This window comes from Gadus morhua, chromosome 4, assembly GCF_902167405.1.
Source record: "Gadus morhua chromosome 4, gadMor3.0, whole genome shotgun sequence".
In the NCBI taxonomy this organism is placed as follows: domain Eukaryota; kingdom Metazoa; phylum Chordata; class Actinopteri; order Gadiformes; family Gadidae; genus Gadus; species Gadus morhua.
In genome coordinates, this window is record NC_044051.1 from 22,981,748 (window position 1) to 23,053,836 (window position 72,089).

The following is a 72,089-nucleotide window of genomic DNA, read 5'->3' on the forward strand; positions in this document are numbered from 1 at the left end:
CCCGAACCACAGTGAACCCCTCCAAGTCAATGGCAGATTCAGGGTCTGTTTCGTTGAGCCAGGTTTCCGCCAGACAAATCAGACAAGACTGATAATTCAACAGATCTTGCACATCCGTATACTCTGCACGTTGCCAAGCATGATGGATGCTAGTGGCTGTCGAAAGGGCTTTCTCCTGAGACGCATCTGCACACCACCTCTCCTGCTGCATTTCCTTGTTTTAGTAGTGCCCTGTTCTCGGCAGACAGCGACTGATGATAAAAGTTCCTTTGGGATGCGTAGTGAAGTTAGCTTGAGATTGAGCAATGCCGCTTGCGTGTATATAATCTGGGGTTGTGGTAGCCAAGCTGAGATCCCATTTTCCGACTATATATCGACCAGACAGGCGATAAAAACCAAAAGTAAAGCAGCTAAGCCTGTCCTCATTGAATAGACATTGTTTCTAGCGCTGCTACTGGACTTTAAAACTTTAAACGGCAAACAAACAAGACAAGACAAACGCACTTGACCATGTCGCCGCAACGAGCATGCGCCACACAAATACACACTCTCCGTATGACCGACAGTATGACCGACAGTATGACCGACAGTATGACCGACAGTATAACCGTATGACCGACAGTATGACTGTATGACCAACAGTATGACCGACAGTATGACCATATGACTGACAGTATGACCGTAGCCTATGACCGACAGTATGACCGACAAGGTACAAGTACAAGGTACAAGGTATCTTTATTATCCCCGAGGGGCAATTTGATGCACAGCCAGCAGTGAAAAAGAAACGGCAAACAGATAACGGATAAGACAACAAATAACACAAAACAGATCACACTCGTTACATGTGCTCATTGACCAGACTGATGGTAGGAGGCATAGATATTTTTTTAACCGGATTGTACGGCAAAGTGGCAGCTTGTATCTGCGCCCTGATGGCAGCAAGAGAAATTCAAAGTACAGGGGTTGGGTTGCGTCAGCCATGATCGAGCGGGTCTTCCTCAATGACTGACCTTGTATAGGTCATTGGGGTTGCTCATTTAAGTGCACTTTGATGATCGCCTGCAGCCGATTATACTGTTTCACAGAAAGTCCCGTGACCGACAATATGACCGTATAACCGACAGTATGACCGTATGACCGACAGTAGGAGTATGTTTTGAGAAATGGAAGTCTTCCTTAGATGGAGGTATGGTGAGCTTGGTCAGTATGGTAGTATGGCATTGGTATGCCTTAAAAAATGGTTTACAGGAAGTAACCTATCAAAAGAATCACCAACCATGTTTCTAAATCATACTGTGACAAAATCCACTTTCAAACAGATGTTTGCGAAATTACGCTTGTACCCCTTTAAGGCCCGGCCTGCATAGGAGAGATGCCGCGGTTCTAACAAATGCATCCAATTTTTTTATTTATTTTTTTAAATTTGGCATGGGTATACTTACCCTTTGTAGACGTATTCGGCATGTTTTGACACATTGTTAGGTGTTTAAACATTGGAGATATGCATGTTTTTCAATTTAAAATGTATATCTCTGCCGTTTTAACCATATTGCTATGAATTTTACTTCATATAGTCCCACAGTCACCTAGCACATGTGTGCCGAGTTTGCAGCTTTTACCACTTTCGGCACCAACGTGGTTAGTGTGTGGGTGTTTCTTTAAGCTGTAGCCATTGCATTAAGCCTAATGATTTGACCATATGGGTGCATGTATAACAAGTGTCATATATATTGCACTTTCCTAGTGGAAATGGCAGCCTGTTGAGTATGTTGCACTTCAAAGGCTTGTTATAGTGCCCCCTACGGTTCATTCTGGCCCATCCTTGTTAAGGCTGATTCATACCTCTGGATCTGGACGAAACTCTTCCGTCCGTGCCAAATGTTGTCTCCAGGAATACCCTTCATACCTCCGTCCGGTTTCAGCGTTGTTATGGATGTTACGGTGGCGGCCTGTGACACCCCTCACCGACCCGCAGATTTTCTCTTCAAAATCTTGCGCCATTTTTAAATGACCAGTTACAACTCATTGCCAAAGCAGGTGAACAATAAAATAAAAAGGGCAGGTATATGGTATAATATAAGTATAAAACATTAAATACAATAATATATATACATATCAGATATTATACTGCTCTCTCTATTTCTGCGAATGGTTGGACTTCTGACTCTATACTGCCGCCTCGATTTCCGTTGGTATTACTCCGTTTCTCCCGGAGCACTCCGGATTCGTAAGCTTGTTTACAAAATGTTAATCCTTTACATCGGCTAGATTTATTTAAACTCTTTAATTACCAAGACAAGAGAGCAGCACTTCAATCCGCATATCGCCCGCTATAGGTCGATGCCAAGTACGCAGCCAAATTTTCAGATCATATGCGGTACACATTAGACAAAACTCAACAAGATCCACAAATGTGTACGGACAAGTTTGTGTGTAAAATGCTATACTGAAAGATAGTGTGGATAGAAATATACAAAACACAAGACAAAAAAAGTATTGTATTTATGCATTGTGACATATATGCTTGAAGGCAAATAAGCTTTGCCTTCAACACCTCCAACAACAACGTGCCACCGAAAGCAGCCATGAAACCCGGCTACAAAGCCCAAGTAAGTGTCTCACCAGCTCTGTGGAGAAGAGAACAGATGAACCAGACCGTGAGTGTCCAATACACAGGAAGCCTCACCCACTCAGAAAGTGTAAGGTCTTTAGATACAAGCCTATAGAAGAACGTAAAGCTTACCTGAAAGATAACCGCATCTGCTTTAAGTGCTGTGGGTCAACTCAACATATGGCAAAAGACTGCAAAGTATCAATCAAATGTGACGAATGCAATAGCGAGAGAAACATCATGGCTCTGCACCCAGGCCCTCCTACATCCAGCGAGAGAGCTCACACGGAGAAGGAGGAAAGCGGGGAGCCAGATGAAGACGCTCCCACAGTCACATCCAAGTGCACAGAGATTTGCGGTAATGCAGACAGCCCACGCTCATGTGCTAAAATCTGCCTGATCAAAGCTTATCCGGCAGGGAGAAGAGATCAAGCCGTTAAGATGTACGCAGTGCTGGATGAACGGAGTAACAAGTCGCTCGCAAAGACAGAGTTCTTCAACCTCTTTGGCATCAAAGCCAGTCCAGCCCCATACACACTGAGGACCTGCGCAGGGACAACAGAGACCTCCGGCAGACGAGTCGACAACTTTATGCTTGAATCTATGGACGGAAATCTACAACTCTCCCTCCCCACACTAATCGAGTGTGACATGGTGCCGGACGATAGATCTGAAATCCCGTCTCCTGACGTCGCAGAGCAACACTCCCACCTCCAGCCAGTGGCGAACAAGATTCCAGCTGTGGACCCTGACGCACCTATCCTCTTGCTCCTGGGAAGAGACATCCTCAGGGTGCATAAGGTGCGTGAACAAATCAACGGGCCACACAACGCTCCATACGCTCAAAGTCTGGACCTAGGCTGGGTCATCGTGGGTGCCGTCTGCCTGGGGGCAGCCCACAACCAAGTTAACGTGTACAAAGCCAACGTGCTGCAAAATGGACGAACATCCTTTCTCTCTCCCTGTCCAAACAACATCCACGTGAAGGAGTACCACAACAGCGCACCGCAGCGACACAACCGTCTCTCATCCCCCCGTGATGAAGACACAGGCTGGGCAACAAGCACAGACAGCCTCGGCCACGCAGTGTTTGAAAGCTCCAGAGACGACAACAAGACAGCGTTGTCAATGGACGACAAAGCATTCCTGACCATCATGGACAGAGAGGTCTTCCAGGACATCGACCACAGCTGGGTAACACCCTTGCCGTTCCGGTCATCACGACGACCTCTACCAAGCAACCGGGAACAGGCTGTCAAACGTCTCTGCTGTCTCAGAAAGACTCTGGAGAAAAAGCCAGAAACGAATAGTCACTGCATGGAGTTCATGCAGAAAATGCTGGTCAACGACCAAGCCACACCACGCCAAGCTGCAGCCTCGCCGAGCTACAGCCTCGCCGAGCTACAGCCTCGCCGAGCTACAGCCACGCCGAGCTACAGCCACGCCGAGCTACAGCCACGCCAAGCTACAGCCAGGACAGGCTACAGCCACGACAGGCTACAGCCACGCCACGCCAAGCTACAGTCAAGCCATGCCAAGCTACAGCCTCGCCAAGCTACAGTCACGCCACGCCAAGCTACAGCCTCGCCAAGCTACAGCCATGCCGAGCCATGCTGCTTCAGCCAGGACACATCCGCCTCACACACGAGATCCTGAGCACTCTCATGTCTGAGGTGAGGGCATTCATGAATACCAGGCCCCTGGTCCCAGTGTCCTCCGATCCCGATATGCCTGCAGTCCTCACCCCAGCGATGCTGCTTACCCAGATGAGTGCCGTCTCAGCCCCCTCTGGAAACTTCCAAATGGCTGATCTACACAGGAAGCAATGGAAACATATCCAGTGCCTTGCGAACACCTTTTGGAAAAGGTGGAGAAGGGACTACTTATCAACACTACAAGGCTGCAGAAAATGGACTGACGAAAGGCCAAATGTCAAAGTCGGCGACGTCGTCTTGCTCAAGGACAGCCAGAGCCGCAGAAACGAATGGCCTGTTTGAGTAATCGTTAACACTCTGTCGAGCGGTGACAAGAGAATCCGTAAGGTGGAAGTTAAAATAGTAAAAGGAACTTCTAAAGTGCTTTTGAGGCCTATTTCAGAAATTGTAGTGCTCCTTTCTGAGTAATTTTAGAGGACTTTAGTTGCTACAAACGTGTTTACTGTTGTTTAATGATTTATAGTGGCATAATATAATTATACCAAGCAGGGAGTGTTCTGCCTTCCGTAAGAAATGTATTCTTTCCTTAGTTTGTTAAATACTGCCACCCTGTGGTCAAATTGTGATATTGACGACGCTATAAACAACCTACTTCCGGTTCTCTTCCTGATTCACTCGACAAGGAAAGACCACGCCGTACTCAGGCCCCCAGGATAGGCATATACTTCCGCAATCCACCCGTGCTCAGAGGCCAAACCTGGTATTGCAGCTGTTTTAGCTGGGAGTGGACGGGGGTCCGTCATTTCATGTGGCCCAGAAGTAGATATCGCCGTCCACTCCAATACAAGTGGGGAACAGGATTGTGTCTCCGCAAAAAATGTCTGGATATCAATCAAAGGCTCATAATTATCTTTCTACCCTGTTCTAAAAAAATGTAAGTTTTTTCTTTTCAAAACGCCTCCTCAAGCGTTTTATTAGCAGTTGATGTTGGGTGGGCAGCTGAAAGGAGCCGTACTGAAACAAACGGCTCCTTTCTATGGACCTATTTTGAAGTGCACGGCTCCATTAACTTCCGAATTAAATTAAATTCCGAATTAACTTCCATTAACTCCATTAACTTCCAAAGTCTGAGATTTGTCCTTTTACTTAACATGAATGGCGTTGAACACGGATATATAACACACATCATTGAAATAGCTGTAACAGGCACGGACGTATTGATTACCTGAATGATTATGGGAGATGATTCATAATATTGTTAATTGTCTAATATTAACATTTCAGTTGCGTTGGTAGGTATTTCATTTTCATTTGCTTGTTTAGCTATGTATGACAGGGTTATGGTTAGCTATGTATGACAGTTGACAATGTTGGTGTATTACAATTCAATATTTGGGTAGGCTACTCCAACTTCGTTGCTGGTCGATATACATTTACTTTTATAGAAATTATTGATTGCATTCTTCGTAAAATAGTTAGTTGGAAGGAATCTGTTTCTTAAGCAATAACATTGAACTGAATTTTTTAGGCCTACATACGTTTACTATGTTACTATGGTATTATATGGAGCAATCTTACATATTTATGAAGTTTCCAGATCAATAAAGTTCTATCTCTTTTTATTTGAACTGCCTGTATGTCCTCTTGATTATAGTATTACAGTGTGTACCTTGGTTATCAGCTATCATAGAATGGTGTCCAAATGGCTGCATGTGTAAGAAATAGGATTTGAACCAAGTGTTACAATATAAAAAGCTTTTATTAAAAGACCCCCCACCCCAAATTTTAACCAAACACTTTTTTTGGCTGTTTGACTGGGGCAGAAGAGTGGAAGGGGAAACAAAGACAGGTAGCCTAAGAAGTAAGGAAAGGAATGAGAGGAAGAACAGTGAAATGAATGAACAGTGTGATAAACGCAAATGATTACCAAAAAGGTTATAATTACTGATTTATCAAATACGCAGAGAAGAGCATCATCGAATAAAGGAGAAGGCTGAAGGCATTGGCCCTAAAAGTGTCAGTTTCACCCACTCTGGATTATCGCTTCAAGAGACTGTGAAATGCTTTTTAAAAAAATGTCATTTCCCCTATTGGAGAAATGAACCTTGTCTTTTAGGTAAAAGACAAGGTCCTCATCAGATCCCAGTCCATCATGCTCCTCTACTTGTCTGCCGTGCCACCATCATGCCTCATGCATCACCTCTCAGCGCCTACCCAGCTGCATCTTATTCCATTTCGAAAAAGCGAGCATCTCACCAAGCAAAGTTTTGCTAATGCCTGCTCAAGTTATTTAAATACTTCATTCGATGGATATCTGAATATATTTACAGATGGTTCTAAAGATCCCAAAGGACAATGTGGTATTGGCATATATATTCCAGAATTTGAAAAAGGATATGGATATAGAGTGGGTGACTTTATCAGTATACTCAATCGAGATGGCCACAATAATCACCGCTCTTAGATGGGTTGTAGATACTAAGTTTTATAACAAATAATTCAATACGTGAAGATTTGGTGATTTGGTAAAGCATCTTCTTTTAAATATTATAAGCCTTGGTTTAGTTATTCAGTTCTGTTGGATTCCAGCCCACCATGGAATATATGGCAATGAAATTGCTGATAAATTAGCTAAAAGATACTAACCTAATTAGAAGAATTTAACCTTAAGTATATATATTTCTTATTTTTATTTATTCATTTCTTTTGTTAGTTTGTTTTATTTTGTTTATTTTGTTTCGTTAGTTTGTTTTTTTCTTTGAATTTATTTGTATGATTTAAAGTATGATTTGCCAACGTCCTTGTCCTTGTCAACGTCCTTGTCACAAACTCCTGTGTAGCAGTCCAGTAGGTCGCGGTATATGGGGAAAAACTATGATCCCCCACTAAACTAGAAGAAGAAGAAGAAGAAGATCTCTGCATCCGGTACGTCACGGAATAGGTCACGTGTCTTGGCCACATAACGCGGAAGCAAATCGCTCCTGTATGTTGCCATCAGGCCCCCAGGATAGGCATATACTTCCGCAATCCACCCATGCTCAGAGGCCAAACCTGGTATTGCAGCTGTTTTAGCTGGGAGTGGACGGGGGTCCGTCATTTCATGTGGCCCAGAAGTAGATATCGCCGTCCACTCCAATACAAGTGGGGAACAGGATTGTGTCTCCGCAAAAAATGTCTGGATATCAATCAAAGGCTCATAATTATCTTTCTACCCTGTTCTAAAAAAATGTAAGTTTTTTCTTTTCAAAACGCCTCCTCAAGCGTTTTATTAGCAGTTGATGTTGGGTGGGCAGCTGAAAGGAGCCGTACTGAAACAAACGGCTCCTTGCTATGGACCTATTTTGAAGTGCACGGCTCCATTAACTTCCGAATTAAATTAAATTCCGAATTAACTTCCATTAACTCCATTAACTTCCAAAGTCTGAGATTTGTCCTTTTACTTAAAGGCCCACTATGCAACTTCGGGCATTTCTTGGCTGTTTTCTTGGTTTTGGCACGCACATTTCTCTACACAGCGCCCCCTACAGCTTCGTAGTAGATATTTCACAACACTGTCGTAACAACTCGTTGACGACCCTTCCCCATGCACTTCTACGCGAGCCATGTGCATTTGTTTTCAAAGAAGCCGGCGAATGCGTGGAGCCATGTCCGAAGTAGATGTTCATAAAGTGTAGGCAAGGTTATACATTTTTAAAATGGTGTATTTGTATTGCAATAAACATAAATCCATCCTTTTTTTATAGTTGACGGGGAGAATTTATATCCTCGATTATAATTGTTATATCTTAGGTTGAACAGAACAATCAGTGTAAGAGGTTTGGCCAACATAATAATCTAAATAAACAAGAACCTGGATTCGGGGATTCAGTCTGTATCTGGGGGACGAGACGGACGAACAGCAAAACACCCATGGAAACAAAGGTGTTTATATGGTTGCAACCAAGCAAGCTAGAAACATACAGGGCTCACAACAAAACGGTCGAGAAAACAATTTTTACAGGGCTCACAACAAAATGGTTGAGCAAACACATTTGTACAGAGACTATCAACATCAAGAATACCACGAAGACAAAGTTCACCCAAGGGTACTTTCAATTTCAAAAGCAACACGGCCGAGTCGGCGTCTGATTTGCAGTCTTCTTTTTCTTTCAGTTCACGCTATTCCTGAAAAGCTTGCCCAAAGTTTACTCGTGTCTGGCCTCTCTGTCGGTCAGTCTCCCTTTTCTCTTCTTCTGTTCCTCCGACATTGGGTTTCTCTGTCTCTTTTTAGTCGGCTGATCTATGATGAATATAACAATCCCTTAGTGTTTGTGTTTATATCGAGCCGGTTCCGTGTTTGGGGGTCTGTGCCGTAAAGCACCAACGCCCGGAGTTCAGAACTTTCAACGCGTGACGCTTAGCGACGATAGCCAATCAGCGTGGAGCTTGACCCGACGTCACTGACAGAGAGTAGTGACCATTGCACAGAAGGATACGGCCGACATCTTTCTTTATTCAGGGTGGAAATAGTAACATAGTTACGCCATTAAATGCGTTTATGGAAACATTTTTAGCGAGAAATGTGCATTTTACTTTCATAATGTTCGCTCGGTGAATGTGAAGGATGTTTGGTTTGATAGTTATGACGAAGAGTGAATGCTCCGTTCACTTGCATGGACAGAGTCTCTGGTTGCTAAGCAACCTCAACGTCTTGGCGGACTATTTCTCTGCTGATCAACACTACGAATGCTGGAAACACACCAGACACACCATGTAAAGTTATTTAACCCGATTATCGTTATTTATGAGTCTTTAGCCCAAGTGAAGGAGTTCAAGTACCTCGGGGTCTTGTTCGCGAGTGAGGGTACTATGGAGCGTGAGATTGGCCGGAGAATCGGAGCAGCGGGGGCGGTATTACGTTCGCTTTACCGCACCGTTGTTACGAAAAGAGAGCTGAGCCGCAAGGCAAAGCTCTCGATCTACCGGTCGATCTTCGTTCCTATCCTCACCTATTGTAACTGCCTCTGTGTCAGTCAGCGCAGTATTTCTGAGTTATTTATTTTGGTAGGAACCAAAGTTCTCTAAGGCGGAACCTTTGTTTTTGTATCGCCCGTTTCCGTCAGGACATACTTTAGCGTAACACTCATCAAAAAAGTCCGCTGATTTAGTACATGTTTTTCAGTGCTGATGCATCTGCAAAATAGCTCTTAGCATCAAGATAAACAATCCTACAGAGTAATGCCAAGCTACACAACTTTCCTCATGCAATGCAGCTACTAAGGTATGTTTTGCTGACGTTTTTTGTGTGTGTTTTCTGTTCTTGTTTGTATTAAATTGTTTTTATACAGCTAAGGGCTAACACCGTTAAGGGCTAACGCATGTTGGGCTTAGTTAGATTGGTCTTTGTGTTTTGTTGTATTATATGTAACCAAAGTGTATTGTGTATACAGTAGCCTAATTGAAAGTGACGACATTACCAGGACAATGTTGGGATATTACTGTATGGCTTGTTATTATTTTGACTAGTGATTATTGTATTTGTGTATTATGTTTTTTGATTACAGTTTTCACGGTCTGGATGAACCAAATAAATCCTGCCAGTAAACAAAAAGGAAACTCGTTGCTGTCGTTTGTACTGAGGGAATTATAGTGAAAACTTAGCTGCTCACGAAGACAGCACCAAAGAGCAGTGAATGACAACAGTAAGGCAAGTAAGATGTCCCGAAATGGCGAAGAGCACACAATTGCAGATGTACATTTCCCAGACATGGAGTCACACGCACCTGACAAGACAGAGTGTGTGCACGAGCACAGCTCAACCGTGCAGCCACAAGCGACTGAAGGCATCATAGTGGACAACCCCGCTTCCTCAGAAGAGCCACCATTAGGCCAAAGAGTCCGCAGAATGACGGAAAAGGGTCAAGAACAGCATGATGAGCAAGTAATAAAGGTTGCACATCGGTTCAGTGTGTGCTATGAGAAGTGGAAGGATGCCACTAAAGAAGCCAACCAAGCGCTGAGTGGAAAGTGCTCAGACGACCTGCTAGATGGACAAATTACTAAAGTACGCAATACCTCTAGGAGTCTAAATGACGTTTATGACGATTGGAAACGCCTTGAGGTTCCTGACCTTAACACACGTCGCAAAATCGACACCTGTGAAACAGTAACAAAGAAGATGGTTAAGGATGCAATGGACCTTATAGATGCAAGGGAGGAAGCTACAGCCCATAGGCATACTACAAGTCAAAGACATGAAGAACATCGAGTCATTGAAGAGGTAATGTCTGTAGCCTCAGGAAGGACAGGCACTAGCTCTCGCCACACTAAGTGCTCCTCTGCAAGCAGGAAGACTGCAGCTGCTGAGGTTGCTGCCAACAAAGCCACCTTAGAAGTACAGCTGGAGCAAGAGCATTATATTAAAGAGCTTCAGAGACTGGAAGTTGAAGCCGCTCAGCTAAAAGCCAAACAAGAGGCTGAAAATGCAGAGAGACAAAGAGTGCTAGAAGCCAAGCGCAGAGAACTAGATCGATTGGAGACTATTAAGAAGCTAAAGGCTGCCGAGGCACGACAGCAAGTATATGACCAGAGTATACATTCATGTCCGGCAACTAAGGGCGACGGCTCAGATGAAGAAATAAATTATCTTCTCCATTGTGGCTCTGTGAAGAAAGAAGAGGAAGTCAAGCCTCAAACTATAAATGTTCTTCTCCATCGTGTCTCTGTGAAGAAAGAAGAAGTCAAGCCTCAAACTAGCCCACTGCGGCACCATTCTACACCACCAGCTGTAGCACAAGCAAGGCAAGAAAACAAATATGAAGATGGCACAACAGCTCTCGTCAAAGCGCTCGCAGAAGCCATCAGTGCGAGTCGCATTCCTCTACCTGAACCTACAGTGTTCAGTGGTGACCCACTCCGATTCAACGACTGGAAAGTGTCCTTTCAGACGCTCGTTGACAGGAAGAACATACCAGCTGAAGAGAAGATATATTATCTACGCAAGTATGTGGGTGGATCTGCTAAAAGGGCCATAGAGAGCTACTTTTTACTTGGCACAGAGCCAGCATATTATGCAGCATGGGACATCCTAGAAGAGCGATACGGCAATCCATTCCTCATCGCCAAGGCCTTCAGAGAGAAGCTCGACGCGTGGCCCAAGATAAGCTCCAAAGGCAGTATGGAACTTCAAGAACTCGCCGACTTCCTGCGCTGCTGTGAGGCAGCCATGTCTCAGATCAGAGGTCTTGAAATACTTAATGATTGCAACGAGAACCAGAAAATTCTCTCTAAACTCCCAGACTGGGTGACTTCAAGGTGGAATAGGAAAGTCATAGAAGCAGAAGAAGACACTCACATGTTCCCGAGCTTCAGCCAGTTTGTCAAGTTTCTCACACGTGAAGCTAAAATCGCTTGCAGCCCAATAACATCTCTTCATGCTCTTAAGCCAAGTGAAAGGATTCCAGACAAGTGTGTAAAGAGCGGAGGTCCTGGAGCAAAGGTGTTAGCAACCACCTCAGATGAGAAAGCCGTCGTCACAAGCTGTGTCTTCTGTGAGAAGGCAGGACACAGTCTACAAAGGTGTTACAAGTTTATGCAAGGGACAATCTTGGAGCGAATCAAGTTTGTTCAAGAAAATAAATTGTGTTTTGGCTGTCTCAAATTTGGCCACCGATCTAGAGATTGTAGAGAAAGAGACAGCTGCGACACCTGTGAGAGAAGACACCCAACTTGTCTTCATGACGATCGCACCAAGGAAGAAAGGATGTCTACAAGATCTGACAGAGCAAGGTACAGTGACAAAGACAAAGAAGAGTACAAAGAAAGGAAGAATGAACAGTCACAAGACCAGTCAGAGAGACCATCACGTGAGGCGACGGCACTTAGAGTCATCCAGAATGTTGGAGACACGCATACCTCCACAATAATTCCAGTGTGGGTGTCATCTACAAGTGCACCAAGTCGTGAAGTTCTGGTGTACGCACTCCTTGATACACAAAGTGACACAACCTTTATCCTCGACGAGACAGCGAAGGCTCTCAATGCTAGGAGTGAACCAGTTCAGCTAAACCTCTCCACGTTGGCTTCAAGAAACACAATCGTGTCCTGTCGGAAGCTAGCTGGTCTACAAGTTAGAGGTTTTTATTCAGACAAGATAATCACTCTTCCAGTGACTTACTCAAGAGAGTTTATCCCTGCAAACAGAGACCATATTCCCACACCAGATACGGCGAAAGCATGGCCTCATCTTGAACACATTGCAGATGAGATCGCTCCTCAGCAAAGCTGTGATGTCGGCCTGTTAATTGGCTACAACTGTGCCCAAGCCCTCGTTCCAAGACAAGTGGTGCCTGGTGAGGAACACCAGCCGTTTGCACAAAAGACAGACTTGGGCTGGAGTGTAGTGGGATATGGCAACCCGTGTCTCAACTATGGAGATGCAATTGGAATAAGTCACCAAGTCATGGTGAAGCAAGTGATGCCAGGTCTACCGTCCTCTTCAGACCTCACAAAGGAAGTGCACTATGTCTGTAGGACACAGATCAAAGAAGTTCTCTTACCTGCAGATGTCATCAAGATGCTGGAGTCTGACTTCGTTGAAAGAGAGTCGGAAACCAGCCCCATCTCTCAAGAAGATCTAAGGTTCCTGTCAAAAATGGAAAAGAGCATCAACTTAAAGAGCGACGGTCATTACGAAATGCCGCTGCCATTCAAGAAAGAAAGACCTAACTTACCTGATAATAAGATCTGTGCTATCCATCGTCTCAGGTGCCTAGAAAGAAGGCTGAGAAGAAACGACCAGTACTACAAAGACTACAAGACCTTCATGGATGAGACCATAAGACGCGGAGATGCAGAAAGGGTCCCGGAGGAAGACATCCACAAAGCTCCAGCTTGGTACATTCCGCATCATGGGGTGTATCATCCACAAAAGCCTGGGAAGATACGCGTTGTCTTCGATTGCTCCGCCAAGTACCAAGGAACGTCCTTGAACGACCACCTCCTGACGGGTCCTGAGTTGACAAACACCTTGGTGGGAGTTCTGTATCGCTTCCGAAGAGGTCCTGTGGCAATCATGTGTGACATCGAACGCATGTTTCACCAGTTCCATGTTAAGGCAGAAGACCAAGATTACCTGCGGTTCCTTTGGTGGGACAATGGAGATCTCGAAAGCCAACCTTCCATCTATCGGATGAAAGTCCACTTGTTTGGTGCAGCATCGTCACCTGGCTGTGCCAACTATGGGCTGAAGCATGTCGCTGCTGAAGGACAAGGAAACTTTAGTGACGACACCATAAAGTTCATTCAACGGAACTTCTACGTGGAAGATGGATTGTCAAGTGTAGCATCCGAAGACCAAGCGATCCAACTGGTGAAAGAAGCAAGAGAACTTTGCAGCACAGGCAAACTCCGGCTGCATAAGTTTATCTCTAACAGCAAGAAGGTCCTAGACACAATCCCAAAAGAAGAATGTGCTGCAGCTGCCAAAGACAAGGACATGGCACTGGGTGAACTGCACATGGAAAGAGCACTCGGTGTGCAGTGGTGCGTGGCTTCTGATGAGTTCCAGTTCAGAGTAATCGTCAAGGAGAATCCACTTACTCGAAGAGGAGTCCTGTCCACAGTCGCTTCAGTCTACGACCCTCTTGGATTTGTGGCACCGTTCATCTTGTTGGGAAAGCAGATCCTGCAGCAGATGTGTCGTGACAAGCTCAGTTGGGATGACACCTTACCTGATGACCTACGACCTCTGTGGGAAAGCTGGCTTCAAGACCTGCGAAATCTAGCCGAGGTGAAGATTCCAAGATGCTACGTTCCATCAAGCTTCAAGGTCCAACACTACGAACTCCACCATTTCGCCGATGCCAGTGAGTCAGGCTATGGAGAGTGCTCGTACCTCAGAGCAGTGAGTACGTCAAGTGAAGTCCACTGTTCCTTTGTAATGGGAAAGTCGAGAGTCGCTCCTACTAAGGTCACAACCATACCAAGACTCGAGCTGTCAGCAGCAGTGGTAGCTGTCCGCACCAGTGACATGCTCAAGAAAGAACTGGAAATAGAATGCCTACAAGAAGTCTTCTGGACTGATTCAAGAGTGGTCCTTGGTTACATCAATAATGAAGCCAGAAGATTTCACGTGTTTGTGGCAAATCGTGTGGAACGCATCAAGCAAAGCACAGAGTCTACACAATGGAAGTATGTGGCTTCAGAAGATAATCCAGCAGACTACGCCTCAAGAGGTCTCACAGCAGAGCAACTGGTATCCTCTAACTGGTTCACAGGCCCAGACTTTCTTTGGCAGAAGGAGTTACCAAGTGGAGATGTCAAGGTGGGAGAGATCACATATGACGATCCTGAGCTTAAAGGTCCCATGACATGAAAATCTCAATTTATGAGGTTTTCTAACATAAATATGAGTTCCCCTAGCCTGCCTATGGTCCCCCAGTGGCTAAAACTTGCGTTTGGAGTAAAACGAGCACTAGCTGTTCTGCTCGCCTTTGAAAAAACGGAGGCTCAAGCGCGCTGATTTGGAAATCTGTGCTCATGACGTCATGAGGAATCTCAGCTCCTCCCCTTACTCTGCCTGGCCCGCCCAGAGACGTTGGCCCGCCAATGAGACAATGAGCTAGAGACCATATCATCGCCATGCTGTCTTTGCCTGGAGTGTAGAGATATCATGGCTCCCAAACAATTGAATGGCAGGTGCTCAGTGTTCGGATGTCAAAGTGACAAACTAAGTAGGCCTACATTTGCAGCTCCTTCATCCGAGTCTCTGAGGAACCAGTGGGTTCATTTTGTTTTCGCTGGAAATGCGCCGATACGAATTCCGAAATGTGTGTTTGTGTGCGCCAAACATTTCACCGACGACTGCTTCATCAACTTGGGACAATACAAAGCTGGATTTGCTGAACTTCTGAAAATGAAGCCTGGATCAGTACCAACTCTCCTTGCCTCAGCTACAAACCGCGGACAAGTAAGTACACTAACGCTGTATCATGTTCTGGCTTTACTGTGTATGATTACCTTGCTTGTTCCCCTTAGAATGTGGCTTTAGCTAATGCTCACTTTACTACAAACTAATACAGCTGTCTTTTAACAGCTAAGTGACGCAGTAGTTCTAGCGTGAGACACAGGGCCTGATTCCCAAGTTAGCCTTGGTGTTCTATATCATTGGAGACAGTTTTCAACACATTTCATTCAGTCCTTCTAGTTCGCTCGTGCTAGGCTACCGCACGGCAACAGGCATAAATGAATAAAGTTAGAAATAAAAGTAACCTTCCATCGCATGAATCATCGCATTTTGAGGGACTATTTCCTCGGCAATGGAGCTGGTAACTTAGGTATCAGCAATGCAATGCAATGTTGGTATTTTCATAAATGCATAGGCCCACTCATGTTCTCCCCTTCACGCCAGTTTCAAATCAATGGGTTGTTAGCAGGTTAATAAATCGAGTACTAATTGGATCTTGTTTCCTCTACACAGGCCAGCACATCGACTGTTTACATTCAGCTGCCTCTCTCAAGGGATGTTGCATGCCAGACGGACCATTTGAAAACGCGTACTGAAGGCACACAGCTATCCTTTAGGACTTTGCAGACCCACATTAAAAGTGAAGGTATCTACTTTCCACCTTGAGTACATTTACTTTTGATGTAGTTACTAGTGTTCTTTATTCTGGCATTTCTCTTTGCTTGCATTATGTGTTTTTTCATTAGACTTGCCTTAGTAAAATTCATTGTTTGCACAGGTGTCCAGGCAACTGTGTTCTGCAAGGATTTCGGTGTTGGCACATCGAATGCAGACCCTTTGTGCCTGTCATCGACACCAATAAGAAGACCATCCAAAAGACCTCGGGTAGACCTTGAGGAAGAGCTGGAGGACAATCCATTGGAGGTCAGCTCTTTATTGGAAGCTTCTAATGGAACGGATTCCACTTATGATCCTTCTGACTCCATCACAGCATTGTTAGACTCTACACTAAAGTCGTAAGTTACTGAGGTGAAGATATATGTGTGGCTCTTGAGAACTTTCATAATTTCTATAAATTGTATGGCATTCTAAACATAAAGTATTAATCTCGGTGAGGCTGTTGTTGTTTATAGCATTACCTTCAGGATTATGTGCATGCAAATAATTAAACTAGCTGAAAACAGGGTGATGGTTTAAGGTACAGTCCAGGTGAAAGCTCAATCAGTTTAACACAAAGCGTTTCCCTTTGTTTGTGGTTTGATATAGAGAAGATTCATCCACTGCAACACCCAACGGCAAGAAATACATGGTGTACGAGAGCTGCATCATGGAATTGTTTAATGCATGTCCAGTCTGCACGAGGGCATGTGAAGTTACAACCCAAAGGCTGGGGACATTCCTGTCTGTGAAGCAGCAGTGCCCCCATTGCACATTCGGAAGACGCTGGAATAGCCAGCCTATCCTTGGGAGCACGCCAGCTGGAAATCTGCACCTTTCTGCCGCTGTGTACCTGAGTGGTGCATCTTTCCTAAAAATCGAAAAGGTAAATGATGTGGAACTGTAAATGTGTGACTGTGAATTGCTTCAATATAGATCTAATTTAATGTATTATTTATCCCCCCACACCAAAAGGTCTTCAAGGCAATGAAGCTACAGTTGTTTCGGTATGAAACATTTCGCCGCCATGCCAAAAGTTTCATTGAACCAGCAGTTATTCACCAGTGGAAAGTCCTAAATGATTTGAATCTGCAGCGGCTAAGTCAAGAGGAAATGGTGATACTTGGTGGTGACATGAGAGCTGACTCTCCAGGTATTGATACCTAACTGAAATAGTGCATTTTATACAAGTGTTCAATATGGTTTGAAGTTAAAAGAAGTGACCTAAATAAAGTCAGACATAATACCAAAGTATTGGAGGGTGATTACTACACTAATTTCCCTATTTGAACCAAAATAGGTCACTCTGCAAAGTATGGGAGTTACACAATGATGGATCTCCATACTAACACCATTGTGGACATTCAGTTGGTCCAGGTGAGTTGTCAAAATGGATATTGTAAAGGGGTTATTGGTTGTAATTTCAAAGTCTAACATGCATATTCTATTAATATATATTTTTTCTGTGTTAACAGAGCAACGAAGTTGGTGGTAGCACCCATATGGAGAAGGAGGGATGAAGAGGAGTCTAGCCTTACTGGAGTCGCGTGGCGTCCACCTTGACTGCATTGTCACTGATCGTCATCCTCAAGTACAGAAGTTCCTCAGGGAGAGAAACATAACCCATTACTATGATGTCTGGCACTTTGCAAAAGGTATGTTTCTCCAGCCTTTTCCTTTCTTTGATTTGTTAGTGATATCCTTTTGGTGAGAAGGACTTGATGTTTTGAAGCTTGCGCAAAGCTCCCATTTGGTGGTCCTTCATTTTAAAATTGTAACACTGAGTAAATGGTAAGAAATGCTTTGAAATTATCAAATGCTACAATCGAGTAATCACTCAGTTTATGAGTATCTCAACTAAGTGGAAAGTACTTTGCTCTCATTGTAGGTATTTCAAAGAAGCTGTTGGCAATCAGTAAGCAGAAAGACGGTGAGAAACTCAAGAAGTGGATGAAGAGCATCAACAACCACATATACTGGACTGCAGCAGGCTCAACCTCCGGGCCAGAGAGAATCGCAAAGTGGACCGCGATCCTGAACCATGTTCGAGATGTCCATGTACATGAAGATCCTCTTTACCCCAAGTGCGAGCATGCGATCCGCCAGACAAGTGACCGGAGTAAATGGCTTCAAGCAGGTATTTCACCAATATACAGGCTAAATGTCAAAACAGTGAACATACAACTACAGTTATTTAGTGGCTTTCAGAAATTTACCAGAGGACATGGTTGTAGTATTCTTTACTGTATGGGTAATGGTTTTCTAATATCATATTTTCTTATTGTCTGCAGCAACTCCAACTTTCTCCAAGTTGGAGAAGTTGCTGACCAATAAAAGGGCGCTGAAGGATGTTGCAAAACTGAGCCCCCACCACCAAACTTCATCTTTGGAGGCTTTCCATGCGGTTATTCTTCGTTTTGCCCCCAAAAATGTTGTCTTTCCCTTTATTGGAATGCTGTGCAGGTTAAAGAAAGTTTGTTTACTAAATACTTTTTGGAATTGCAGCCTAAAATATCTGTCAATATTAACATGTTTTGTCTTGTACTTCCAGACTCTACCTGGCTGCTATGCATTCAAATCACAATGTGGACCGACCACAGGCCGAAACAAAGGAAGGAGTACCGATTTATAAAATGTCCTTTGCAAAGGCTAGGAAGGGAGAGTGCAGAGCTAAACCACAAAAAACACAGCAGACCTTTGGTAAGGGTTCAAATAAATTCAAACGACACACATTTTGGATTTCTAAAATGTTTTTCTCTTGATGAAAAATCAAATAAATACAAAAACACAGTAACACAAGACCCAACCAATTTGTAAAGAAAACATGTTTTACGATACAGGTTACGTTCATGAAATCATGGATGTAATTTTTGAGGAAGTCTTTCCCAACCCTACGCCATACACCGAGGCCCTGTTGGAGATCCCTGTTCCAGAGCCCCTAACGGCACAGTATGAGAAGCCTGACAAGGAGGCGGTCATCAGCAGCCTTGTGTCAAGGTTCAAACGGGGGGATGTTTAAAACCAACATAGTGGCCTTCCTCAGCAGGAAACTCGGAGCGGATACGCAGGACCACACAAGCTGGAATGACAACCCGGATACGGCGTCCCTGGTGGCCCCAGCACCAGCTCACAAAGGAACGATAGGAGAGATACCTGTAGCGACTGAACAATTGATTCAGAGAATAAGTCTTGCAGATTTATCATTGCTTTGTTATGAAAATAAATATTACTATGCTCCTATGGCTGGTTTGTTCTGTAACTATTTAAGTAGTTTTTTTTAGCTCGGATATAAATACATCTTCACAAAATTAGGCACAAGATTGAGAACAACTTCATTTATTTTATTAAATTCTGTAACAATGCATAACTTACTTGTGTATTCTTCTCAAATTTAGAGGACCATAGTCGGCTCTATATATTTGGCTGGCATTCTGAATAGAGTAAACATTTAGGCAGACCGGCTCCAATCCAGGATGGTCAACCATACACGTTGGATGTAGTTCGACCTCCCGTAGTCTTCTAGTAACCTAATTAGAATTTGAAAGGGTAAGTTTTATTTTTATGCATTATGTATCAAATGAAGAGACAAAGTACTTTCCAATTTAGTGGAGAGTGCCACCTGCGGTATCTCCATGCAGCAAATATTCTCCTCTTCTGTGGGCATGGTCGCACATTTTCCACAACGGCACCTATCCATAAAATATAGGTAGATGTAATAATGGCAGAGGTCTGACTATAGTGGCTCTGGTTAGTGTCTATAGCTATACATATGACAGTGGACAAGCTGATGTGAGACGTAAATCTTCACGAGTAAATCATGGGTTATGTGTAACATGACTTCAATATAGGTTGAAATTAACCCATTAAATGAGCCAGTGACTTCTCTAAACTACAAAGATGACTGATATAGATACTAATATAACGTTGTAACGATAGCAAATCAGCAACTTTGAAAGCCAACAACGTAGGCTAGCGTTAGCACATGATAATAACTAACCGCATACATAAACAAACCAACTAAAGTACCGTATCCAGACAATATTTTCAATTACCATTCAGAGACGTCCTGCTGTAGCCGCTGAGAACCAACTTCTTCAGGTGATTCGTAATCCGGATCCGATTCTGGGTCAAACTGAAAGGCTTGAACGACTGGGTTTCTACGAGCCATTGCGATGTAAACAGAGCGCACGTGGCTGCAAGCTGCTCAGGGCCACACCCCCACCCTGCTCAGGGCCACACCCCCACCCTCCTCCTTGACACGCCCACCGAAACAGCGCATTTGGGGGAAGCTCAATGTGCGACTGGCTCGGAGTGGCTGTAACTCTGCACCACGGCTGAATTTCGGGAACGTCTTTGAATACTGTGTTAGTTGCCCACTAATACCTATATTGAAGAATACATAAAATAGCATGTCATGGGACCTTTAAGAAGGTCCAGGTTCTCGACACCCAGGCGAAAGAAGTCAAGTCGCTGCTAGATCGCCTACACAAGTTTTCAGACTGGTCCAAAATGGTGAAAGCTATCGCCAGACTCCAGCGCCATGTGAAAGAAATTAAAGGGCTTCAGCCAAAGTCCTGTGAAGCCTGCAGTTTGGAGGAAAGGAGAGAAGCGGAGTTGACAATAATCAAGATGGTTCAAGAAGCAACCTTCTCACAAGATATACAGTTACTCCAAAGTGACAAGGAGACGCCAGTCAAGGGCAAAGCCAATAAGTTGCACCGGTTAAGTCCATTCCTGGATGACCAAGGTGTCCTCAGAGTTGGAGGCCGCTTATCTCATGCTGCCCTACATCCACAGGTGAAGCATCCAGCGGTCCTTCCAAAGGACAGTCATGTGTCAAATTTACTTGTCAAGCACTATCATGAAAGAGTGTACCATCAAGGACGAGGAATGACCATGAATGCGCTCCGATCTAATGGCATATGGATACTGGGCTGCAGCAAGGCTGTATCATCCCATATCTACAAGTGCACTAAGTGCAGGAAGTTCAGAAGATGCACTGAACAGCAGAAAATGTCAGACCTTCCAGAGGACAGAATGGAAACAGCTCCTCCATTCACCTACTGCGGTATGGACTGTTTTGGACCATTCTACGTAAAGGAAGGAAGGAAAGAGCTAAAGCGTTATGGATTGTTACTTACCTGCATGTGTTCCAGAGCGGTTCACGTTGAGATGCTTGACGATATGACCACGGATGCCTTCATTAACGCATTGCGTTCATTCATCGCCATTCGTGGAAAGGTACGTCAGATAAGAAGTGATCAAGGAACAAACTTCGTCGGAGCAAGACGAGAGTTTGCTGAAGCATTGAAAGAAATGGATCAGGAAGAGCTCAAGCAGCTTGGATGTGAGTTCATCATGAACACCCCAGCTTCAAGTCATATGGGTGGCGTCTGGGAAAGACAAATTCGCACCATAAGAAGTGTCTTGACGTCCATTCTAGAACAGTCAGCTACGCAGCTTGACTGCTCCTCTCTAAGAACGTTCCTGTATGAAGTCATGGCAATAGTGAACAGTAGACCTCTGAGCACTGATTGTCTAAATGATTCATCCAGTCCAGAGCCCCTGACACCAAACCACATTTTGACCATGAAGTCCACGATACTCGCTCCACCTCCTGGGAAGTTCGTCAAGGAAGATCTATACCTACGCAAGAGATGGCGTCGAGTTCAATTCTTATCCAACCACTTTTGGACAAGATGGAAGAAGGAGTACCTCCTGAGCCTCCAACAGAGACAGAAGTGGACCAAAGATCGCAGGAATGCAAAGGTCGGCGATGTTGTACTCCTGCAAGATGATACTACACCACGTAACCAGTGGAGGATGGCAAAGGTTATCGAAGTGTACCCAGGAAAGGATGGGAAGGTGCGAAGACTCAAGTTGCTCATCAGCGACTCAACCCTTGATGAGAAAGGAAAGCGTATCTCCAAACCTGTCCACCTGGAAAGGCCCATCCATAAGACGGTGACGCTGATGGAAGCAGACTGAAGACTCCGACCTCTCTCTTTCTTTTCCTCCCCTCTCTCTCTCTATCTGTCTCACTACAGGTGCAGTCATGGTGATCGTTCTCTGGGGAAGCCAAGGACTGAAGTTTAGTTTTTTTGTTTATCCTTTCTACGCAGTATGTTGTCTCTCAATAGTTGAAGAAAATCATATACATGTGATATGTTTTGGTGGGAGTGTAACTGCCTCTGTGTCAGTCAGCGCAGTATTTCTGAGTTATTTATTTTGGTAGGAACCAAAGTTCTCTAAGGCGGAACCTTTGTTTTTGTATCGCCCGTTTCCGTCAGGACATACTTTAGCGTAACACTCATCAAAAAAGTCCGCTGATTTAGTACATGTTTTTCAGTGCTGATGCATCTGCAAAATAGCTCTTAGCATCAAGATAAACAATCCTACAGAGTAATGCCAAGCTACACAACTTTCCTCATGCAATGCAGCTACTAAGGTATGTTTTGCTGACGTTTTTTGTGTGTGTTTTCTGTTCTTGTTTGTATTAAATTGTTTTTATACAGCTAAGGGCTAACACCGTTAAGGGCTAACGCATGTTGGGCTTAGTTAGATTGGTCTTTGTGTTTTGTTGTATTATATGTAACCAAAGTGTATTGTGTATACAGTAGCCTAATTGAAAGTGACGACATTACCAGGACAATGTTGGGATATTACTGTATGGCTTGTTATTATTTTGACTAGTGATTATTGTATTTGTGTATTATGTTTTTTGATTACAGTTTTCACGGTCTGGATGAACCAAATAAATCCTGCCAGTAAACAAAAAGGAAACTCGTTGCTGTCGTTTGTACTGAGGGAATTATACCTATGGTCATGAGGGTTGGGTGATGGCCGAAAGGACGAGATCGCGGGTACAAGCGGCCGAGATGAGTTTTCTCAGAAGGGTGGCTGGCGTCTCGGGATAAGGTGAGAAGCTCAGTCATCTGTGAGGAACTCGGATTAGAGCCGCTGCTCCTTTACTTAGAAAGGAGTCAGCTGAGGTGGTTCGGGCATCTGGCAAGGATGCCCACTGGGCGCCTCCATTGGGAGGTGTTTCAGGCACGTCCAGTGGGGAGGAGACCTCGGGGAAGACCCTGGACTAGGTGGAGACCTCGGGGAAGACCCTGGACTAGGTGGATAGATTATATCTCAACACTGGCCTAGGAGTGCCTCGGGATCCCCCCGTCAGAGCTGGTCAATGTGGCCCGGGAAAGGGAAGTCTGGAGCCCCCTGCTTGAGCTGCTCCCCCCGCGACCCGACCCCGGATAAACAGATGACGATGAGATGAGATCGTTATTTATATCCGAGATTATTTAATCTAACCCGATCTAAACTCTATCATGCACCCAAACACGGCGGCGTTTGGGTTTCCTACCTCGGACTCTAGCGCAGCCACAGGCGCGTTGGGCGCGTTGAACCATTTTTGTGACACACAATGATCAAGCGTCAGGTTAGGCGCGTTAGCGTTATCCAACGCGAGTAACGCGGTTGGTGTGGCCGTACCATTAGTCGATTGATCCATGATGAATGCAACAATTGCCTCGCAACTGGCTGTTTATATCTAGCCGGTGCCATGTTTGGGTGTGTGTCTGTGCCGTAAAGCATTTTCGAAACTACAATCTGACTACATTTTCGAGGATACTTCCGTTGGGTCACATCCGGATTGTGTCGGTCCGAACAGAGCAAGTTGCATATGCGCTTTTTTACTGGAGAGGCGACATGGGTAAATGACACACCCACCAATCGACCCAGAAATGGATGCAGAACCATCAGCATAACTCTCAACCTGCATACTTAATGTAATTTTGGCTAAAAAAGTTGCATAGTGGGCCTTTAACATGAATGGCGTTGAACACGGATATATAACACACATCATTGAAATAGCTGTAACAGGCACGGACGTATTGATTACCTGAATGATTATGGGAGATGATTCATAATATTGTTAATTGTCTAATATTAACATTTCAGTTGCGTTGGTAGGTATTTCATTTTCATTTGCTTGTTTAGCTATGTATGACAGGGTTATGGTTAGCTATGTATGACAGTTGACAATGTTGGTGTATTACAATTCAATATTTGGGTAGGCTACTCCAACTTCGTTGCTGGTCGATATGTAAACATTTACTTTTATAGAAATTATTGATTGCATTCTTCGTAAAATAGTTAGTTGGAAGGAATCTGTTTCTTAAGCAATAACATTGAACTGAATTTTTTAGGCCTACATACGTTTACTATGTTACTATGGTATTATATGGAGCAATCTTACATATTTATGAAGTTTCCAGATCAATAAAGTTCTATCTCTTTTTATTTGAACTGCCTGTATGTCCTCTTGATTATAGTATTACAGTGTGTACCTTGGTTATCAGCTATCATAGAATGGTGTCCAAATGGCTGCATGTGTAAGAAATAGGATTTGAACCAAGTGTTACAATATAAAATAATTCAATACGTGAAGATTTGGTGATTTGGTAAAGCATCTTCTTTTAAATATTATAAGCCTTGGTTTAGTTATTCAGTTCTGTTGGATTCCAGCCCACCATGGAATATATGGCAATGAAATTGTCAATTATTATGTCCATGGTTGCCATGCGCCACTGAGCAGGTTTGCATAGGAATGAATGGGCGGCCATTTTCCAGTCCGTGGTCCATCCTTTATTATGTCCATGGCCGTACTATCACTCTCGCAAACTATCAAATACGTTTGAACTATAGAAATGATTTGTCTGTAAGTTAAAATCAGATCAATTCATTCGAGTTTGTGTTCAGATTTTATGTTATGATTCTGATCGAGTTAAAGTGTAAAATGTAATCTGTATCTGTTAGCAATACACGGAATAGCTCTCGGATTCCGTGTGTTAGTAATGATGCAAGACCTCTAAACGTATATATGTTTTTATTTCTGTATTTGTTACAGTTCTACAAAAACAAAGTTATGAAGAAACTAACATCTGATTAAGAAACAAGAAAAGCAAGCCTTGTGTACCGGATTCCACTTCTTTGTAAATACTGTTAACTAGCTGTCTAGTTTTAACTGGAACACATTACGAGGGCAGCATGCACGCCAAGAAAGGTTCAGAGGAGTGAGAAAATAGTTTATTTTTCTCCTTCAAATCTTTGCAATTTTTCGTTTTGTATTATTTTATTTATATATATATATATATATATATATATATATATATATATATATATATATATATATATATATATATATATACAGGTATATATATATATATATATATATTTTTTTTTTTTGTTTTTGTTTTTCATTTACGCCTACGAACATTTGGACAAGTCGAATAAAAAATGTCTCAAGGACATTCCGATGTTTTGGGCTCACTTTCTCTGAATCACAAGGTTATGAATGCATGGTAATAATTGTACAATGTAGCTAAACAATAGAGCGGAGAGGTCATTAGTTTGCGTACCTCACTATATACGATGCAGCTCCTCTGACAGATGAGCTCTCCTCTCCCGCGTGCTGCTGCTGGGACATTTGGACGTAATGGCATCGGCACATGCAGTTCAGCATCACGTCTCCTTAAGTCCTCTAATCTATCCTCATTAATGTCATTGACACATCCATGATTCATGGAAATGTTGTGTAAAACGTAACATGCCACAAAGAATGCTGCGACTTTTTGAGGACCATACTGTAAAGTACCACCTGACCTATCCAAACACCTGAAGCGCATTTTCAGTATTCCGAATGCCTACGTTCAATTACACTGCGTGTTTGTGTGTGTTTCCTGTTGAATACAATTTCGCGCACTGTTGCTGACATAAGAAATGGGGTCATGAGCCCCTGTCTTCAACGGATAGCCGTTGTCCCCTAACAGCCACCCATCCAAGGGAGGATTCCCCTCGAATATGGCAGGAATGGTCGAGTTTGCCAATATGAAAGAGTCATGGCTTGAGCCAGCGTAATTAGCAAAGACATGATTTATTGTACAATTAGCATCGGCAATGACTTGGATATTAATCAAATGAGTTTCCTACCGGTTTATGTATATGAGTGCGTTTACTGATGGGGCACGTAGCTGCACATGGGTGCAGTCTATAGCACCAATAAGGACGCCAGGGAACCCATACTTGGTCCAAAACTCCTGCTTTGTTCTTTCCTGGCTGTTGGGTGTAACAGGGAATTTTATGTATTCCCCAGCATGTCGGACAAGACCTGACGTAACTGCATGTATAGTTAGTTAGTCCTCTTCGTGCTTGGTAGCACATAAGGTCTTCACCAACGAACGCCAATGCTGCCTGTCTGTTGCCCAATGTTGCACTTGGCCCCAGGACCATCCCAGTTGTTTCATCTCCTTCTCCACAGATCTTCTCCATGTCTCTTTTGGTCGGCCTTGTTTTCTTGTCCCAGGTGGTGTCCATCTCATGGCCATCCTTGGGATAGCGCTTGGGTCCATTCTGCACACATGTCCGATCCACATCCACCTTCTGTTTTTGATAACATTTGACAGGGGTCTCATGTCTGTTCTACTGTAGAGGTCTTCATTTGAGATTGTCCTAGGCCAAAATATTCCCAGTATCCTCCTAAGGCTTCGAGTCTGGAATACGTCTAGCTTGTGGCAGATGGTCAGTGTCACTTTCCATGATTCTGCTCCATACAGGAGAACCCCAAGGACGTTGCTCTTGAATATCCTCAGCTTTGTCTTTATGCTGATCTTTGAAGTCTTCCATATTTTTCTTAGTGCTGCAAACGCTCCCCTAGCCTTATTGATCCTGCCCTGGACATCTGCCCCTGAATCTCCATCTGTTGTTATTTTACTGCCTAAATAGGTGAATTCCTGCACCTCTTCCACGTTCATGTTATTGATGGTGAGCGGCTGGTTGGATTTTGAGTTTATTTTCATGACTTTAGTCTTGTCACTGTTGATATTTAGCCCAATCTGTTTGCCATATATTGCTAAGTCTTCTGTTTTTCCTTGGATTTCCTTTTGGCGATGGGCATAATAAAGCAATATCATCTGCAAAATCAATGTCCTCCAGAGTTTCTGTGAATGTCCACGATATTCCTCTTTTGTTCTTTCCCTTTGTTTCTTTCATAAGCCAGTCTATGCAAAGTGAGAAAAGTAGTGGGGATAGCAAACAGCCTTGCTTGACTCCTGTTTTTATAATGAATTCTTCAGTGAGATTGGATCCACAGATAACTTTGGCACCAAAGTCTCTGTATAGCATCTTGATTATAGAGATGATTTTGTTGGGAATTCCATAATGACAGAATTTTCCACAGTGCTGTTCTGTTGATGCTGTCAAATGATTTAGCAAAGTCAATGAAGTTAATGTAGATGGTTGCCCTCCATTCATTGCTCTGTTCAATTATCTGTCGCAGTGTGAATATATGTTCTGCACAGGATCTTCCCTTTCTGAACCCTGCCTGTTCTTTTCGAAGGTAATGGTCAATTGTGTCACTTAGTCGATTTAGAATGATTCGACTTAGGACTTTACTGGTGACTGGTAGCAACATGATTCCTTTCCAATTGTTGCAATTTGACAGATCTCCCTTTTTCGGTAATTTGACGATGAGGCCCATTTTCCAGGATTGTGGTGTTTCTTCTGAAGTCCAGATGTCCCTGAGAATTTCCGTAAGGGCTAGTGCTGTTTGATGTTCCTCCGCTTTCAGCAATTCTGCCTGGACTCTAGGAATAGACTCTATGTCTATTCCTGGGGCCTTTCCATTCTTCAAACCCTTTATGGCAATCTTTACCTCCTCTACATTTGGTGGCTCCGTTTCTATGTCTAAAAGGTCTACTGCTGGTGTGATGTTTGCCTCAGTTGCTGGGTCATCTCTGTTAAGTACCCTCTGAAAGTGTTCTTTCCAGCCCCTTAATTGGTCTTCCTCTTTTGTCATGGTTTTTCCGTTTGAATCTTTAATTGGATTGTCCGTTGCCTGAAATCTATTTGTAAGTGATTTTAGCTTGTAGAGTGCCCATGTCCTGTTTTGAGGCAGCTGCTTCTGCTTCCTCTGCGATCTTCTCAATATATGCCTTCCTGTCTGCTCTAGCACTCTTTTTTACTTCTTTGTCTAGTGCACTGTATAATGTCTGTAGCTGTGCCTTCTGTCTGTGTGACTTAGTTGTTAGGATTTTCTTCTTCTTTTCTTTTCTCTCATCAATCTTCCTCCATGTTTCGTCTGATATCCAGACCTCCTTTCTTCTCCTTCTAGGTCCTAGCCATTTCTCTCCAGCTTCCAGCAGAGCTTTGTTGAAGTGGTACAGGTCTAGTTCTTGCTGGTTCTGTAAAACTGTAAACCTGTTCTTCACCTGGGTTTGGAAGGATTTCCTCACGTCTGGATCTTTTAGTTTTGCTACATTCATAGCTGGTTCCCGTTGGTCTATTTTCTTGGTCTTTCTGAGTTTTAATCTTATCTTTGCTACGAAGTGTGTGGTCACTGCCAACATCTGCTCCTCGTTTTGCCACTACATCCTGAAGGCTACTTCTCCATCTGTTGTTGATAATTATATGATCGATCTGGTTTCTGGTATTACCATTTGGGGATGTCCAAGTTAGTTTATGGATGTTTTCATGTTCAAAGATTGTTCCTCCTATCACTAGTCTGTTTTCCTGGCATAATGCTGTTAATCTCTCTCCATTGTCATTTATCTCTCCCATACCTTGCTTCCCCATGGTGCTCTCTTTACCCTCATTTTTGGATCCAACCTTTGCATTTAGGACACCCATGATGAGGAGTACATCGTGTGAAGGTGTTTCATCTACTAGTTCTTGCAGTTTATCGTAGAAGATGTCTTTTTCCACTTCCGGCGAGTCCTCTGTGGGTGCATAGCAGACTATGACTGTCAACTTTGCGAATGATGAGTTGTACCTGGCTTTAATTATCCGTTCATTAACGGGCTTCCACTCCAACAGGCATTTATGAACCTGTTTTGTTGTGATGATGGCTACTCCTCTACTATGATGGTCGTCTGTTCTTCCAGAATACATTATCTGGTGCCCTGTTGCTAACTGTCTATTTCCACTACCAGTCCATCTTGTTTCACTCACTCCTATTAATTCTAAATTATAGCTTTCCATCTCCTTTATGACTTGAGCTAGTTTCCCTGTCTGGTAGAGTGTTCGCACATTCCAGCAACCTACTCTAAGTGTTACTTTCGGTTTGAGGATATCCGCCCTCGAGATGCCAGCTTCCAGATGGGTTTGGCTGTCATCTGTCATCAAATCAGTTTCCTGAAGTGCATCTATCCTACTTGCCGCATTTGGTTCATTGGCTAAGATTTCTGTAGCAAGCGTTTTTTTTACATGGCAGGGTTGCTAGCCCTGTGCAAAACCCCCGCCAGGGGGAAGGTGGAGTTGGTTTGTGTCGTGGAAATATCAATCATAACTATAAATATACAATCACATACAAATTATATTAACCTTGTTTATATAATTATTATATTCGAAGGAACTGTATACATTCTCCCTGTAACTTAAGTTAATTCGTATTCAAGTTCCCACTGGAGCCAGTAAGTCTGGTTTTGTGACCAGGCCAATCGACATTTTCCATTTGGTAACTCTTCATTGGAGTAAGGGACCCCTTGGAGAAGGAAACTACGATCCAGGCAACGCTTCTTCAACTGTCTTCCAGCCCCACCGAAAATCCAAAATGCTCCGTGCAGGTAGGACAAAACCATTTTGAATTTCTTGTAGATTCTGGTGCTACAGTATCAGCTATTAACAAAACTGGTATTTTACAAGAAAGTAACCAAACATTGAAAACGGTTGGTATTGCTGGCATTGCGATGAGTGAAACAATATCAAAACCGGTTCCTACTATTGTATCACATGTCCCGTTGGAACAGAAGTTTTTAATCTCTCCCTCCTCTCCTGTTAATTTAATGGGACGAGATATGTTGTGTAAACTAAATGCAGTAATCTTTTGCACCCCGGATGGTTTGTTTATGCGAACACCCGATGATAAGTTGATTCAGGCTTCCCAATTGTTAACGCACACCGAAGTAACTACTGCTTACTTGTGGAGATTGTTAGGAAAACCTAGTGTTGAAATCTGCAGTATCGAAAACATTCAAAGTTTGTCTAAGACGTCCCCATATCTCGCCGTTGGTCTAACGCAGATGTTGCCTTTTGAAACCTTTCATTGTAATGCTACATTGTTTAACGACGTCGTACCAATAGAATATCAACAGAAGACGTGCTTGTTTCTAAATCACGCTGATGCATTTAATCCTATCAAACAACTATACATTGGTCCGGCCGGTTGTGCTGCAGTTGTGTCTCTCACAAAAAAACAATTTTCTCTCCTTCACGACGATACAGTACCACACATCATACTAGCTATTTCACCAACACATACACCCCAAGAATTAGAAAACATGATTAAAACCCTACACAACACAGAACCCATTAGTTCATCAACGACCTCTACAGGTATACTGCACACACTACAGTCTGACGGTTGGAGACTAGATTTGAAAACCCCGTTGTTTGCGAATTCGAGTTGTACATTCGAAAAACACTCTCCAGCACCGTCTCCTGATTACAGTCCACCCCAGAGTTTATCCCAGGTACCATCTAAACTATGGGCCATGCATAAAAATCATGCAGGATTTGTAACCTCTTCACCACCTCTTAAAGTTACATTAAAGTCAGATGCTACTTTGCCTTGTATTCGACAGTATCGTTTGTCCCCCGAAGCATTAGATGGGATTCAGCCAGTAATTACTTCTCTTTTATCTCAAGGTATTCTAAAGGAAACTACTAGTCCTTGTAACATAGATAGATAGATAGATAGATAGATATATACTTTATTAATCCCGGGGGAAATTCAAGTATCCAGTAGCAGCCGAAAACACACTTAAAAAACAGTGCAGATGGATGTGCAAAAATACAGATATAAATAAATATAAATAAATAAATAAATAAAATGTCCATTGTTGTTATCTATTGTCCTCCCTGCCTTTACTGGGAGCTGTTGTACAGTCTGATGGCCAGGGGGACGAAAGAGTTTTTGAGTCTATTAGTGGAGCTGGACTGGGACAGCAGTCGGCCACTGAAAACACTCCTCTGCCTGGTGAAGGTGTCATGCAGAGGGTGGTGGGTGTTGTCCAGGATGGACAGCAGTTTGTCAAGGGTCCTTCTCTCTGCCACTGTCACCAGAGAGTCCAGCTCTGTTCCCACTACTGAGCCAGCACTCCTCACCAGTCTGTCCATTCGACCAGCGTCTCTCCTCCTGCTGCTTCCTCCCCAGCAAACCACAGCATAAAAGAGCACGCTGGCCACCACAGACTGGTAAAACATCTGCAGTAGTTTTTTGCAGATGTTGAAAGACCCCAGCCTTCTCAGGAAGTACAGACGGCTCTGCCCTTTCCTGTATAAAGCTTCCATATTTGCTGTCCAGTCCAGCTTTTCGTCCAGCTGCAGTCCCAGATATTTATAGGTCCTGACCACCTCCACATCGACCCCCTCGATGGACACGGGTAGGAGATGTGGTTTCTTCCTTCTGAAGTCCACCACCATCTCCTTGGTCTTGGAGGAGTTCAGCTGCAGATGGTTGGACCTGCACCACCTCACAAAGTCCTCAACCAGGCTCCTGTACTCCCCCTCCCTTCCATCCTTGATACAGCCAACTATCGCAGTGTCGTCTGAGTATTTCTGCACATGGCAGAGCCCAGAGTTATGCTGGAAGTCGGATGTATACAAGGTGAAGAGGACGGGAGAGAGCACGGTGCCTTGTGGTGCTCCGGTGCTGCTGACCACAGTGTCTGACGTGCAGCCCTTCAGTCACAACACACACATACACACCCATAACACACCCATATTGCCCCTCCCGAAGCCAGGGAGACCAGATGAATGGAGATTTGTACAAGATTTGAGAGCAGTTAACAATTGCGTTGTTCCTATCACACCCATAGTACCAGACACACATACAATACTGTCATCAATCCCTTCAGATTCCACACATTACACAGTAATTGATCTGTGCTCAGCGTTTTTCTCTATTCCAGTCCATCCAGACAGCCAGTACTTGTTTGCATTTACATACAAAAGGAAACAATACACATGGACCAGAATGCCACAAGGATACACTGAAAGCCCCACTATTTATGCTGCAGCAGTAGTAGTTAATACTTACCACCACTTGGGCATGTTTATGAAAATATCAACTTCCGGTTGGGGGGAGGGGGGGTGGTGGGGTGTTTATGACAGCACTTCCGGTTGGTGTTGTTATATCAATGACTTATTGCTATGCTGTGTATTTTAATATAGGGGTCTACGTTCTCCTCTCCTTATGGGTCGGCTAGAGTGCGAGCCTGCTAGGTGTAGTGTGAAGCGTTTTAATGGCATGCCTCTTCCTCTCTTTTAGTGTGTTAGTGTTAGTGTTTAGTGTTTCAGGCAATGTTTATGTGTATGGTGTTGTTCTATGCCCCTCTGGCTAGCGTCGCCAATAGCCGGAGGGTTACATGTTTACATCTGGTAGACAACCACATCCTCCATAAGCCAGCCTAAGTGAATTTGTGTGTGTGTGTGTATGGGTGTGGGTGTGGGTGTGGGTGTGTGTGTGTGAGGTGTTCACCATAAGAGGGTCCGTTTGTGGATCACTTAGACAACATATTAGGAGTTACGACTCCTAATGGGGTATGGTGTTGTTCTATGCCCCCTCTGGCTAACGTCGCCAATAGCCGGAGGGTTACATGTTTACATCTGGTAGACAACCATAAGCCATCCTAAGTGAATTTGTGTGTGTGTGTGTGTGTGTGTGTGTGTGTGTGTGTGTGTGTGTGTGTGTGTGTGTGTGTGTGTGTGTGTGTGTGTGTTTTGATATAATAAAGCGTTGAATATTATTATATGTAACCTCTTAATACACATATATATATATATATATATATATATATATATATATATATATATATATATATATATAGTGGGCGTCGTATTATAGGGATGAGAATACGGTAAACAAGCCCATAATCTCCTGTATAGTAATATGCTATATATATATACATATAAATAAAGCATATCAGGGTTAAAAAGTGGTGTTCACCATAGGAGGGTTTGTTTGTGGATCACTTAGAAAACATATTAGGAGTTATCATGATACTATTATCTGATGTTCTAATAATTTCATTTATTATAAGGGGGTCTACGTTCTCCTCTCCTTATGGAGTCAACTAGAGTGTGAACCTGCTAGGGTCGTGTGAGGCGTTTTAATGGGATGCCTCATCCTCTATTTGCATGTGTTGTCTTAAGGCACTTAAGACACAGCTTTCAGGCAATGTTTATGTGTATGGTGTTGTTCTATGCCCCTCTGGCTAGCGTCGCCAACAGCCGGAGGGTTACATGTTTACATCTGGTAGACAACCATAAGCCATCCTAGGTGAAAGTGTGTGTGTGTGTGTGTGTGGGTGTGTGTTTTGATATAATAAAGTGTTGAATATTATTATATGTAGCCTCTTAATACATACCTATATATATATATATATATATATATATATATATATATAGTGGTCGTCTTATTATAGGGATGGGAATACGGTAAACAACCCCATAATCTCCTGTATAGTAATATGCTATATATATATACATATAAATAAGCATATCAGGGTTAAAAAGAGGTGTTCACCATATGAGGGTCCGTTTGTGGATCACGTAGACAACATATTAGGAGTTATCATGATACTATTAAAGGATGTTCTATTAATTGCGTTTATTATAAGATATATGTATTAACCTACGTATCATTAGTAGATAGTCTATTGTGTGAATGAGTAGGCGTAGGCCAATGGTATCTAGGCATGCGCACTAACGGCATGTCTATTGGTCAGGAGGTCATAACACTGGGGGGGTAGGTGTGTCGGGTATTCTGTGGATCACCTATAGGGGATACATATCGAACCAGTGCAGAATGAAGATAACCCTGATCCTCCAAACACCCTGATCCTCCAAACACCCTGATCCTCCAAACGTCTGAGCGCTAGGCTAAGCTAGTAGACTCGTCATAGCGGCTGCAGAAGAAAGGAGAAGAAAGAAAAACAGCTACTACAACCTGCACAACTATGCCTACTGACTGTAAGTATTCATATGAGTGTAATTAGGGGTCCAAGCCAACAGGTTGGATCCCTATTGTTTTTGTAAGGATTATTATTATTATTATTATTATTATTCCAGCACTAAAAGTGTGCCCACACCCCAAGCCGTAAATGGTGCGGACACGCGAATTGCATGACTAGATCCAGGTCTGTGATGTGTACGCAGACGACAAAATCCAGACACGCCGGCCACTAGGTGGCGCTATACCAAGGAATACGCGTTTGGGGCTATAACTCCCACACCGAACCTTCCACAGTCAAAAACTTGTACGCACATATTCACTGGAGTCTGCTGCATCTTTTGGCATAGGCCACGCCCATTTGCGTCTACAATTTTTTTTCGCAAAATCGCGAAAACCGCAAAACTGTTTTTTCCCTACTCCTCCCACATTTCTCGACCAATCAACACCAAACTTTGCACACGACATCTTCAGACGCACACGAAAAGAAAAACTCAAACACTTTTTGATCCGACCTTCGATTACGAAACGGTAGCATTTTGAATATTTGTTTATTAGCTACGTTTTACGTCGAAACGCAAAAATTCAAAAAATACGAAAATTACACATCGGATCAAGTCCAAATTTTAGACACATGTCGGTGCTACCCTTAATGGCGTTCAATAAAGAATTCGGAATGTTTCGCCATTAGGGGGCGCAATAAACGAGGAAATTGTATATCTTCTAATTGGCCAAAGGAATGTTCTTCAAACTCAAGGGAAACCATCAAGGGGCAAACCCGAGTCTATATAGAAAATATGGCCAAGAATCATTAATGTGGGCGGGATTTATTTGGCAAAGGAAAATTGTCTTTGGAAAATTGCAAATTTCGCCACAGGGCGGCGCCAAAAAACGACGACATTGTCGATCTCCTATTTGGCCAATGGAATGTTCTGAAAACGCGTTTTAGGCTATAACTCCCACACCGAAGCTCCCACAGTCAAAACCTTTATATCCACATGATGTTCACGGTAGCGTTTTAAATACTTGCTTCGCGTTGTGCCGGCGAAATGCACATTTCTTGTCGCGTTGTGCCGGCGAAATGCACACTTCTTGGACCCCTGCATAACTGCTTGCAGTTCTAGTATGTTATTATTATTATATCATGACTATGACCATGTGTATACGCGGCCCATATCTGATTGATACATAGTTTTTCCGTAGTGATTTCTGACGTCGGCTATGAGAGCGTGAAAAGGCATCAGGTTCCACGCGCACATAAGATGATTTTATAGCAACGTATAATATATAGATCCCTCACACTCTCTATCATTATTATTATTATCGGCTATAAATGTATGCACATAGAATAACCGCTAAATCGTATGTTTCTGTCGTGTAGCAGGTGCTGATATTCGGTTGAATAATCAAAGATCGATACTCGGTGATCGGACCAATGTGGGGTCCAGCAGTAGTTATGGTGAGTTATTAGTACACACGCTATTATCATACATGTATTACATCTATTTTATTGGGCATTTAATAATGAATAAAAAAAATAAAAATAAATAAATAAAGACCATCCAACCCTAACCCCTGTATACTTTTGTCTTTTCTGTTTTTTAATGGTTTACGTATAGTGCCTATCGTGGATGGTGTGAAACAGTGGACCCCTGGATCAAACCGTCTAACCAAGAAAAATAACAAAAGACCCCATCTAGGACCGGCTCTACCTCTACCCAGCTCTCCGCTAGCAGTGGTGCAACAGCAGATCCCGTATAAAAAGGGACGCAAGGACACCGCACATAGTGTTTTAACTCCAGAGAATCTTAACTTGGTTCTCCATGCTGTTATAAACCCTGAAATCGCCCGCCAAGGGGGTGGATGGTCTGAGTCCAAACAGCCGTTGATTGAGACATCAGTTGTACCTGTGTCTGAGCCGCCTGCAGAGACCGTTACTGTACAGCCGGATGGAGGCATTCAGCATGGTAGGAAATTAAAGAAAAATTGTATATGCTATAGATGGGGGGATGAACATGATGGGGTGTGATATTGATTATGTCGATTTCTTTTTTTCTATTACAAACAGTCCTTGGAGACCCTCAGGATGCACCACTACCAGAACTGACCGATGAGGATCTCGAGGGTCTTACCGACGTTCCGTTGTGGCCCTCAGCGCTGTTGGAACAGCTCGACTTCACTCCCGCTCATTGGATAGACCCTCCAGCTACTTCCGTAGTGGGTACCACCAGGGCAGAGCCTGTAAACCATCAGCCTGCAGCCCCCGCCTCTGGATCACGACCCATCCTCATCCAGGCCTCTATCCACAATCCACCAGGCACTGTGAGTCGTCCCACCGCCATCGGAGCAGTGGCTAGGCTGCTACCCGACGGCTCAGCGGCTGCTGCTGAATACATTGCGGGTGGTCCATGTACCAACTGTTGTAAGGCTTGTGTTGGTAAATTAACCTTGGTAACTAAAGCAGTTGATGTAAACTCCTTAACCATTGGTCGTCAGTGTAAACTGGGTGCATTGTCTGTGAAACGTATTGACAGCAGATTTCAGACTATCGAAGAGCAAACTAAGCAGTCACTCGAGACCCTCGGGGAAATCAAGGACGAGCTAGTGCGTTACGGTCTGGCTATAGAATCAATACAGCAGCAGATTTTGGTTGTCGAGGCAGCAGTGCGTGTTAACACTCTGGCTTTGGATAGTGGGCTTCTGATATCTAATATGGCGCGGAAAATTTGGCTAATTGAAACTAGGGCGCAGGATAACATCAGGGCCTACAAGGCCATGTCTGCCCAGATGACTATCATGAATGATGCTCTGGATATGCTTACGATGAATCGTTAGTATTTGATTTGTGGTTTTGGGGTGTTCTTTTTATTTTTATTTTATTTATTTTTTTCTTTTCGTTTATTATGTGGAGAGGGTATTTTTTTGTTTTAAACTGAACGTAATAAAACGTTTTTCTTTTAATATCTGACTAATTCACTTTTTTATCTATTGGCATAAAAACTATAGCTGAACACAATGCATAAAGCTATTAGCCCCAGAAAAAGGAAATTCAAATCTGTAGACGGTAATCCCAAGAGACGGCGTAGATCTGATAGCGGGGGTAGCATTATGGATGTAGATCTTGAAGAGATGGCTATGAGGTATGATGCAACCGGCGATGCGTCCCATCTGCTGTCTGTAGGACGCGTGGGGGGTGGGGGGATGAGTGCTGAAGGTGGTTTAGACATGCGGGAAATACGTACTGACATAGCTAGAACTAGACGTGTGTTAATTGATGCTGATGCATGGGGGGGTAGAATGACGGATGCACTAGACAGGGCTGCTATGATAAATGTTTCGAACGATCCATGTGTGGGGTTAGATGTCCCCGGGGCTTTAGACACACGGGATGTGTTGTATGCGGCGGCATACACCAGAGATGTGAAATCCCTTGAAAATTTTCAAGGGATATACTTCTCAGATCAATGGTCTGTCTAACCTCAAAACCGTTAAAGCGGGGAAATAATCTAGTATGCAACTCGTCATCATCATCACCCGCCGCCATAGGCGCAGCAGGTGTACCATCAACGTCAACAACACCACCACCACCACCACCACCACCACCGCCACCGTCCTGTATATTCGACTCTATAGCGTCACCAGTCCTACCCCCTGCAGCCGCCGGGGGTTCCTGAAAACCCTCACCATCCCCTTCGTCACGTTGCGACACATGCATTACATCCATTGGTGATGTAATGTCTATCTGCTCGGCTATGTCTAGCCTCTCTTGTACACTATCCAGCCACCCATCGACAGTGTTAAGTACATCTCTGGTGTATGCCGCCGCATACAACACATCCCGTGTGTCTAAACCCCCGGGGACATCTAACCCCACACATGGATCGTTCGAAACATTTATCATAGCAGCCCTGTCTAGTGTATCCGTCATTCTACCCCCCCATGCATCAGCATCAATTAACACACGTCTAGTTCTAGCTATGTCAGTACGTATTTCCCGCATGTCTAAACCACCTTCAGCACTCATCCCCCCACCCCCCACGCGTCCTACAGACAGCAGATGGGACGCATCGCCGGTTGCATCATACCTCATAGCCATCTCTTCAAGATCTACATCCATAATGCTACCCCCGCTATCAGATCTACGCCGTCTCTTGGGATTACCGTCTACAGATTTGAATTTCCTTTTTCTGGGGCTAATAGCTTTATGCATTGTGTTCAGCTATAGTTTTTATGCCAATAGATAAAAAAGTGAATTAGTCAGATATTAAAAGAAAAAAGTTTTATTACGTTCAGTTTAAAACAAAAAAATATCCTCTCCACATAATAAACGAAAAGAAAAAAATAAATAAAATAAAAATAAAAAGAACACCCCGAAACCACAAATCAAATACTAACGATTCATCGTAAGCATATCCAGAGCATCATTCATGATAGTCATCTGGGCAGACATGGCCTTGTAGGCCCTGATGTTATCCTGCGCCGTAGTTTCAATTAGCCAAATTTTCCGCGCCATATTAGATATCAGAAGCCCACTATCCAAAGCCAGAGTGTTAACACGCACTGCTGCCTCGACAACCAAAATCTGCTGCTGTATTGATTCTATAGCCAGACCGTAACGCACTAGCTCGTCCTTGATTTCCCCGAGGGTCTCGAGTGACTGCTTAGTTTGCTCTTCGATAGTCTGAAATCTGCTGTCAATACGTTTCACAGACAATGCACCCAGTTTACACTGACGACCAATGGTTAAGGAGTTTACATCAACTGCTTTAGTTACCAAGGTTAATTTACCAACACAAGCCTTACAACAGTTGGTAAGTGGACCACCCGCTATGTATTCAGCAGCAGCCGCTGAGCCGTCGGGTAGCAGCGTAGCCACTGCTCCGATGGCGGTGGGACGACTCACAGTGCCTGGTGGATTGTGGATAGAGGCCTGGATGAGGATGGGTCGTGATCCAGAGGCGGGGGCTGCAGGCTGATGGTTTACAGGCTCTGCCCTGGTGGTACCCACTACGGAAGTAGCTGGAGGGTCTATCCAATGAGCGGGAGTGAAGTCGAGCTGTTCCAACAGCGCTGAGGGCCACAACGGAACGTCGGTAAGACCCTCGAGATCCTCATCGGTCAGTTCTGGTAGTGGTGCATCCTGAGGGTCTCCAAGGACTGTTTGTAATAGAAAAAAAGAAATCGACATAATCAATATCACACCCCATCATGTTCATCCCCCCATCTATAGCATATACAATTTTTCTTTAATTTCCTACCATGCTGAATGCCTCCATCCGGCTGTACAGTAACGGTCTCTGCAGGCGGCTCAGACACAGGTACAACTGATGTCTCAATCAACGGCTGTTTGGACTCAGACCATCCACCCCCTTGGCGGGCGATTTCAGGGTTTATAACAGCATGGAGAACCAAGTTAAGATTCTCTGGAGTTAAAACACTATGTGCGGTGTCCTTGCGTCCCTTTTTATACGGGATCTGCTGTTGCACCACTGCTAGCGGAGAGCTGGGTAGAGGTAGAGCCGTTCCTAGATGGGGTCTTTTGTTATTTTTCTTGGTTAGACGGTTTGATCCAGGGGTCCACTGTTTCACACCATCCACGATAGGTACTATACGTAAACCATTAAAAAACAGAAAAGACAAAAGTATACAGGGGTTAGGGTTGGATGGTCTTTATTTATTTTTTATTTATTTTTTTATTCATTATTAAATGCCCAATAAAATAGATGTAATACATGTATGATAATAGCGTGTGTACTAATAACTCGCCATAACTACTGCTGGCCCCCACATTGGTCCGATCACCGAGTATCGATCTTTGATTATTCAACCGAATATCAGCACCTGCTACACGACAGAAACATACGAATTAGCGGTTATTCTATGTGCATATATTTATAGCCGATAATAATAATAATGATAGAGAGTGTGAGGGATCTATATATTATACGTTGCTATAAAATCATCTTACGTGCGCGTGGAACCTGATGCCTTTTCACGCTCTCATAGCCGACGTCAGAAATCACTACGGAAAAACTATGTATCAATCAGATATGGGCCGCGTATACACATGGTCATAGTCATGATATAATAATAATAATAACATATTACACTCATATGAATACTTACAGTCAGTAGGCATAGTTGTGCAGGTTGTAGTAGCTGTTTTTCTTTCTTCTCCTTTCTTCTGCAGCCGCTATGACGAGTCTACTAGCTTAGCCTAGCGCTCAGACGTTTGGAGGATCAGGGTGTTTGGAGGATCAGGGTGTTTGGAGGATCAGGGTTATCTTCATTCTGCACTGGTTCGATATATATCCCCTATAGGTGATCCACAGAATACCCGACACACCTACCCCCCCCAGTGTTATGACCTCCTGACCAATAGACACGCCGTTAGTGCGCATGCCTAGATACCATTGGCCTACGCCTACTCATTCACACAATAGACTATCTACTAATGATACGTAGGTTAATACATATATCTTATAATAAACGCAATTAATAGAACATCCTTTAATAGTATCATGATAACTCCTAATATGTTGTCTACGTGATCCACAAACGGACCCTCATATGGTGAACACCTCTTTTTAACCCTGATATGCTTATTTATATGTATATATATATAGCATATTACTATACAGGAGATTATGGGGTTGTTTACCGTATTCCCATCCCTATAATACGACGACCACTATATATATATATATATATATATATATATATAGGTATGTATTAAGAGGCTACATATAATAATATTCAACACTTTATTATATCAAAACACACACCCACACACACACACACACACACACACACACACACACACACACACACACACACACTTTCACCTAGGATGGCTTATGGTTGTCTACCAGATGTAAACATGTAACCCTCCGGCTGTTGGCGACGCTAGCCAGAGGGGCATAGAACAACACCATACACATAAACATTGCCTGAAAGCTGTGTCTTAAGTGCCTTAAGTGCCTTAAGACAACACATGCAAATAGAGGATGAGGCATCCCATTAAAACGCCTCACACGACCCTAGCAGGTTCACACTCTAGTTGACTCCATAAGGAGAGGAGAACGTAGACCCCCTTATAATAAATGAAATTATTAGAACATCAGATAATAGTATCATGATAACTCCTAATATGTTTTCTAAGTGATCCACAAACAAACCCTCCTATGGTGAACACCACTTTTTAACCCTGATATGCTTTATTTATATGTATATATATATAGCATATTACTATACAGGAGATTATGGGCTTGTTTACCGTATTCTCATCCCTATAATACGACGCCCACTATATATATATATATATATATATATATATATATATATATATATATATGTGTGTATTAAGAGGTTACATATAATAATATTCAACGCTTTATTATATCAAAACACACACACACACACACACACACACACACACACACACACACACACACACACACACACACACACACACACACACACACACACACACAAATTCACTTAGGATGGCTTATGGTTGTCTACCAGATGTAAACATGTAACCCTCCGGCTATTGGCAACGTTAGCCAGAGGGGGCATAGAACAACACCATACCCCATTAGGAGTCGTAACTCCTAATATGTTGTCTAAGTGATCCACAAACGGACCCTCTTATGGTGAACACCTCACACACACACACACACACGCACGCACGCACACACACACACACACACACACACACACACACACACACACACACACACACACACACACACACCCACACCCACACACACACACACACAAATTCACTTAGGCTGGCTTATGGAGGATGTGGTTGTCTACCAGATGTAAACATGTAACCCTCCGGCTATTGGCGACGCTAGCCAGAGGGGCATAGAACAACACCATACACATAAACATTGCCTGAAACACTAAACACTAACACTAACACACTAAAAGAGAGGAAGAGGCATGCCATTAAAACGCTTCACACTACACCTAGCAGGCTCGCACTCTAGCCGACCCATAAGGAGAGGAGAACGTAGACCCCTATATTAAAATACACAGCATAGCAATAAGTCATTGATATAACAACACCAACCGGAAGTGCTGTCATAAACACCCCACCACCCCCCCTCCCCCCAACCGGAAGTTGATATTTTCATAAACATGCCCAAGTGGTGGTAAGTATTAACTACTAGCAGTAAATCGTGATCTAGCTGACTTGCATTTGCTTGGTAACAGCACCCTCATCCAATACGCAGATGATCTACTTCTAGCTTCCCCTTCCAAAGATGTTTGCATTAAGGACACTCTTCTTTTACTCACACATCTAGCAAACAAAGGACACCGTGCAAGCCTCTCCAAAATGCAGTACTGTCAAGAACGTGTACAGTATTTAGGTCATGTACTTCATAACGGCACTCGCCAACTTTCTCAAGGTAGAATAACAACTCTGCTCTCGACTACACGCCCCTCAGACTAAGGCCCAATCCCATTTCTAGCCCTTACCCCTTCCCCTTACCCCTCCCCCTTACCCCTTCCCCTTGCCCCTCAATACAGAGGGGTAAAACGCTCCCCTAAGAAATGGGACGCCCCTCCATTACGTGGCTTCATCGTCGCTGACTGCTATGTCAACAGAAGCCACGAGTAGGCATGTTTCAGATCAAGCATACGTTGCGTTGCGTTGCCTCACATAACATAATGAATTAGTGGATAAAAACGTCAGAAATGCTGGCGTTAACTTCCCTATGTGATGCGACGCGTCACATGGCTTTAAAAACTCGCTGGATCTCCATTGTAACTCTGTCCGTCTGCTTTTCTGTGCATATGCTCTTTCAAATAAATGCAGACATAAGACACTCCCCTCAACATATCAAAACATTTCCATAGGATAGGATAGGATTTTATTTGTTGTCATTGCACATACACACAGGTATACACAGGTACACACAGGTGCAACCCCAAACCACTCCCCAGGGAAACAAAAGGCATGCCACAGGGAACAACGAAACCAACTTACTTAGGAACCAATATTTGGTGGAGTTCACATAAAAAAAGGTATGAACAATGATAAAAAATAAAACAAAATCAAATTAAATTTAGCTCGGCCACACACACACACACACACACACACACACACACACACACACACACACACACACACACACACACACACACACACACACACACACACACCAAAATACTAAATTACAACAAAAACAATGGTCTCGTTTGGTTGATACATTCATTAGGCAATTGGTATAATGACACAGACATTCAGTGGGCTATTGAGCTCAACACAGAAATACCAAAGTAGAAAACAGACGCAAGAATGAAAAGATTGAACAACGCAAGACTCACTCCCACTGTTTTCTGGCGATCATTTCCGATTTTAGGAACTCATTGTCCCTGGTCCCCCTGAAATTAATGAGCCGTCTGGTCTCCTGTGGTGTCCCTGAGGTAAAGGTGGAAAGGAAATCTTCAGTTTGACAGGCGAGCGACGTAGCCTAGGTGGCAGCTTTACCGATATCAAAGCAGTGCGCCGGTATAATCAACCAAGGAATAGTAGTAGTAAGCATATCCACTGCACACAAATGTTACTTGAAACCTTAACATGTCATGTCAAGGGTTATCGGATATCTATCTCAACAAATAGCGATAGCGGAACACATTAGCATCGGCTTCTAGTGATTCAAAACAAACTTGACTAGTGAATCAAAACAAACTTGACTAGTGATTCAAAACTAACTTCACAATTAAAAAACGCTCGAAAATAGTATTATTACACCAGTCTGCCGTAATTAAAGTGCTGAAAATACTTACATTTGTGCGTGTCCTTCGCTTGAACCATCGCTGCTGTTTGTTTATTTGGCGATTTCGGTTGGCCACTAGAGAGCGCTAAAATCTTGTATAGTTCAACGGTTATTTACCGTTATGTCATGTTTTATATCGAGCTCAGAGATCGCATTGTCCGTGCATGACTTCAAGCTGAATATACAGTCAACTTTACATCATGAGTCCGAATGATAACAACTAGTAAAAATGCATTTTCGGCCGGATTTTCCTCGAAGCCCTCCCTTTGAAATGTGGTCCTGGGATAGCTTCGTTTCAAGCTACGTTTTCGCTTCGTTTCAAGGGCTACGTAGCCTTTTGTCTTCGCCCTACCCCTTAACCAAAATGAGAATTGGGACACCCTTACCCCTTCAAACCAAGGGGGAGGGGTAAGGGGTAGAAATGGGACGCACCCTAAGAAACAAATGATGTCTTTCCTCGGCATGGCTAATTTCTGCAGACAATGGATTTTTGAATATAGAGCAATGGAAGCTGTGTTGAGAAATGCTACTTTAAACGACAAGCCTGTTAACATTGAGTGGTCAGAAGAAATAAATATTGCTTTTGAATCTCTACAAAAAGCTTCAAGTACTGCACCAGCTTTAGGATTGCCTGATTACTCATTACCATTTCACCTATTTGTCTCTGAATGCAACGGTCATGCTAATGGTATTCTGTCCCAGCAACACTGCTCAGGTAAACGCCCAGTAGCATACTACTCCACCTCTTTACCACCAGTTGTTCTCGGCATGCCAGGTTGTCTCCGGACTGTAGCGGCTGCTGCAGTTATGGTTGAAAAGTCTTCACCAATTGTTTTAGATCATGATTGCACAATATATGTTCCACATGCAGTTCAATTATTACTTAATTCCGCAGCGACACAACATTTCACTAATGCACGAAGAACAGGTTATGAAGTGATACTATTAAGCAAACCAAATCTACATTTGAAATGCTCCTCCCCTGTAAACCCAGCAACACTAATGTTTGACTATTATGAAAATGACGCATATGAACATCCTTGTGTTGAAACTGTAGAACAATACACCTAACCACGACCAGATTTGAAACAAACGCCATTAGATAATTGCGATCTAATCTTGTATACTGATGGCTCTTTCTCCAGACTGACAGACACTGATTATAGATCAGGATATGCTGTTGTAACTGATTTTGACATTGTAGAATCAGCGTCACTCCCTCCGGGTACGTCAGCTCAGTTGGCTGAGCTGTATGCATTGACTAGAGCTTGTGTTTTGGCTAAAGGAAAATCTGCTACTATTTACACCGACTCTAGATATGCTTTCGGCGTAGTCCATGATTTTGGTATGCTGTGGAAACATAGAGGATTCATTACCACCTCAGGTAAACCTATCCAACATTGTGCTATGGTAAAACATTTACTAGAATCTATAATGTTCCCATCCGAATTGTCTGTTGTAAAATGTGAAGCGCACACAGGTGGATCTGATTCAGTTTCCCAGGGTAATGCATTAGCAGATTTCGCTGCTAAACAAGCTGCATTGAACCCCTCCATGATGGTCCTACAAGGTCCCAAAACAGTGCAATCTAACTTGTTACCAGTCCCCTCACTTAATGATGTCACTATACTACAAAATAGTGCTGATGGTTGTGAAAAGGCAGTCTGGTCCAAGAATGGTTGTACACCCTCTGAGTCAGGCTTGTGGCTCCACCCTGATGGTAGGATAGTGGCCCCTCGATCCCTTCTCCACTCTCTGTGCCGGCTGGCACACACCCCTTCGCATGTAGGGAAAGGGGGGATGAACCATGTCATTCGATCTCAATGGTTTGCACCAGGACATACCACTGCAACTGAGCAATATTGCAATCGATGCTTAATATGTGCTCAACATGCAAGAGGTAACATTAAACTGGCAAAACATGATCACCTACCTCCTCCATCAGGCCCTTTTGTAAATATGCAAATAGATTTTGTTCACATGCCTCCAAAACAAGGCTACAAGTATATGTTAGTATGCGTAGACATGTTTTCAAAGTGGGTAGAAGTATTCCCCACAAGAAAAGATGATACGTCTACTGTTGTAAAATGTCTAATGAGAGATGTGATTCCCCGATTTGGCCTCCCCCAAAGCATAAATAGTGACAGGGGAACTCATTTCACTGGCCAAATTGTAAAAAAGATGTGTCAAACACTAGGAATAAATTGGCAGCTACATGTTCCTTACCATCCTCAATCATCAGGACAAGTAGAAAGGATGAATGGCACCATTAAATCCAAGTTAGGAAAAACTGTTGATGACACTGGCCTGGCCTGGCCAGATGCACTTCCCTTGGTATTATATACCATAAGAAGTACCCCATGCAGAACAACAGGACTGTCAACCCATGAAGTACTCATGGGCAGAGTTATGTCCACAGGAGTTAGCCCACCTCCAACAACTAGCAGAGCAGCTCTAGTATGGACAGATGAAGCTATCACTGACTACACCATAGCTCTAGCTAAAGTGATAAGACAAAATCATTTGAAAGTCAGTATAAGCCTCCCAATACCATCTGACAGCCCTACCCATGGCTTTCATCCTGGTGATATGATCATGTTAAAGTCACTTAACCCAAATGTTCTCCTCCCCAGATGGCAAGGACCAATCCAGGTGTTACTGACCACGAGGACTGCAGTCAAACTCCAAGGAAAACCAGAATGGATCCATGCAAGCCGATGCCGACCAGCACCTCCGGAAGAGGAAAGCACCAACACCTCGGATGGACCAGCACCTCCGGAAGAGGAAAGCACCAATGCCTCGGATGGACCACCTTTACCCTGATCAACATAATACTCCTGATGAGCCCAGCAGACCAATGCAACGCAACCACCAATAACAACGACCGACTCCCGACCATAGCGGAACCCCAGCTAACCACATCATCACACAACCAGTTTGCAAGCGTACTTGCTGCAGCTCAAACCCACTTCAACACCACCAAGGTCTGTGGAATCAGACCCCACTCTGTATCATCAGGATTACCCTTGATGGCCGTAGCGCTATCCCCATGTGCTACGGCAGCCGCTTTCTACTCCTACTACAAATCAGGTTTGATTCCATTGAACACTCGGACAAACGATTGGAGTTGGATGAAAACAGAATGCCCTAACATCACACAGTATCCCCTAAGAACATACCCATGTGAAACGGTCATTTCAAAGCCCGGCTCCCTGATCCAGTGCACAAACTGCAAGAAACCCCTATCTGTAAAAATAGATGCAATAATGGGCCCCTTCCCATGGTGTGTCCAAACAACAGAAAAAGAAAACAATAATACCAGATACACTTCAATGGGAGATCTGGACCACCCCTACTGCTCAGAGCTGTATAACATGTTTAATTATACCATACCCATTCAACACAAACACAACGCATTAGAAAAAGAGGATCCCCAAGACTTTCCCAAGTTGCCCTGGTGTTCCTATTAACACAAAACTGTACACTGCCTGCACCTCAGGGACTGTATTGGGTTTGCAACAACTCAGCATATGATTTTCTGCCTCCAAAATGGACCGGGAAATGCGCTCTAGCCTCTGTAGTCCAAGCCCTACGCCCAGCCCCTCTGGGAAAACTTGTCATTAGAAGGGCAAAACGATCTGACCCACTTCACACACAAACATCATGGTCCCGCATCCTAGGAGCATTAATCCCCAACTATGGAGTCATGGCAGCCCTAGACCAAGTCCGCGATTTATCTGTATCCGTGGAATCCCTAGCGAATCTCACCACTAACTCTATAACTTTAATAAACACACAACTGTCATCTACAAGACTCATGGTGCTGCAAAACCGTGCAGCATTGGATTATTTGTTAGCTGCTGTTGGAGGAACATGTAAAGTAGTTGGTCCCAAATGTTGCACCGATATCACAGATGTTCATCACAGACCTCACACAAATGCTAAATGACATGAAAACAACCATCGCTGAAATACATAGTCGTAACAATAATAATGACTCATGGGACCCTTTAGCACTGTCATTAGGGTCATTTGGTTACACTATTTACAATATGCATTATACGCCGCCGTTGCAGTAATCATTTTGTTAATAATAATCGCATGTATTAAAGCATTAATTTCAACCTGCTTTAAAACTGCTACAAATATGATGAATAGCATAACACCAGACCTCTCCACCAACATCCCCTTGACTACTCGCATTTCCTTCTCAGAATGGGCCCCTTACTCCAATGAAGAGTTACCAAATGGAAAATGAGTGACCTAACATGCTAAACATAATTTTTACTATTGTTCATTTTTATGGCCTTATTAATGATTGACACATAGTTAAATCTTAAGCTCTCTATTTACAAGCTTTACTAGTGTACATATTTATTTCTTTATTAATGAATTATTTTTACTAATTTCTTTGACTTTCATTTTATTACTTTATTAATGATTACTTTTACTAATTTCTTTGAATTTGCAATTTTACTAATGTACATATTGATTACTTTATTAATGATTGATTTTTACTAATTTCTTTGAATTTTATTCCTATTATTCTGTGTTTTAACTTGTTTTACCATCACTTGTAATCCTGTGACATAATATATCACCTGTAATAAGTGTTGATCTAATGATCAAAAAGGGAGGAACTGTCGTGGAAATATCAATCATAACTATAAATATACAATCACATACAAATTATATTAACCTTGTTTATATAATTATTATATTCGAAGGAACTGTATACATTCTCCCTGTAACTTAAGTTAATTCGTATTCAAGTTCCCACTGGAGCCAGTAAGTCTGGTTTTGTGACCAGGCCAATCGACTGACTTCTTTGTTGTGTAAACTCGTTTAGAGCCAAACCTGCAGACATGTCCAATACCCATCCATTGTATTACAAATTTACTTGGCCTAAGGTCACTCCCACTCCCTTCCCACAATGTTAATGTTCCCTATAAGAATCTTGTGAATCTATTGTCTCGTCGAGTGTCTCGTCGAGTGTGTTTGATTTAATCTTAAGGCATGATCATGCCTTAAGATTAAATCAAATATTTCGCTGTCCGACGTGTCCGTGAGAGAACTTTCTCTTCATCAGTTTGTTAGTCCTCTCCCCAAAAACCTAGAGTCTTCTCGGTAAGGGATTACAGGCTCACACCACATGAGCCCAGACAGGTTTTAGGTCGTGTACAAGCTGCCCCAAACTGCATGTATAGCCGAACTTATTGCCGATTGTGAAATGCGTCCAATAGAAGGGGATGCTGGAACGACCCAGATGCATAGAAATGCAGTGCCGCTGTAACTTTCACTGCAACGGGGAGGGCATAGGGACAGCGTGCATCAGTCCCCAGCTCATCTGCCAGGAGATGGCAGATATCTGTGACAGCCTGACGGGTCAGGCGTAGCTTACGCCTGCATTCCTCCTCACTCAGGGAGAGATAGGTGTGTCTGGGCCGGTAGACCCTCTCCCCCCGGCGTCTGATCCTCGGTCCCAAGACGTATTCCCTTCCACTGTGCAATAGAAAAATTATGAGCAACCTCAACTTAACTGGTAAGTTGCAGAGTAAGGTTTTAAATGGACTTACAGAAGGTGATTTCGCAGTCTTAAGAATTTATTTCGCAGTCTTAAGAATTCTGGTTCCTGATTCTTGACGGACAACCCACTTTGACAGGTGTCCTTATATAGCCTACATATGTCTCTTGCCACTATTGGTCAACCAGGTTAATTTGTTCCGTCATTACGCCTGCTCAGGCCCGGTTCTACGGGGGTGCATCATTGTGACCGGTTTACCCCAGGCTAAAGGTTGACAACAAAGGGAAGCTAGATAACACTATGAACAGATGGGGTGGCTTGATAATACAAGGAATAGAAAACAAAGCTTAAACAATTAAAATTAAACCGCATATGGACTTTTTCATTAAAGTATCCAACAAAACGGTTGCCCCTGCTTCCCCTGCTGCTTTCTTGATTAGTGTGCATTTCACCATTTAGATTTTCGCCTTCTGCCGCTAGCTTTCTGCACCAAAACCAGTGATCATCGCCTGATGGTCATCGGGCGTTGACGAGCGCGGGGTCTCTGTCGAGGGAAAATGTCGAGGTCTAAACAGAGGTCCCCATCGACCCACAGTCGGACATTCCGATCGAAGTGGCCACACCGCCCTATTCGGGGTCTCTTTAAGATGAAAGAGGGCCTCCACGACATATAAGATGATCAATCTGGTGGCTGTATCCCGACCGGAAGTGACTCAAAAGGCACCATCAAATGCTCCATTGAAACGCATTGAAGATTAATGTTCTTTCTATAAATGCATCTAAACGCCTCCCATTTGGGTCAGTTGAGTCCTGTGCCTTTTGCAACCACATTCTGAGCGAAAAGGTCTCTCGGGTTACACTTCTGATGAGCTCTGACAACAAACTTTTTTTTCTATGAGGTTTCAAAGGCTGAATATGTCATTCCTGGAACCAAGGGGGACGTGTGTAAATATTTTTGCATCTCGAGAGGTCACGAAAAGGGTTGTGACCTGCAACATGAGAGTCAATGGGAGTATAATGGTAGGAAGTTTCAGGTGCTCCATTTCTGCTTGAGATGGAGATAGAAATGTGTCTTTTCACCAAATGGGAGCTTTATGTTGCGTGTTATGCACCATTACATTAACAGCAGAACGGGTATCCAAATAACAAAGAAGCGTACAACACTTGCGTTACAGTGTGTGTGTACACACAAACACACACACACACACACACACACACACACACACACACACACACACACACACACACACACACACACACACACACACACACACACACACACGGTGCTCGCACGCTGTCAACCTTGTACCACCCGGAGAAGGGCTCTTTGGATCAAACCATTCAAATCATTATACAACTGTTAGTTCTAACAACTTAGTTTTTCCTCAGTCGCTTTGGTACATTTCTCAGATCAGAATTTAAATTCTCAAAACGACCCGTTCAATCTCCACATCATTGTGTCACTTGTGCACATCAAAAAAGCAGTTTCTCATTTCTTTGAACAAGTTGCAAATGCTTTGGTACATTTATGCAAATTATTATGTACATTCTCTGCTCTTTCCTACATTATCAATTGCTTATGTCCTGTTGATCGAAATGTATTGTAATGGGTCTCTATTGAATAGTCCTACCCCCACGACATTAGTTAATTGCATAAGTCTTTACATGCAAAATGGTTGAACAAGTTGTCATAATATGTCAAGCATATTTCTATACATGTCCATTAGACTTTTTTTCTAAATCTGTCCTGAATTGGTAAATTGCTACCAAGTGAATCTTCACTTTCTCTACTGAAGTGAAATGTGTGAGGTGTTAGATCAACAAACAATCAACCAGTTTACTGAAATAGCTCAAAAGTGCATCTCATGAACCATAAACTGGCAAGTCTATATATAGCTGGAGCACAACACAATGTTACATTGTCTGACAATGGAAGGACAGGGAATTGGACGGGGTCGACAGAATGAGAGAAGAAGAAGAGGAAGAGGAGTGAGGCTGCGTGAGAATGAGAATTTGTGGCCCAACAGACAGGAACGTCAGGAGGTGTAGGAAGACTGCACTGTAATTCCTACAGCAATGCATGTCAGTTTACCCTAAAGAGATTATGTTCACATTTCTAGCAATGACATGGTCTGTCAACAAATTACAGTACAAAGTCAAATCATAATGTGAATCTTGTCCAGTCTCTTGCAATCAATCTCCGACATACACTAAGGTGTAACTTACAATTTACAATAATTGTCTTCAAAACTTTAGCCATAGTTTACATCAGAACATCCCTCCAGAGTATATTGACAACATGACTAAGAAATTTGACTGTCTTATCCGTACACAATGACACAAGGACTTGTCATTCTGATGGCACAGCTATTTACTTTTGTGAGATGAACCAAGGATTTTGAGCAAGAGACTGGCTTTTGCAGGTAATCCATGGTGTTTAGCTATTTGCACGAATTGTTTTGAGAAATGCATTTACTGTTATGCAAATGTTGAGGATGATTCAAGAAATGTACCAAAGCGACTGAGAAACTGTAATTTGATTGGACAAGAGGCATTCCATAAGTGCTGATATAGAGTATAACAGCACTGGAACTTTTAACTATTAATGTATCACTCCGCTTTACAGGTGCTTTACTAACCGTTAATATTATTAACGTATTTTATGTAATTTAGATCGCAACAAGCTTTGAACCGCAAAGATGAACATATTTCCAGAATTATATTAATTAATTATATTCCACATTATAGTTAAATTACGAATGGTCATCAGAAGAGGACGAAGGGAAGGAAATAAGCCTGGATACTTCAGCACAAACCTCCAGGTGTGCTTATATGACATCGGCCAACTTCGACATATTAGAGAAGAGCACAAAATGAAACCAACACTGTAAGGCAAACAACATGGGCTTTGAACTGCTTTCAGACTTGGCTAAATCTCAAAAATATAAACATCAACATTCAGTCTGTTAAGAAGACCGTCTATTATGGGTGCAACGGATCACAAAACTCACGGTTCGGATCATGTCATGGTTTTTGATTCACGGGTCCGATCATTTTTGGATCAACAACAACAAAAAGATAATAAGAGAAGACTTTAATTAAAATCTTCAAATGTGTAAAAACAAAATAAAGTGAAAAATTGGGTAATAATCCTGCTTCCTTTAAGCATGGTCAATTTTTAAAAAATTGCTTGTGTCCACATAAAATAAAAACTTTACTCAAGATCTCCTTCCAATGTATAAATTATAAAAAAAAAATTAAACAGTATAAAGTGCAAAATTAGGCATTATTCCTCCTTCTTTTAAACATGGATAGTAAATAAAATAGAAATAGCTTGTCTCCACATAAAATAAAAACTTAAATCAAGATGTCCGTCCAATGTATAAATACAATCCTAAAATATTTTAAAACAAAATGTAGTACAATGCGAGGCATTATTCCTTCTTCTTTTTAACATGGATAGTAAATAAAAAGAGAAACCTGTATCCAAAGGAAGCACAGCAGACCTGGGCCCCGTTTCCCGAAAGCATCGTTAGCCTAAGTGGTTCGTGAACTGTGTTGTACGAGCATCGTACAGTTTCCACACCGTTTCCCGAAAGCATTGTTGGTGACGAGCGTTGTGAAAACGCTATAGCTTACGAGGACTCCAGGGGTACTCGTAGGGTGCTAAGAGCATCGTTATCCTACTGTAGCCTCAGTGGCGTTACCAGTGGACATTCCGTGCTGGATGCGTTTTATTTAAAGATCCCGGCATGCCACACCCATTTCATTCATTTTTTTATAATCCTTGATGTCCTTTGATCGAGTTTGTAACCTTGTTTGTGTTGGAAATGCCTTGGATAGCTTATTACAAACTATTCTAGCATGTCTGAAAAGCCTGGTAGAAAAGACGAATGCTCTTCTCATGAATATCCATCTATTAATGAGCGTTGCTCTGATTGGACCGCTGTTTTCGTGAATATTCAATATTTAAATTCCGCTTTGCTCTGATCGGGAGAGAAAGCAGCTGTCCATATGCTTACTGGGGCACAGCAAGCCTAAAACCATGGCAGGAATTTTGCCCTACGTGTTTGATCCAGAGTCGGAAGATGAGACTGAAGGAGAAGACCAAGAACAACCACAAACACGTACAATGATGGACGTTTCAGAATGGTAATGTGAGCTAACTTAACTGACATATAGGGCTTAGTTGTGTTGCTATACGCCAATAAACAGAATGTAGGCCTATTCCCACCTCTATTATTTCCGAAAGTTTATGCACCTCCAAATCGTTTATGAACCCAATGCACTTTGTAATATTCCAAAATCACAGGGTATTATCCACATTTAGGCTACGTCTAATATAGTAGGCCTACAATAGGCCCATGTAATCATCTTTCCTGGGATCAGGTTGTTCTAACACTTTTGGTATGTCTTTTCTAATCATCACGTCGTCACGACGTGATGAGAAAATACATACCAAAAGTGTTCGACATCGGTGGACCACGACATGCTGTGATAACCAAATTTGTGCTCTTTATTAAACCACTAGGCCTACTCACCTGCATATAGCCATTTCCATCAAATAGCTTGTTAGTGATTGCTTTGATACATTCTAACTGAGCAACCAGGTTATTCAAATAGGCCTAGGCTTAGGATAGTCATAATTATTTTTTATGTTGGCATTCAAAGATGTGTTGTAGGCCGATTTAGTCCTTTGCAAAGACCTACAGCATCTTCATTTTCATATAATCAGACTGATTTTTTTTTATAATAGGTAGGCCTATAGCCTAATTTGTGTTTCATTATTGATGGCTGCCAAACATATTGCCTACCTTTTGCTTCAGGTGTACCTGTGGGAATTGCTCTACAATGCAGATAGAGGTGGAGAATGTAAGCTGTAGGGAGACATCAACGGTAAGACGGTGCAACGATGGGTGATACGGATTTCATTTTGGTTATACACTGTCAGTAAAATCAGATTATATTAATCAAACATATCTGATTGCACAGGTTGTAAGAATAATGGAAGACGAGGATCCACCAGCATTATGCATGACCTTCCACCCAGGACTAGATCCAGTTTGTCTCAATAGATATTCCCAGCAAAATGCCCTGAACATTTATCAACGTGATTATGGGAACCCGCAAGTTACAGGCAATGAGTAAGTGAGATGAAAAAATGTCTACACTACGGCACATCAGCATATTCAAACATGTCTACCAAGCTCATACACTATTTTGTATAGTGAAAGTCAAAGTGATGGAGCTGTACCTACATATAATAACAATACAAATAATGATCATTTCTTTTCTATTTACACGTGACAAAACATAACTCACACACTATATAAAGTTCAGCCTTGGCCATATATACATAAACAACAATGTCCTCCGCTTTTTGACAGCCGTTGCAGGTACTTGGCCTACAGGTCATTTGTCAGCTGGTGCTGGGGATATCTTGGCAGGAAGATACGTGTCGTCATCCCCTCTTGTGTGGTCCAACACATACGCAGGGAGTTCCCTGAAGCGGAAGGCCAATATGTTTGATTTAAACCTCCTCCACTCTAAAGCGAGATACATAGTCCGCAATTGCATCTTCTAAGGGTGGACGTTCGTGTTGGGACGATGGGGAACTGGGCACAGGAATCTTCTGACTTTCCTCCAAGTAGGGTTAGGGACTACCTCTTCAAAGAGGAGATGCATCAGGCTGAGGGTATAGCCTAAAATAAATACAATGTAGGTAAACTCCACATGTAACGATGTACAAAGTGTTTAATACATCAATAAATATTTTCTTACAACTTACAGTTGGTTGTGTTTTTACTGCTTTCACCGTAGCCGCTCCTTTTTTTGCTTTTGGGAAACTGAGTTTGTACCTCAGTCTTCCTGAGTTTGTCTTCGCTTGGGAACGGCCAGCATTCTCATTAAAATGCATGGCTGCCAGGTACAGTCTGAAGGAGAAAATAGGGTGTGGTAATAAAACTGTCATAGGAGAACACTGGTTGCATTATCAAACAACAACTACATAGTCACCACAGCAAAGATATCTACACATATCTTTAGGTCTGTATTGTTGCAGTGTAAGAAAGATATATGTTGCTGGTCAGTAAATGTGAACATACCTGCACAACATCCCAATAAAAGGGAAAACCATATTTTTTGGTGTAAAACACAAAATAACACTGTGGAAGGCTTCCAGTGTTGAGGTCTGGTACTTTGAGCTCAGCTTTTCCACTTCAGTCAGGACCCTCTTGTTTGTAAGGATTTTTTCCACTTTATAGTGGAAAAAAAAAAAAAAAAACACTTTTTTTGGTGCCTACAGAAAGATATATCATTATTTTTAGAGAAACACAAGCAAGATAGTCAAACAACATTACATACAATGGAGGTTTATGCCCCGTTTACACCATCCCGCTAATGGCCGCTAATGGCCGATGGACCACCGATGTGGAAGTCGGGGTGATTCGGGTGACATCGGGCTAAAAATGTATAATCGGGTCAATTTATCGGGGTAGCATTTACACATACCCGATGTTAACGATAACATAACGATTTATGCCAGGGAAGACACCCGAAGTGCGTTTGGCATCATTTGGCGTAATTTCGAATGACGCCATTTCGCGTCATTTCGGGAGAAGGCAAAGGGGAGACTGGTTTAGACTGATATTTATTTATATATTTATTTATATTACTATAGCGATTTTATAATAATAGAACGCCGGTTCTAAATGGGCGAAGTACCCTGTAATTATAAAAGTAGGACATCCATCAATCACCCCCTATTTATACCCAAGTGGCAGATTGAGGTTCTTCCTTAACACAATCTGGTCCTTCACAATCGTTATTTGTCTAGGGTTCTCGAGGGTCTTTCGTGCGTTGAGGTTGCCGATATAAAGAAGATAAAACACGATAAAGCGCAGAAGATTAACGAATATAGCCGATGTGCCCAGGAAAATTCCCGAACGATTTGCGATGTCTTAGGTTATACTCCCGTTCTATTCCCGATTATAGCCGATTAGCCCATAGCAACACCTGGTATCCGATTCTACCCCGATAGACCCAAAATGAACAAACATGTTCGTTCTTTGCCGTTGTTGCCCGATGTTGCCCGATCATTGAGCATTTCTTCCCGTTTCTTCCCGTTGTCTAACGATGTTCCCGGGAAGAGTAACGGTGTTTCCCGATGCAACCACGCTATTTGCCGATGTTATAACGATAGCTGCTGATTTAGCCATCGGGCACCATCGGGGCCCACTATCGGGTAGGTGTAAACAGGGCATTACACACCTGGCTGAAACCACTTTTTACGATCTCTTGTTCGGCGAACAGGGTGGAGGCATTTGGGGAAAGCTGGGTTGTCGTGGCTGTGTATGTTCTGAGTGTGGTTAATTAATGAGGTCCATTTAGCCACCTTTTCAGCCACGGTGGATGATGATGTTGCTGCCCACTGCCCAGTAGACATGGTTGCTGATGCCACGCCGCCACCTCATAACAATGTCACAATGTTATGAGGTGTTTCTATGTTTCTTAGACAGACCTAATGAACAAACAAAAACCAAAAAAATCTGTCAATCAATCGGATGAAGAAGTTATATAACTCCATACGTGGGCATGTTGGAGCAGTGGTTAGCATACCCAACGGACCTCCGGGAGAAAAGGATTCAATCACCACGCTGCAAGCCCATGTGACATTGGATAAAGGCGTCTGCTAAATGTCTGTCACCTTTACTTGTTCTGTCCTATAATTGGCCTACTTTTTTGATGTATACTAATTTTACATTAGCCTGCATAATTATATCTTGAATCAAATCCAAAGACAAGTATTACCCTTTGCAAGGTGCCAGACGTCATGTGCTTCAGATTGCGATCCCGAAGAAACCTTTGTATCTGGGGATGGCGGTCAGTGAAAATGTAGTCCACTGCCACACCCTTCGACTCCAGAAGTTCAAGGCTTCTTTTCAGACCCTCCTTCTCCATATTGTGACTACCTCCAACCTCATTGCTCTTGTCATGGAACAAAAAGAGACATGTATTATGTGATGAAACCACACAATGACAGTTTATTTTACATCCATGTGTACATGGATGTAAAATAATGACACAAGATAGATTCATTTGTAAACTAGAAATCCATTTAGTGAGACAATATGGTTGGTCAACAAAATTCATTTTCAAACGTTCAGCGTCTGATAAAAGAGTAGGGTGTGTTTGTGTGTGTGTTTGTGCGTGTGTGTGTGAGAGATGGGAAGTCAACGAGAGAGATACAAAGAGCTAGTGAGTGTTTCAGTAAGTGTGTGTCTAAGTAAAGAGAGCAATGAGTGCTATGTGTTGTGTGGCATGAATAACAGTTCAATTTACATATGTGGAACTACTCACCTGGACAAGTTGAACGTCAATAATGTTGTTGTTCTCCAGGTTCATCAAGGAATAGCTGCCATACTTTGCGCAATGAACTGCAAATATCGAAATGATGTCGTGAGCACACTGCTTTTGAACATGTTTTTGAGCGTGCTATTTTGTGTGGAACTTCATAGTAGTAATACCGACTGTATTGAAATTAATTGAGGAAGTTTACCTGGTGAGTCTGCCCTCATATCTCCGCCAATTTTAACCTTTCTCTGGCTCAGAAACTGCAATTCTTCTTCCTGAAACTGATGCCATTTGTGGATCACTGCTGGCTCCAAATAAGTCTGTGCATGCCTTCTGAATGTTGTATATCCAATTGATTTCAGGTGCATGGCTTTGAATACCTACAGATCAATGCATAAGTTATCAGTAAAATTCACAGCAACATATGAGGTTTGGATAACTGTTACGACCCACCCCGTTGGTGTCCAGGGGGAAGGGGGGGGGGGGGCAACAATTAATATAAAACCAGGTGTTTAAAGGACAGACGAGAGTTGCAGGGTTTCAACCAATATACCATTTATTGCATAAATGAGTCTTATTTGAACACAGAAAATAACCAATAACACTATCCCTCCACTGAGGGAGCAACCAACAACACTATCCCTCCACTGAGGGAGCAATGCCGCGACGAAGAGCCCACGTAGCTCCGACTCGCGACCGACAGCGACCACACTCTGTTCGCCTATCTGGCCCACTGGCCACGTCTGCTTTCATCCCTGCAGCTTTATAGCAATCCACGTGATTGCTGAGGGGCTGCAGGTGTGTCTGATCAGTCCGATGGGGAGGGTGGTACCTGGAACAGCACACAAAACAGCAGAGGAAAAACACACACACGTAACACCCCCACCCATAAGTGCAAACTAAGTTTGCTACATTAAGCACGATCCCCGCTAAAGCACACTACACAGAATCAGGACCATCAGAATTTGAAGTTGCCGTCTGCTGCCTACGTTTCCACGCATTGCAGTCGGCAACTAAATGGTCAGTACTCTGACAGAAAAAACATTGCCTATCTGTCTTAGGACTAGAGAAAGATGTACCAGCACGTGGAACACGCGTCTCACTAGACCAGGGGTACTCAAGTAGAAATGATGAGGGGCCACAAAAAAAAAATTCAGTGACTCAAGGGGCCGGTCGGTATACGTGTGACTGAGGCCGATATATGCTCAGTTTTAGACGTAACGCGTAAGCACGTAAGATACATAACCCCCCCTTGCGCGGTAAAATATCCCCCTTACTTGCTTAAGTGCGTCGGCCAAAATTCCTGACAATGCGACTGAAACACACCCTACGCAGCTCGCAAAGACTGTGATTGGCCAGCTAACCACATCCTTTCAGGAGTCTCACATTTCCGGTTTTACAGCATAATAGCGCCATTTTTAAAAGGCCGTGACAGAAGCGAATGAAGAATTTTGAAGAAGGAGAAGAAGAAAACACAAGAACGAATTATGATAATTATAAATATAAACAAGCCAGCGATTTCCACTTCCACGCCCACAGATTCGTTCGTTGCTCCCCCTACTGTTCTGGCGGAGAATCCCCTTGCAACACGCGCAATCCTTAAGGAACCTTAAAGGAACCGTAAATCAAAACTTGTCTAAAACAAGTCCCTTGTGTAAATTACGTGCTTACGTCTCTGCGTCTAAAACGACCCTAAATCGGCCTTGACTGCTGCTGAGATGGACTGTCTGCCTCGAGTTTGGGAGGGCTGGAGCGGTCTGTGGGCTGGAGTGCTATCTGTTTATCGTTGCAACCCCCAGCCTCGTATTGAGATCGCGGCGCGCGGTTTCAAAATAAGAGCGCCCAACACGATTTTTTTTTTTTTTTATTTTTATTTTTTTTTAATAATTAAAAAAACTTTTCAAAACAGCTCGAGGGCCATTAATAGACACCCCGCGGGCCACAAAAGGCCCGCGGGCCGCTACTTGAGTATGACTGCACTAGACCTAAGAGCAGTCTCACGGTGAGTGGAGGACTCGTGCCTTCAAATTTGACATTTTATTCAACATTTGGTCTGAAAAACGGATGTAATGCAGGTGCACACACACACACATAGACAGACAGGCAGACTCTCAATTATTTTCTACCCAAATGCATGTACACGCAGGTACACACACGCAGGTAAGCACACACACGCAGGCACGCAGACGCAGGCACGCATTCGCACACAAAAAAAACTGCAGATACACACACGCAGGTACACACACGCAGGTACGCACACGCAGGTACGCACACGCAGGCACGCAGACGTAGGCACGCAGACGCACACACAAAAAAACCCGCAGGTACACACACGCAGGTACGCACACACACGCAGGTACGCACACACACGCAGGCACGCAGACGCAGGCGCACACACAAAAAAAAAACAGAGGTACACACACGCAGGTACGCACACGCAGGCACGCACGCAGACGCAGGCACGCACGCAGACGCAGGCACGCAGACGCAGGCACGCCACAAACTCCTCCACACTAAACGCTGTCACACCAGCCATCACGCCGACAATAGCGCTTAGCCGCTAGGCTAAGCTACCAACACTTTAGCGTGTCACCAGCTCACTCCGGGGCAGACGCAACAACTATTGACGCCGGATGCTGCACACACAAACAAACCCAACCTTACAATAAACAAACATCCCCCAGACCCTACCTAACGAGAACTAACCTGTCTATCTTCTGGAGCGTGCCGGGCTCGAGGCGACTTGAAAGGCAAAGCTTCAGCGACCGGAGTCCTGAAACGCCTACCTCCGTCGGGGAACTCTATCCCCGCCCAGGATTTACTCCGAAAATAATAAAGGAAAAACAAAAAACAAGTGTCCGAAGGAGGAGCCGCTGTGCGACCCAGCTGGACACTTCTGTCTAACTGAGGGAGTCGTTAGTAACCTGTGAAGGCGGGAGCGTGCACACCCGGACGCCAATACCCACCGTGAACCACCGGAAGTGACTTTTCACTTTGAAAACAAACCAGTCAAAACAACTACAAACATCTCTACTAATTTCGATCCCGGACGAGCGCCCAATTGTTACGACCCCGCAGGTACCCTCCGTCGGGCGACCGACAGATCAAATAATAGATCAAAGACATTAACAACACTAGGCATGATTAATTCTTTCATTCATTCATCTTTGAACAACAAGGGCTGAGACAATGTACTGATAGCAACAATATTTTAGTACAAATTTAGAGAAATATGATGGTGAGTGGCGAGTGCTCTCTAAGGTATGATTCAATACCTTTTGGGGAAACCCCATAAACCTCGGCCCGGGCGGGTCCGAGGTGAGGTGGTAGACGGCATATACCGCCGCCACCCACCGACTGGCGACTGAGAGCACCACTTCTCTCTCCCCAATCAGCGTGATTGGGGGACACCTGTTGGATGGAGCAGGAGCCATGTTAAAAGGGCCACGAGGACAGACAGAAGGGACCGGGAACCATGGAGAGCTAGGAAGCCCAAGAGACGACGACCCATTAGAGGCTCACGGAGAGCCTAAGTCTTTCTTGTTTATGGACCCTGTATACCCCGGTTTCCTGTGAATAAATGCCAAGTACGGCTCGAACCCTGACTAATCGACTCATTCATACCTGGAACCCGCACCAACGGGTACCGGGTTACCACATATGGTGGAGAATGCAGGCAAGCAAAGAACCGACTACAACCCCACGGTAGACGACCCACCAAACCAGCATGCAGACACCGGACGGAACCCAACCGCCGCCGCCGCCCTGCGACAACAGCAGGCGCTGGTGCAAGCCGCTTCCCTGCAGCGGGAGACCACGGAGAGCCTCGCCCTGCTCTGCGAGGCCGTACTACGGCTCACTCAGCACGCCATCCGTGAAGCTCCAACCGCCGCCCCGACCAGCCGGCTCACCAAGCTCAGCCCTGACGACGACGTGGAGGCGTAGCTGGAGGTGTTTGAGCGGACCGCCCAGAGGGAAAGCTGGCTCAGTGGGCCCACATCGTGGCACCGTTCCTCACCAGACCCACACAACAGGTGAGCCAAGACCTACCAGCCGAGACGGCCCCACAGTACCCCGCCCTCAAGCAGGCGATCCTGGCCTACTACGGCCACAACCTCGCGGCCTGCGCCCAGCGCATCCAAGACTGGCGATTTGACGTCCGGGGGGCAGTCCGAACGCAGATCGCCCAGCACGCACGCCTGTCAAAAAGGTGGCTGGCGACAGGAGAGGGGCCCAGTCCTATCGACCGGGTCCTGATCAACAACACCATCCGGCAGCTACCGCTGGGTGCCCGGAGAGTACTGGCCCACCAACATCCCGACACGGTGGATGACCTCGTGAAGCAGCTGGAGAACTGGCAGGTGGCCCAGCAGCTACGCGCCGGCACCGGGACCAGGGACCAGGCAGGGGCAATTTGAAATGAGGGTTTTCTCCGTCCAATTTTTCTGCGTCCAATCAGCTAACAGAGGGAGTGGCTGAGAACAATGATGTTAAAGTCAGCTCTCGTTGACGGACATCTTCACGCCAATGTTTGGTTTGTTTACAGCCTGCGATTAACATGATTCCCGGCCAAACGTTGGCCGGGAAAAGTGATTGGTTATGGCAGATCCAGAATGGTACGAGAGTCTGGTAGGACCAGGCTAATATTTCATCCTGGAAAAAACAGAATGTGCCAGAATTGTCCTTTAAACATGCGCAGATCACGTGAACGCAGAATTATTTTTTTTACCCATACGGATCACGGGAAATCCGTGATCCGTTGTACCACTACCGTCTATTGACAGTCCAGTTGTGGATCTATTTGTGTTGGCGGAGCCAAATAAATCATTAAATAAACAAACAAATCATAATATGTTGTCGCTTATTACTGTTAAATAATAAATGGTGCTTGTAGAACTGTTGTATAAAAGCAATATCACACGAGCGGGAGTGCTGTTGTACTGAATATCAGCATGGCTGTGATTATCTTCGGCATTTGGCCTACAGCCTCGTACCTACGCCCGAATCACAGGCGCGCTGATATTCAGTACAACAGCACTCCCTCTCGTGTGATATTGCTTAAATATCACCTTGACGGACCGCTTTCCTCCCTTCCAGCGCCATTCCCGTACCTGGAGCTAACTTTGTCTGGCCAGCAGGTAGCGAGGCTAGGCAGTATCCCTCCTTGACGTTCAGCTATTCCAATTCCGCAGACTGTGAGAAAGAGGTATTGCACCCCCAACTCACATGCGGGACAGGAAGCAACCAAGGAGTCAAAGGGCAGAAAGCAGGAGGCAGATCAGAGAATTTAAGTGTAAAAATTATGCCGGTTTATTTACAGTGCACAATTGCAAAAGTTATAACAAAAGAAAATAAACAAAACACTTTGAAATAACAGAAATTAAACCGGCCAATCATAGCCAGTACAAACTCACTTTCAAGGTAGACAATAGAAACACAGCCTCACAGCAAGCTGACGTACAACAAATGCCAACCCCGAAATCCCCTACCCACTAGGGGATTTTCCCCACCCACTAGGTTTGAATAGGCCTTCCAATCCGATGCTATTTGGTAGATCTCACCAGGATAGTTGATACAACATCAATTCAAAAATGATCATTCATCATAACAGCCTTAGAAAAATAGCTTTAACATTATATCATCATCCTATAATGCATATACATATCCAAACATATTTTCCCATATAAACATCATCTTTGAAATACATCACATTAGTAATTACAATGACACACAGAAGTATGAATGCCACTTCACCACTTCCGCCATTAGCAAACCCAATTACACTGTCCTGGAACAGAGAAAAGGACCTGGCTCCAACGCGTTTCCCCACGGAAAAGTTTGCGGACGGACATGAAAAAATGCAGTTGACTCGTGAGCATTGTGTTTGGTAAACTAGTGAATGCATTGTTAACTGCGTGAAATATGTAGCCGAACCAGTGGGCATCTCACTGCTCGCTGTGTTAAGTTAATAAATGAAGTAATTGAACTGACGTGTGCTGTGGTTGTTTGAAGATGCTTAGCCAAACGACAGTTACGCATTGTAACTCTAGATTCTATGAGTATAGGCGCAGCCTTTTAAGGCTATCCGCTATTGGGTTTTTCCTAGGCGTGAGCCGTAACACTGAAAAATTTGTAATCCCCGCCCACCAACAGCATGGGCCTCAATCACGTCCGCGGGGCCTCAATCACGCAGGCGCCGGCGGACGTTCTGCTCCCAATAAACAGCTTTTCTTCAGCTATTTAAAGGACAATGAGGCCAACACTTAAGGGGCTGCGCCTATACTCATAGAATCTAGAGTTACAATATGTAACTATCATTCTATGTCGTATAGGCTTCGCCTCTTAAGGCTATCGCTATTGGGTTAAAAGGGCGAAGCACGATATAGTCTATGCCTCATTGGACCCGATCAGTACCAGAAACACAGCTACATACGCGCTAGTATCATTCGTCGGACGTAGCATAACATACGTCATGCGTCTAACGGCACGTCGTCAACGAGCAGCTCTAATGTGTCTGATAAGACACAAGTGCTCTCATCATGAATATTTGACTCCACCTCACATTGTTTAATATGCGAGGGGAATAGTCACACTCACTCTGACAAAGCACCTAGAACTGAGTGTGTCATAGACAGGCGCGACATGTCTCTTAGGTAAAACCTAATAAAAGAGCATGGGGAAGCCCAGGAGGCTGCTGTGCAGATATCCTCCATAGGCATCCCTCTTTGCAGAGCGACAGAGGACGATATTCCTCTGGTCGAGTGACCTCTGATAGTCTCAGGCGGCTCTGCCCCCGCTGACACATAAGCCTGTGCGATAGCATCACACAGCCAATGTAACAGCCGTTGTTTCGTCAGGGGGAGGCCCTGGGAATGTTCTCTGTAATGCACAAATAACTGTTGAGATTTGCACAGAGCCTCCGTGCGCTTCACATAACAGGCAAGCGCGCGTACGGGGCACAAGAGAAACCATTGAGTGTTATTACTCTTGATCTGAACAAGCTAGATGGCTACTGCCATCTCCTTGTATTCTAAGACAAGAAGGGGCTACAGAGAGTGCAGACAGGTCGCTCACTCTCTTAGCTGACGTCAGGGCCAGCAGCAAAGCTGTCTTGGCTGACACAAACTTGAGGGGCACCCGGTCAAGAGGCTCAAAAAGGGCTTTAACCAGTGTGCGCAGCACCAGTGTTAAATCCCATTGTGCAGTGAGTGAGCGCCTCACGGGTCTCACTCTCCTCACACCTTTAAGGAAGCGCTTCATTAAGGGGTGACTAAAGACAGTTTTATCACGTAGCCTTCGTGGCATGATGAAACAGCAGCAGTTTTAACCGTGCTAAAAGCCAGCCCTCCTTCCATTAGTGTCTGGAGGAAAGAGAGCTCACGCGGAAAAGGGCAGGAGATGGGATCACAACCCCTCTCCGTGCACCATTTCTGGAAAGCCGCCCATTTAGCCGAGTAACACGCTCTGGTGGAGTCAGCTCTGGCACCCTGGATGGTCCGTACGACCTCCTGGGAGAGGCCGAGACCTTCTAAGCGCTGGCCGATCTCTGGGTAATCTATGATTGCTCGCCCTGCCTGTGAGAGAGCGTCTCGCTGCCAAGGGAGTCCCTTCGGCGGCCCCGAGAGCAGACGCTGGAGGCAGGGAAACCACGGTGCACTCGTGTGTTGCGGTGCTATGAGAATCATATACAGCCGCTCCTCTTGGACTCGGTCCAAGACTTGGGGAATCAGAGGGACGGGTGGGAAAGCGTACAGGAGTGTGTTCGGCCATGGTCTGTGAGCGAACGCATCCACCCCGAGTGGGGGATTGTCCTTCGCGCTGGGAGAGAACCACATCTCGCACTGTGTGTTCTCCCGCGTGGCGAATAGGTAGACCTCCGCCTTCCCAAACTCGCTCCATATCTGATTGATCAGATCGTGGTGCAGAGTCCAGTCTCCTTGTTGGGGACCCCCCCTCGACATTATGTCAGCCCCTCTGTTCAGAACACCGGGGATGTACGCTGCTCTGATGGAGAGCAAGTGTGTGTGCGCCCAGCATAACAGCTGTCTCGCTATGCTCAGCAGCTGTGCCGAGCGCACGCCACCTTGGAGATTTATGTATGCTGCTGTCGCGTTGTTGTCCGTACGAATCATTACGTGTTGATTCGTCAACATTGGGCCAAAGTGTTGGATCACTTTCAACACAGTGAGGAGCTCCAATGCATTTATATGCATGGTCACGGGGGGCGGCCAAACGCCGCCCACTACGTGAAACTCGAATGTTCCTCCCCAGCCCGACAGAAAAGCATCCGTGAACACTGAGATGTGTGACGTTGCTCTGCCCAATGGCACAGTCATGCCAAATTTGTACCGGCTGCCAAATTTGTACCGGGCGCGTCATCCATACGTATCCATTCCAAACCAGTCTGGCAACAGATGATCGCGTCGTCCGTTGCCGGGCAGGTTTCAAAAAAAACATTTGCGCTCATGTTGCCAAAGACGAAATAACATAATACAGTTAACGGATCGCTAGATAACACTTGTTTTTACTTTATATTTGTATTGTATTTAATTGTTTAATCAAATTTAGCAAGTAAACTGAGAAAGCAGGTCAAGGACGAAATAGCACAATACAGATAACGGATCGCTAGATAGAAGGTTTGCTAATGTCCGTGAACCTTTCACGTCGTTCGACGTGATCGTCTGTTGCCAGGCAACGGACGACGCGATCATCTGTTGCCAGGCAGGTTTGGAATGGATTACGTATGGATGACGCGCCCGGTACAAATTTGGCAGCCGGTACAAATTTGGCATGACAGCACCCCTCTCGCGAGAGTTCGGAGATCGCCCCAGTGGGTCAAATCAGGGCCCACTGATAGGGGAATGGTCACTTTGCGCCGCCGTTGGCGCATCGGGTCGATGCGCAGGCGAGAAAACCATCTCTGCAGCCGCCACATGTGAAGCAGCCCCAGCGGCACCACCGTGTGACCGGCTGACATCATGCCCAGCAGCCTCATGACAGAGAGGGCTGTCACGACGCTGCCCGGGGAACAGCGGCGGAGGTGAGACCACAGCGTCTCCATCCTCTGCTGTGAGAGCCGTGCTCTCATTACAGCTGAATCCAGCTCTACCCCTAAATACATCACACTCTGTGAGGGGAGGGGGGAGCTTTTCTTCTAATTTATGGCAAAGCCTAAATTCGACAGGTGAATTACCAGCTTTTTTGTTTGAATAGCCGCTTCCTCCTTGGAGCGAGCCATCAAAAGCAAATCGTCCAAGTAGAACAGTACTCTCATTCCTGTTGCGTGCAGCGGCCGAAGGCCTCGTCTCCAGGCATTTGGGCCGAACGGGAGACGGTTGTACTGGTAGTGTGACCCTTGGAATGAGAAACGCAGGAATTTCCTGTGTTTGGGGATCACTGTGACATGAAAGTAGGCGTCCTTCAAATCTATTGAGGTGACAGACACATAGCTTCAATAACTTCCATAATTTATTAAACAAAAAAGACGATCTCCTTCAACTCAAAAAAAAAAAAAAAAAAAAGGTTTTGACTCACCAATGCCGATCACTTAAAAAGGAAGTTGGCTCGACGGTTCTTTTCTTGAGCAAACCTCTCGATTACTTTGTCGTTAAAATCCAGCAGTCCATTAATGAAGGTGTTTTCAATAGAAAGCATGGAGAGGGCGTTCAGTCTCTTCTGTTCCATCGTGTTCCTAGTGAAAGTCTTTATCCTTTTCAGCGTTGAAAAGTTCCTCTCAGACTCCGCAGACGTCATGGGGGTTGTGATGATGATGCTGAGTAGAGTGCAGGTTTCAGACAAGGCCTCTTGCAGGTTGTTGTCGTGAATGGCCTTGAACAGCAACAGTGCAGATTTCCCTGTGTGCAGCTCAGTGTGTCCGTGAAAAAGAGTGAGCTCAGTTTGCAGCTTCCCCTCGTTCATCAGAGCTGTGGGCCAGAGCTTGATAGCACAGGCGAGTTGGGCCTCCGGGAATGACTTAACAAACTTTGGGAACAGTGTGCAGTCCACCAGTTGTGCGGCAATAAGAAGGTCACTCTGTGAGAACCGGTCCTCCACTTGCGCAATCATCGTATCACAGGCCTCCTTCATCACGGCAGGCGTATTTGTTTTCCTGCGCTTTGATGTGCCCGGCTCCTCACTGGCTTGGTTACCAATCTCATCTGCTTTCTCTCTGATTTCTTTCACGTGCACTTTGAAATTCTCCACTGCACGATTCACCCCACGCGTCAATCTCTCTTTTCTGTAGTATGCCATACAAAACATCCACTTCTGGCATAACTCTGGCAAAGAACTCCAGCAGCTGGAGAAACGTACGGTCCCGCAGGTGAATGGAGAGGCCGAATGCCTCGCTGATGGACACCTTGTCCCATCCTGGTTTAGTGCGAATGTTATCCAGACACTCCAGTATATCTTCGCGAGTTTCCCATACCACATTCACGGTCCTGCTTTTAAAATTCCATCGGGTGCCGGGTGGCCGCGGGATCCGCCTGTCCGATGTCTCGGCCAGAGCAGCCGTTCTTTTTGGTGAGGTGGAGAAGAACGTGGCAAATCCAGACAGATCAGCAAAGAACACCTTCAGCTCACTGATCCTGGATGCACATACTTGCTGCAGAGTTAGGTTCAGCTGGTGTGCGTAGCAATGTACAAATATTGCGTTTTTGTAGCTTTCCTTAAGTACTTGCACGCCGCCTACACTGCCACGCATAACCGCTGCCCCGTCATAGGTTTGGGCTATGAGCTTGTCAGTCAGTCCCAGTGGGTCGAGGACATGTTTCATAGCAGTAGAAAGGCCAATGGCAGTTTTGTCCTTCACTTCAATGAACTCAAGAAACCGCTCTGTGACGCTGCTGTCCACCATGTATCTCAGGACTATGACCATTTGCGATTTGCATGAGGCATCAGTGGTCTCATCCGCCTGGACAGCTACAAACTAGGTGTCCCGCAATTGCTTGGCCACCTCACACCTGTAGACCTCAAACATGCAATCCAGGAGTTCGTTCTGAATGGTGCTTGATGTCCCCTTGAACGTAGGCTCCGAATCGTAGTGACGTCTCAGCCTGGTGTCGCCCTCGCACATCGTTTCAAAAATGCACCTAAAAATGCCTGGGTTTACAGAGTCGGCTGACTCATCGTGACCACGCAGACCCAGTTCACACTTCCCACACAGCTTTAGGCACGATATCAGTCTCCCCAGTACATATCGGTTTTCCTCCGCCTGCTTGTTGTGCTCTAAAATGCTCCGCTGATAAGCACTGTCCAGCTGTGCCATGATGTTGACCCGTCCCAATAGTCCCAATTTCATGGTGCAATTGATATGAGCTTTGCTACTTTCATGCTTTACCGTTCTTTCCGCCAGATGCTTCAGGTCTTTAAAGCCATCAGTGGTCCAAACTGAGTCTGCGTTAGTGGTATTTCCAAAAAGAAGGCATGGAAAGCAAAACAGTGCTCTTTTTGTTGTGCTCGCAGTTAGACATGTCTTTCTTTCAAACCACTCCATCTTGAAATTTTGGTTTGTTTTCTCACCAGGCTGGTTCAGAATGAAGTCGTCTGGTCTGTGTGGTCCCAAACGTTCTATTTCTAATTTTTCTTCCTGCGGCAATGTGCTGAATTGCACCCTCAGCAAATAATCGACGTTATTCATTGTTATTCATTAATTAAAAAAGTCTTTCAAAATTGTGTAAAATCTACCGATAGCGAACTCTTCTGTAAGTCTCCTGTAACTCCTGATCCCACTCTCACTGTATGTTTTTTTTGCTTAGTCTCGGGGTAGAGTTCTCGCGGGTTTCGCGTTATCCCAGTCTACATTACGTAGAATACGTAGATTATGCAGTTAACGTCTAGGGGCAAATTTGAAATTGCCCCTAGCCTCAATGTTAACTTTGGCGGGTGTGGTTCGCGCTCATTGGTGTTTCTATGGTAACGGTGGGGCAGCGTGGGTCTTTGCCCCTCCGGAAACAGGAAACGGAAATATAGACATAACGTTCATTCAAGCAAGCACACAGGCAGTAGAACACACAAATCAAATTACTCCAAAACAAGGCAATAATGCTTGTGAGTCAAGTTTATTCACACAAATATGTACGCTACTTTGCATATAAAAATATATATATAGTTTGCCACGAAGTAGGAATGGATTGAGCCTTCTGCTCAACAGCGCCATCTCGTGGGTCTGGTGGGGCACTGCCCCACCTGCCCCTAATGTAGAAATGCCACTGGTTAACATGTGAAACAGCCTCTCCGCGATGCATTTGTTGAATAGGGCTAGATCGAGAATCGGTCGCAGCCCTCCTGTTTTCTTGGGTACCAGGAAATAACAGGAATAGAAAACCTGCATTTCCTCTCCCTTCGGGACTGTGGAAATCACTTTTTTCGCTATAAGCTGCTGGAGCTCCACCAAAATTGACAGCTGTTGATCCCTGGATAACAGCGTTGTTTCCACAATCCCGTTGAATCGTGGCGGAACGGAGGTGAACTGCAGGGTGTGACCCTTGCTGATCAGCCTGTCCATCCATTTGGCCAGGGTGCATGCGTTCAGCCATTCTGAGTAATGCTCTGAAAGTGGCTGTGCAGCCTCTTGTTTTGATGCGGCTGTCATGGAAACGAGCCACGCTTGAGCCCCTGCCGCCGCTGCGAGGGGAGGAGTCCTCCTCGCAGCCCATGGGGAGCTCTGCCCGAAAGGGCTGGGTGTGTGTGTCATTGGCAGAGGCATGCCCTGCCGGCTCAGCTTGTGACAAGAGTGTAGCTTCCTCTCTCCTGAACGTTGGGACTCGAGGAGGAATAATACTGTGACTGGGCAGCAGACCGCTGACACTGTGAACGAGCTGCGTGTCAATCGTAGACGGAGAGCTCGTTTTAGCGACCGTCTCGCTACATGTCATGCCAGAAATTATGTGGTGAGGGGAAAGTAATGTAGGGCTGGCTCGATCAATAATGCAAGGTTTATTGACGGCCTGCCTATATGTAGCGAGAGATGTGTGTGAAATAGTTACGGCCGAGCCGGTAGGCTCCAGCGGTAACTGGGGTGTGGGGAGAAAACAGCCGTCTTTATTAAAGAGATGTTTCTCGCCGTCATACGCTTCTCCCTTTCCCCATAATAGCCGGCGCTTGTGGGGCGGGACATCGCCCCATGAGCCAGCTGCCCGAGGCCTTTGCTGGCCGCTCGCCGTGGCCTGCGATGGAGGCGGGCGAGGCTGGTTAGCCGGGCGAGGTTGCCTTTTAAGAAGCAACGAAGGGCACGCTTCTCCCTCGCCCCGTAATTGCCTTCGCTGGCGCTTATGGGGCGGGACATAGCCCCATGAGCCCGCCGCCCAGGGCCTTCGCTGGCCGCTGGCCACAGCCTGCGATGGGGGCGGGAGGGGCTGGTAAGCCTGGGGGCCAGGAGGAGGAGCTGCCGGCGGCGCCGTGACAGTGGCTGTCGGGGGCCTATGGCGGCGACGGGAGCCTGGAGCGGAGCGCTGCTGCCCGGGTGGAGGCGGAGGGCGGGAGACGTGTCTCCGGAATTTCTCTGCCTCCTCGGAAGCAGCCTGCATGTCATCCACCCTAGATGACAGATGGGGCCCGAACAGCTCATCCGGGCTGATGGGGCACCCCAGTAACTGTCGCCTCATCGGCTCAGGGATGCCCGGTTTCTGCTGCAGCCACAGGTTCCTCTGTATGAGGTGCTGCCATGCCACCGTCCGGGCCGCTGCCACCGCGCCGGTGGAGCAGAGACAGAGGATGACACCGGCGGTTTTCGCCACGTCGACTGCCTGTTCGGCCAGGACGATGAGAGTTAGCCGCCATGGTGGAGATGTTATGTGCCAGCAGGGCGATGTTATTCATAACAGCCTCTTGCTGCGTCATACACTGATGCGCTCTGTCTGTAAGCTTGGCCGTCAGCTGGTCTTTGGGAGTGGGGGAGCGGTCGCTGAGCCCCGGCTTCACTCCAAAGACCGCACACAGAGCGGGATCCAGCGGCGGTACCGCCCTGTAACCCCGGTCTGTCAGACCCTCCATCTTCGTGACCTGGATAAATGTTTTCACCGGGGCCCCGAGCTTCCCGGGCTCCGCCGCAGCCCCACTAAAGTACGGTCTGATGGCGGGAATAATTGGCCAGATCAGGTCGAGACGGGCGGGGAGTGTCGCGGCCTCGAGCCCCCAGATGCCTTGCAGCTGGTCCGGGCGTTGGGTAGCCTGAGGCATCGGCACCGCAAGGCCAAGGTTTGCGGCTGCCCTGGCGATAATGCCCGGTAGCTCTGCCACCAAAGCTCCAACCACTGGAAGTGAGGTGGCGGCAGAGACGGGCAATGCTGCTGCCCCGGGCCACTCCATTCGGAGAGGGGAAGCCGGGGGAGACGCCCCCTCCTCGTCGCGGTCGGAGTCGTCCGACTCTGAGCTCACAAGGAGAGAGAGGGCGTCATCGAGCAGGACAGTAAAGTCGTTGGCCCATTCAGCAATGACGGCGGCAGTGTCGGCTCTGCGCTGTCTGTCGTCCAACGGCAGTGCCGCACAATGCCGACACAGACAGAGCGGCGAGAGCACCAAGACGGCATGTCCATGCCC

The 72,089-nt window shown here is 44.6% G+C and overlaps 4 protein-coding genes and 2 long non-coding RNA genes across 7 annotated transcripts; 4 read left to right on the plus strand and 2 right to left on the minus strand.

The window, feature by feature from the left end:
- Positions 1-9,267: 9,267 nt before the first annotated feature.
- LOC115542657 (uncharacterized) lies at positions 9,268-14,682 on the plus strand. The gene is made up of 2 exons (XM_030354982.1): positions 9,268-9,529; positions 9,813-14,682. The coding sequence occupies exon 2, from the start codon at positions 9,965-9,967 to the stop codon at positions 14,621-14,623; it is 4,659 nt and encodes a 1,552-aa protein (XP_030210842.1). The 5' UTR covers positions 9,268-9,529; positions 9,813-9,964; the 3' UTR covers positions 14,624-14,682.
- A 170-nt stretch (positions 14,683-14,852) lies between these two features.
- Positions 14,853-19,111, plus strand: LOC115541267 (uncharacterized). Of its 2 annotated transcripts, XM_030352951.1 has the most exons (11): positions 14,853-15,217; positions 15,728-15,860; positions 15,993-16,230; positions 16,481-16,757; positions 16,847-17,024; positions 17,172-17,248; positions 17,347-17,526; positions 17,760-18,008; positions 18,163-18,334; positions 18,423-18,571; positions 18,712-19,111. In XM_030352951.1, the coding sequence occupies exons 7-11, from the start codon at positions 17,388-17,390 to the stop codon at positions 18,888-18,890; spliced, it is 888 nt and encodes a 295-aa protein (XP_030208811.1). In that variant the 5' UTR covers positions 14,853-15,217; positions 15,728-15,860; positions 15,993-16,230; positions 16,481-16,757; positions 16,847-17,024; positions 17,172-17,248; positions 17,347-17,387; the 3' UTR covers positions 18,891-19,111. The 2 variants fall into 2 exon arrangements, with proteins under 2 accessions (XP_030208811.1, XP_030208812.1); XM_030352952.1 differs by lacking the exon at positions 14,853-15,217 and having other exon boundaries at positions 15,551-15,860.
- Positions 19,112-20,301: 1,190 nt separating this feature from the next.
- On the plus strand, positions 20,302-22,882 carry LOC115542876 (uncharacterized). Its single transcript, XM_030355356.1, has 2 exons — positions 20,302-22,319; positions 22,603-22,882. Exon 1 carries the CDS (start codon positions 20,381-20,383, stop codon positions 21,857-21,859), a length of 1,479 nt encoding a protein of 492 aa, XP_030211216.1. The 5' UTR covers positions 20,302-20,380; the 3' UTR covers positions 21,860-22,319; positions 22,603-22,882.
- A 10,474-nt stretch (positions 22,883-33,356) lies between these two features.
- Positions 33,357-37,715, plus strand: LOC115541695 (uncharacterized). Its single transcript, XM_030353540.1, has 3 exons — positions 33,357-33,367; positions 35,439-35,848; positions 35,950-37,715. The coding sequence occupies exons 1-3, from the start codon at positions 33,357-33,359 to the stop codon at positions 36,714-36,716; spliced, it is 1,188 nt and encodes a 395-aa protein (XP_030209400.1). The 3' UTR covers positions 36,717-37,715.
- Positions 37,716-38,174: 459 nt separating this feature from the next.
- Positions 38,175-40,877, minus strand: LOC115542656 (uncharacterized). Its single transcript, XR_003976596.1, has 4 exons — positions 40,008-40,877; positions 39,850-39,903; positions 39,140-39,725; positions 38,175-39,038 (listed from the first exon to the last, which is right to left on the minus strand). It is a non-coding gene; the product is annotated as an uncharacterized LOC115542656 (long non-coding RNA).
- Positions 40,878-43,097: 2,220 nt separating this feature from the next.
- LOC115542655 (uncharacterized) lies at positions 43,098-44,102 on the minus strand. Its single transcript, XR_003976595.1, has 2 exons — positions 43,686-44,102; positions 43,098-43,317 (listed from the first exon to the last, which is right to left on the minus strand). It is a non-coding gene; the product is annotated as an uncharacterized LOC115542655 (long non-coding RNA).
- Positions 44,103-72,089: the final 27,987 nt, after the last annotated feature.

Excerpts from the sequence above, each read along its gene's own strand:
- LOC115541695 (XM_030353540.1), top strand. Across the intron at positions 35,849-35,949 it reads GGATGGAGGCATTCAGCATG|TCCTTGGAGACCCTCAGGAT; the intron begins GTAGGAAATTAA and ends TATTACAAACAG.
- LOC115542657 (XM_030354982.1), top strand. The coding sequence starts at position 9,965 with ATGTCCCGAAATGGCGAAGAGCACACAATTGCAGATGTACATTTCCCA.
- LOC115542876 (XM_030355356.1), top strand. The coding sequence starts at position 20,381 with ATGGTGAAAGCTATCGCCAGACTCCAGCGCCATGTGAAAGAAATTAAA.
- LOC115541267 (XM_030352951.1), top strand. The coding sequence starts at position 17,388 with ATGAAGAGGAGTCTAGCCTTACTGGAGTCGCGTGGCGTCCACCTTGAC. Across the intron at positions 18,009-18,162 it reads GAGTAAATGGCTTCAAGCAG|CAACTCCAACTTTCTCCAAG; the intron begins GTATTTCACCAA and ends TATTGTCTGCAG. Across the intron at positions 18,572-18,711 it reads AAAAACACAGCAGACCTTTG|GTTACGTTCATGAAATCATG; the intron begins GTAAGGGTTCAA and ends TTTACGATACAG.